Source organism: Trachurus japonicus, chromosome 7 (genome assembly GCF_045865225.1).
Source record: "Trachurus japonicus isolate A0001 chromosome 7, Traja_1.0".
NCBI classification, from domain to species: Eukaryota; Metazoa; Chordata; class Actinopteri; order Carangiformes; family Carangidae; genus Trachurus; species Trachurus japonicus.
This window is the reverse complement of record NC_140913.1, coordinates 35975628-36036575: the sequence shown is the minus strand read 5'-3', so window position 1 is coordinate 36036575 and position 60948 is coordinate 35975628. Positions and strand designations below refer to the sequence as shown.

General features: G+C 42.8%; 2 protein-coding genes and 1 long non-coding RNA gene across 3 annotated transcripts; 1 reads left to right on the top strand and 2 right to left on the bottom strand.

Annotated features, from left to right (window-relative positions):
• The first annotated feature begins 16155 nt into the window (after positions 1 to 16155).
• LOC146985258 (uncharacterized) lies at positions 16156 to 27079 on the top strand. Its single transcript, XM_085783036.1, has 11 exons — positions 16156 to 16531; positions 17138 to 17294; positions 17484 to 17676; positions 17855 to 17956; positions 18787 to 18888; positions 19720 to 19821; positions 20650 to 20751; positions 22862 to 22963; positions 24778 to 24879; positions 25882 to 25983; positions 27071 to 27079. The coding sequence occupies exons 1-11, from the start codon at positions 16426 to 16428 to the stop codon at positions 27077 to 27079; spliced, it is 1179 nt and encodes a 392-aa protein (XP_085639162.1). The 5' UTR covers positions 16156 to 16425.
• A 1413-nt stretch (positions 27080 to 28492) lies between these two features.
• On the bottom strand, positions 28493 to 29068 carry LOC146985257 (uncharacterized). Its single transcript, XR_015036203.1, has 2 exons — positions 28945 to 29068; positions 28493 to 28787 (listed from the first exon to the last, which is right to left on the bottom strand). It is a non-coding gene; the product is annotated as an uncharacterized LOC146985257 (long non-coding RNA).
• Positions 29069 to 42953: 13885 nt separating this feature from the next.
• On the bottom strand, positions 42954 to 53845 carry LOC146985256 (Ig-like V-type domain-containing protein FAM187A). Its single transcript, XM_085783035.1, has 5 exons — positions 53645 to 53845; positions 52023 to 52300; positions 51310 to 51657; positions 48846 to 49066; positions 42954 to 43180 (listed from the first exon to the last, which is right to left on the bottom strand). Exons 1-5 carry the CDS (start codon positions 53843 to 53845, stop codon positions 42954 to 42956), a joined length of 1275 nt encoding a protein of 424 aa, XP_085639161.1.
• Positions 53846 to 60948: the final 7103 nt, after the last annotated feature.

Here is a 60948-nt window from a genome sequence, read left to right as displayed (position 1 = left end):
GGTAAAGTGTATTGTACATACCGCACTCGAATATTTGGGACAAAATCCTCGTCACTGTCACTTTCTTCTGTGTCGACCTCTTTCGTGTCATCTTCCTCCAATGATGAAACGGAGGCAGTCTCCATATCAGGGGTCCACGTTTCGTCATCCCAATCATCATCATCATCATCATCCCACTCAATTCTATTGAACAAACAATACACACAATTTTCGGAGTAACAACATAAACATTTTATTCTATTTTATTTTCTGAAACTAATGTTACTTAGCAAAAACTGAAAATGTGGTTAAAAGCAGGCTATGGCATGATAACATCCCACTTCCTATAGATGAGAGTACCAATTTGGTTTTTTTTTTGTTATAACTAATGGCACTGTTACTTATTCTTTTTTTCAATTCAACCAAATATAAAACGGAAACCATATCCTCACTTGATGCACAACATTATTTTTTAGTTACACAATAATACTCACGTAGCATTCTCAAAGTTGTTAAATATGTCCTCATTGATATCTTCAATCGTTCTCTCCAGCTGACAGGCTCTACAATGAGGACACAAAGTACAAGAGACATCAAGGCAGCTTTCTTAGAATAACACAATAGAACAATAGTTTTGAAAAAAGTGAATATGTGGGAAACACTGGCATTATATTAGCTAATCACTTCAAAAATGAACAGACCTTGGCTCGTGTTGCTCCATTTCAGTGTCCTGCCAACCTCTCTCTTCCAATGCTTCAACACCAGCCATTGAGATATCATCACCTCTGATCAAAAAAAGACATGATTCCATCCCAATGAAAGGAATTAGAATATTTTGGAAGGGAGCAGTCACATAAGTTTCCTGCCACACCCAGAGTGTCCATGGGTGTATGAATGTGTGCAAATCAAATGGTTAACTCAAGCACTCTGTCCAGTGCTGTATGAATGTGTGTGAAAGGGTGAATGTGACAGTGTAAAGCGCTTTGAGTGGTCTAAGTGACTTAAAAAAACGCTTTTGACTCACCGGTCAGACAAAGAACTGATTGTGGACACTGGTGGAGGAGGAAACCGTGCTGCAACTTCCCGGCTGATTGGAGTAGAAGTGAACTCACTGGACTGTTTCTGATAGCTACAAAAACACACTTGATGTTAGATAATAATGGAATAGGATGGGATCAGGGAATAAGAATTTATTAACAACCAGCCAGGGCACAACATAACACTATTGCAAAGCCCTATAACATATGCTTACATTACAGCTTAGGCTAAAACATTAGCATAACCAACACATCTCTTGAAGCATGATTTGCAGCATAGCCAGGGAATAATAGGCCATGCACAAGTAAGGTTAACGTTAGGCCACTGGCAGTCAGAGTCAGACATAATCACTGAAACGAAAGTTTCCTAGACAAACTAGCCTAGACCTTACATTAGGGCTGACCCAAAAAAATCGAAGCTTCATTCGTTGCCATGGTAATCGATCATGAAGTCCGTGATCTTTTTTTTTTTTTTCCTTTTTGACACGTTACATTGAAATGAGTAGGCTAGTTGGCATCCTCCAAACCTGACATGCTGTGTTTGTTTACATTCATTAGTTCCGCCATGATCCCCCCCCCCCCCCCAAACGCGCGCGCCCCCCCGCCCACACACACACACACACACACATAACCTTTACATATAAACACAGAAGTAAAAAGCTAAAGTTAGGCTAACGTTACTGCTACGTTACTGCCATGGACTAACTTTACACTTTCTGTCACTGTGAGGTTACAGCATTCACACAGAAAGGAAGACAAGACAGAAAACTTACCTGTCTAACAGAAACTCTGCTACTTGTGAGTCTGTTTTAAAACCTTTAAGCTTTTTCAGTTCCCTCCAGCTGTCAAATGCACTTCCCAGGGAAACTCGTGTAGCATTTGCAAATTTAACATACTTTTGACGGTCGATCATACTTTCTATGAAAGTTTTTTTTTTTTTGGTGGGTGGTGGTTGACTCGGCGGTGCAGTTGGAGGTCGGAAACCCGGCTGGTCCTTCGGTTGTGCCATTACGAATGCAGCCTAGCTTGCTAGCTGCGGGCTGGCGGGCTGAGGTGTGCTGTGAAAAACTGTAGCTACAATCCAAGCATTGCGTACCAGTGCGCATGCGCAGAACAGCGTGCACGTTAACTGACAGACGGGCCAAACAACCAAAGCTGTCTGTAACTAATTTGATTGGTCGGCCAATTTTTAGCCCCTACTCCTTACACAGGTGACCAAATTACGTCATTAATATGTCAAATTACTAACGTGATCAATTACTGTCTAATACTTAACCGATATACTCAGATTTTTATATTTTTGCCACAAAACGAGCCGCCCGGGATGGTACCTTTAATCAGAATTCAACAGAAATCTATATGACCATTTTATCTCAAATTTTGTCATGGGTGATCAATTTTTTCAATATTTTAAAATTTCTATTATACCTAATACAGTGTTGAGTTTAAACTTAAGACATCCATGAAACTGGGACCTTCATATTTTGTTACGAAGAATAACAAATTATGTTTCAAGGTACTGGTTTGTTCACTAAGGAGCCTGTTTGATAGCCTCTCTACAGTCTGAAAGGCTGCCGGGGCTGCAAGTCGTTCACACTATGGAGGAGTGTAAGAAACGACGTGTGTGAATGAGTCGTTAAAACCCCTGCTCCAGCCTGCCGGGGCACTGCTGAATATGGTATTTTACACACACACACACTCAGGTCCCCTCTTGGCTAAAGTTGAAAAAATTAACCAGAAGGTTTTTCACATGATTTTAAGTTGATTTAAAGCATGTCCAACAGGGGACCTAAAAAAAGTCCCCTGTTGGCTGCTTGGTCCCCTGTTGGTGAATGTGTAACGACGCCGATGTCCCCTCTTAGATAGGAACAACAGTGCACACACACACACACACACACACACACACACACACTAGTATTTACTGCTGTAGCACAACAGCAAATCACTGCAGCCTGTGTGTGTGTGTGTGTGTGTGTGTGTGTGTGTTGTCTGACATCAGTCTTCCTGTCGCCTCAGGAACAAACACTAAGGAGGCGTTGATCTGTCAGAGGCCGAGCTGAACACACACACACACACACACACACACACACACACACACACACACACACACACACACACACACAGGGGCAGTGTTTGTGGCTGTGTGCAGTGAGTGAGTGAGTGTGTAACAGGTGAGAAAACACAACTCATGACGTGTTAGTTTGACACTATGTTGTGTGTTGTTTTGCTGTTTGTGTGTCTTCATCATCGTGTGCAGAAGCTGTTGTTGTTGTTTTACGTTGGTGTTTGTGTGTCTGACGGCCGCCACAGAGTCTGGCGGACCGCGAGCCGCACAGACTCCACACACACTCTCCGCTCAGTCCCGGCGGAAAGGGCCTTGGCCCACGGAGTCAGCTGTGCCCCCCCTGGACTGGAATTACTAAACTTATTTGGGTTTTGGTTTTTACCTCGGAGTGGCCAACTCTCTATTAATCCTCTTGATGAGCGACGATGAGCGCAGGTGCTCGTCCTGTAGGGTCTCAACTCTCTGATGCACACAGCCCAAAGCTACTAGCCCATCATCACCGCAGCACTGACTCAATCTCTGAGGTCCTGCTCATCAAGCCTGTAACGGGCCGACCCGCGGTTGTTGGAAAAAAAAAAGACTCATATTTTCCGCAGGAACACGCGCGGCTCGAACCAGCGCGTCCACACCTCACAGTCTATGGTCCACACCGGCCGGGCCGGGCCGTCCATGCTCACTTAGCCCAACAGAACAGCTAGGCAGCCCAGTCCAGAGAGCAACAGACAGCAAACAGGTGTGTGTGTGTGTGTGTGTGTACCTGCTGTAAATGAGAGGCTAATTATCATAGAAGGCTGAAAATCTCAGGACATGTCTGCTCCAACTATTCAGCAGTATGAAGCTAAAGCATGTGGGCCTTCTGTCATATAGAGATCTGACAGTAGCTCCAGCATCAAGATAGAGATGTGGAAGAAGACAGTGTGGCCTGAAAGAGCTCGTCACCGGCCGGTCCAGGCCAAAAGACTTAAAAAATGAGTTTTGTTTTTGCTCTCCAGCCACAGCTCCACACTAGACCAGTTCTGAGTTCGGTTTCATACACTTTAAACATTCTTGCAATTATAATGATAGGAACCTCAGTCAGTAGGTAAATCTGCTTTAAAAAAAAAAGAAAAAGAAAAAATCTGAAGCAATATTGTCATTTCCCTCTATTTTTCCTCAGAGTACAACCAGAATGCCTCAAATGTGTTAAAGGGGGGATCCACAATAATCCATATTTATGGGGATTCATAATAATAAACTAAACTACACTACATTAGACAGTAAATACTTTGAAAAAGTGCGCCCCCCTGAAAAAATGTAATGCCCCCCCTTTAATTTGTTTCTGCAGCCGGGTCTGTCTCCGCTGAAGGTCCATAGTGGAGTGGTGATACTAATCTAATCCCGTGGGAACAGGGCTTTTCATTCTCTGTTGTGTTACTCTGAAGTCGGTGTCTGGTTCCTGTTCAGTTTCCCGCCCGTTTGATGACCTCATGTGTCTCACCTGTGTGACTGCAGCTGCACCTGCACCTGTGTCTCGTCCCCTCGTGTATAAATCCTCTGTGTTTCCCGTTGTCAATCCTAGTGTCAACATCCCTGTGTTCATCCTGGTTCCCTGTGTGTAGAGTAGAGTAGAGTAGAGAATACTTTATTCATCCCTAGCAGGGAAATTCACGTTAGTCCATATTTATCCGTCATGAGTGAACAACAGTCTCGTCTTGTAGCCTGACATGTCACAAAGTCACAGAGTCACAGAGTCACAGAGTCACAGAGTGGTCCAATCCACAGAGAGCAAAGTCCAGTGTACTTGTTATTTGTTGGCAGGCACGTGCACACATAGGGCCCAAAGGGTGCTTGAGCCCCTGCCCTTTTTGCCTCGTATTTATTATAGTTAGTTATAAATCCACCAACATAACTTCCTTGTCGGTTCTGACAAGTTGCCGTCCACTTATTCAACGAGCTTAATACGAGTCATATTTCAGAAAAGACCCATTTGTGTTTGTTTAGCTAACTGCTTGTTAAGAGTTAAGCCCCACCCCGTCCTCTGTCTAACATCACCTGAATGTAGTGAACAACAGCAGCAACAGGAGGAATCACTCACTCAGCTTGATTTCACTGACTATTTGAATTTGTTTCCAGATGTTGAGTTACTGGTAATTGTGACTTTGCTGTTGTAAATATTGCTGCTGTTCTGAAATATGCACAGTAGCAGTCACAGTCATTTCTTGGTTTTGTGTGTGTAGCCTACTTCTATTTTGCACTTGCACTCACATGATTTTTTTTCTGCAATGTTAATGTGCACCCAATACCATATTAGCCTACAAGTTCAGAAGTCATGACTCTGTTTCGGGAAGTTGGGAAATTGGTCCAGCGTGTTGACTGCAGTCCTGAAGGCGTGCAGGCTTTCTCTACCGACTACATAGTAAATGTAATTTATTTTTATTTATTTATTTTGATATTAAGGCCTGAAAAAATTGTACATACTGCCCTTTCCTGATGTTGAGCCCCTGCCCCTCTATAGTCATGTGCACGTCCCTGTTTGTTGGGATGGTGTGAGAGCCCTTTTATGCCATTTTTCTTTAATTCATCCGTCATTAAGCTGTTGATGTTTTACATTGGTTGGTGTTTGTGTGTCTAACTGTTCGGAGCTCAACTGTCTGTCCTTGTGATAGACAATAAAGCTTTTTGAATTTAATTGAATTCATAATGAAGATGATTCACGCACAACGCTGCTTCATCCCTCATTTAACTGGATTACAACTTGACTCGCTCTATTTTATGATTGTTAAAGTGTCTTTGAGCATTTGTAAGAGCGCTTATAAATAAAATGTTTTATTCTGTGCTGCTGTCAACAGAGCTCAGAGTCATTAACACAGTTCATCAGGTAAATACAACCTCTCTGTCTCTCTTCATTAGTTCTGTTCTTCTCATTTCATCATGTCCAACCCTCCTGTAACTATGTAAATGTACCTTTCCTGTTATCTACTGCTCCTCCGTCTTTATGGACTTTTTATGTTAATAGTTGTATTGTTTTGGGGACAACGGATGTAATTTAACACAACAATGTGCTGAATCTGGTGTATTTACTGTGGTCCACCCGCTATTCAGACACTCCAGTATTCCGACATCCCTCTATCTAGACATGCCGGTATTCCAACACTTTTTGGTATCGCTAGTCCGACACGTCGTCTTTTTTCTTTTTAAAGCTGCAATACCCAGGCGCGTCTCTCTCTCTCTCTTTTCTTTTCAGCATGCCTATCACTGGTTTGATGAGGGAGTAATGTTCTTAAACTCAACAACTCAACTATCAAGTCGCAAACAAAACTGACACACATGATAAACAAACAGAACAATGCTGCAGTTTGTTTGTCAAGTTAACCTGTCACCTTCAGCACCACGGACAGCGCCGCGGATGGGCTGACTAAATGTTTTGCTTAGGCCTACGGCGAACAGACACCCAAAATATTTACACCTTTTTCAGATCTATCAAACTGTGCGTGCACAACTCTCCGCAATTTCTCTTTGATAAATCAAACTGGATCCAAGAATGGTGCGCACGTGAACACACCTCATATTCCGCCCCCGGAACGCCTAGACACAACCATATATGGTCAGCACGTGCATATTAATTAGCCATGTGCGCTCTGTGGAGCGGCTACAAAGTGACAACAAAGTGGGGGAGAAAGCGAGATACATGGCATCGCATGGTAATGATCTTGCATTTTAATAAGCTACAATAAAAACAAAAACCTCCCAAATCTCAACAAAAGGGAGCAGAAAGAAGAAGAATCGTATGTAATCTGCCCCTTTATCCCAGAAAATCTTTTTTTTTTCTTTTACCTAGATGTTAAAAAAATCTAAAGCAGGACGATAGTTACCATTACTTTGAACGCCTTTCCACTACACAGTTACAGCTCTACTGGACTCGGTTTAGGTCATTTTTACAGCTGAGTCCTTCACTGTTCCTCCTCAGGGCCGCGTTGTCTCACTTTTTATTCTCTTCTCTCGTCAGCTCCAAACACACGTGCACCTCGTTAACTCAGGTGACAGAATAATAACAGTCTCAGTAGCTGCAGATCAGTGTGTGCTGCTGCCGGTGTGTTTTTAAACTTGGTGGGTTTGTTTTTTCTTCTCTCTTATAGGCCTATATATGTATTTGTGTATGAGAAACAGTGTCTCAGATGAAAAAAAAAAAAAATCAGAAGGAGATGTCTGACTATAAGGTAATCAATCAATGTCGGAAAAGCGGAATGTTTGAAAAATAGTAAAGTGTCGCTACTCCGACAATGAAAAAAAAAATGTCGGAATAGTGGGACGCTTGAAAAATAATGTTAATGCCGCTATTCCGACAATTAGAAGTCAATGTTGAAATAGCGGCATGTCGGAATAGCAATTACGATCGCGGTCGGAACGTTTTAATTACGCGACGTAATACATCATTAACTGTGCGGCGTAGTAGTGTCCGAAAGTGTTTTTTTATTTGACCAGTGAGTCACTATATAGTCACTATATAGTGAGTAGGGAGGAGGGAATGAGGGAATGAGGGAATGAGGGAGGGGTTTAGGACACAACCAGTGTGTGTTGCACAAACAGCGGCTAACCTCTGGCGTTCAGATGTTTCTACTGGGATTCACTTCAAGATGGTGAGAAACTCAAACAAACACAATAAAAGTCAAAACAACACACACACCCTGACCCTGCTGTGTGTGTGTGTGTGTGTGTGTGTGTGTTACAGTGCAGAGCTTTATTACGATCATCCCTCAGTGAAACGTAGGCCTGTAGCAGAGTAAATGAGCTAGTAACAGGTCGACGGCTCGATACTGGACTGTGGGTGAGTTCTCTGGAGGAAAGCTGCAGGCTGAGATCAATATGGAGCCACATTCATATCAATTACATCCCATCATCGTCACCAACGCTCTGCGGAGCTTCGTCTGACGGAGCATCTCCCCTAAGATCGCTGCTCAGCTTCTTCTTGGAAACACTACTTCTGTCTTTCTTTTTCTTTTATTTATTTATCTATGGAAACCGTGTGTTGACTGTTCAGAGAGAGTCTGGCCCTCGAGACGCTGTGGAGCGTTTTAAATGTCATCTTAAAACGCTCCGCTGGGTTTGTCTGGGTGTTGTTGAGTGGAAGCTGAGATGTGTGGATGTATGGACACCACACGGTACATTTCATCGTATGTAGCCTAACGTCTAATGGCCTCGTCGTCAGAGCAACGAGCATGTGGACATCTACATGTGCAGCAGCATGATGGGATGTTTCCTGCTCAGCACCGGAGGGAATCTGCTCAGCAGCGGCTCTGCACCAACGCTCCATCGCTCCGTCGCTCCATCGCTCCATCGCTCCGTCGCTGCCTTTCAGCATCACGTCTGCTCTTTGTGCTGTTTCAGCTTTAACGGTGTAAGGATCTATTTTATTCCCTTAATGTCTCCTATTCTCCTCACAACACCGTGATGAGGCTTTCTCCTTCCAGACGCTCAGACGTCCGTTTAGAAACAGACAGATGGTCAAAGCACCTGGGGTGAAGACACAGAGTCACGTAATCAGACTTTAGACGTTGATGTTAACGGAGGCCACATACGGTCTCTCTTCTCTTCTCCATCTCAGTGGCATCGCCTTAAAGCTCTTTAGAAATAAAGGTAGATGTTTGTGTTAAAGCTCCTTCAGAATAAGATGTTTGTGTTAAAGCTCTGACTGATATTCTGGATGCACCTTAGTCTCTGTTTCAGCATTTTCCTCCCACTGCAATATGTTTTACTAGGCCAAGTTTCTGAAAAGCAGTGTGGTGAATCATGGGCGTCGCACCCGTGGGGGATGGGGGTGTTTCGACACCCCCACTTTTATAGCAAAATAATTTCATCCCCCCCACATTTTCCAATGGTAAACCCGTGTGCCCACCCCTCGCTGTGCACCAGCATACAAAAATGGAGCGCACCTCAGCCTCAGCCTCCTTACGCTGCATGAAAAGGCAGTGGTCGAATTGAACGGGCATTCACCTAATCACAGACCGCTGTCCGCGACGCGGCCGCCGGGCCGGGAAATTTGAAGTCACAGAGACGGACTTTGGTTACGTGCCAGTCGGAGCTTCTGTCACTCACCGGTGACTGGAAGTGAACAATATTGAAAAGAGACGAGAAAGAAGGAGGAGGCAGAGATGCTAAAAAGGAAGAGGCATCTTTTTCAACTCAAGTTTGTACCGGTGAGTGAATGCAGAGGAAACCGGCTCTACGCCCCCTCAAATCAACACTCTGTCAGCGGAGGTAAAAAAAAAAAAAAAATGCTCTCATTGCTTATAGGGCAGTGATCAGCTCCGGTGACCACGGCGCTGACTGTTTATCCCCGTATTAATTAAAACCAGACGCGGCCTGACACACGGTGCTGAAGCCCGGACCAGCGCGGTCCAACTTTTAATTCTCGGTCCAGACTCCGAACCCGCGCGTCTGATTGGGTTGGTTAGACACACGTCAATCGCTCTGGTCGGACCTCAGCACTGACAACGTGTGTGTGCGCGCGCCTGTTTGTTTGTGTGAGAGAGAGAATCAACACATTACCCCCCCCACACACACACACTCTCTTTGAGAGCAGACAGGAAAGACAGCAGTGTTTTTCAACCTTGGGATCAGGACCCCATGTGGGGTCGCCTGGAACTCAGATGGGGTCGCCTTAAATGTCTAGTAATTGAAAAAAAGAAATTACTGATAAAAATATTTTTTAAACTAATTATCATATATATATATAAAAATATGATTAAAAAATATGATTAAAAACACCACACACAATCCTAAACAACTGTAAGAGAGAGAGAGATTTTTTGAAGTAGCCTAATGATAGTTCATTTGTTTATATTCTGTCTGTTCAGCAGGTGGTGGTGGGATTCATAATGGATTAGAATTAGAAGTGTATCTAAAAAAAAAAGGATTTTTACTCCCCCCCCCTCAACAAATACAAATTCCGGATGCTTTGCACACCCCTAATTGCTAGTATTAGTGCGTACTACTAAAATATTGATTGAGAATCGCATATAAGACCCAAATGACACGTTAAATAATAGGCCTACTGATAGCAATATACAGCACTTAAATGCAATTTTTACTTGCTTGGCTGGTAAATTATCTGCCTGGCTCGTAAAAAAAATTCACTTACCAGCCTGAAAAAGTTAGTTTTGGACCCTGATTGGAAGCTTACTCTGTTGGCGATCTAAGGTGGGCTCAGGTCAATTATATCTTTTCGAGAGAGTTTTCAATCCAGCCATGAAGTGCAGAGTTTTTTTCAGGAACGTCGTAGCATAGGTAAATCCACCGTGATAACTACGTGATAGTGATTAAAAATTGCATTTTGTGATTCAAATTGAAATTCAATTTCCGTTCTTTGGAACACCCCCACATTTAAAATCACTGCTCCACCCCTGTGGTGAATAACGGGAAAATATCTTCAAAACATGATTAGATGTGGGCTATATAATATAGATGAAATGGTTTTATCCATCCATATATACAAAAACAACATAAGTGAGTTAGAGTTAGAGCCAGGAGAAGCTGTGCTCCTTTAGTCAGATCAGTAAACAGTGCTGAGTGAGCACTGAGGCGACTTCCTGCCAATAGGAACATCCCATCATAAGCTTCATGGAAGAGGACAAGTTACATTTCCAGGAAGTGGAGGATGAGTATCGATGTTGAAGGAACAAATATTCACCACTTTCTCATTTTGACCGGCAGCCTCCTTGGGGAACGTCCTGTAGTTTGCTGCAGCCTGATTGGACGCTCTGGTTGCTAATGGAGACGGAGCTGCACAGACCGCTGCAATGAGCACCAATTACTCCAATCCAAGATGCAGCAGATGAGAAATAAGTGGAGTTATTCCTCATGGATGTGGAGCAGCAGCAGCAGCAGCAGCAGCAGCAGCAGCAGCAGCAGCAGCAGAGGACCGGTAGCTCTGCTGCTGCTGCTGCTCTGCTCAGCTTTAAATATTCAGTCTGTGTCTCTGAGGCAGAACAAGGTTAACGCTCCCGTCTCCTCTCATCTGTCTTCCAGCCGACAGCACCGCTGCACCGCCGGCTGCTGCACCGCTAACCGGGTGATTAATGGCTGCGGTGTGAGGTCTAAATCCCTCTTCCTCTCCGCTCTCCGTCTTCGCTCTCCGACTGTCACACACCGGCCGCTCGCTCTCATCCAAACCTAGTTAATTGGTAAATTCAGCTGAGTGGTGTTAGTGAGTGGAGACTAATGGGTAGTTATATTCTCTACACCAGGGGTTGTCAACTAGTCTCACTCTGGGATCCACATTTTCCCATGGTCATTAAGTCGCGACCCACTTTTATAGAATTCAAACCAAGAATTTTTTTAAAGAATTTAAAAACTAATTTTGTTCTTTATTGAGCAAAGTGCATTTCAGAGCACATGAATGAAACTGAGGAGTTACCATGACAACTGCATGTACGGAAGTGAATAAAAAAATATCAAACTGCACAAAATGGAGACCAACAAAACGATATATTTGACTTCTAATGCATCTCTGCATTCGGAGCATGTTCACTAAAGTGAATAAATATCAAACTGCACAAAATAAAGACCCACAAAACAAAACCACTGCATTCAGGCCACATTAAAGGGATATTCCAGCATAAATTTAACCCATGGTCCAACGCACCATAACACAGAGTTAGACCCCCCCCTCGAGAGATGAAGTCTGCTAACCGCTAGCTTCTCCAGTTGTAGCAACTTTAGCAATGACCGCACCATAACAAACAGCGCAGTCTATTGATCCACTATCCACCGATCAAAAAGCCACTTACAGCCACAAATAATGCTCAGAACAGCACCAAACGTCATCAACAGTACAAACAGGGTCCCATCCCATAATACGAGGCATCAAACATCTGTTAGCTTAGCCTGGTTTCTATTGAAAAGAGACAAAAACAACTCACCCACTCTGCTCCAGTTATACGCTATGCAGCAACTTTCTGTGTCCAGCACAGAGTCCAGGCACTGACAACACACGTCTGAGGCCGACTGGCAGCACAAACATCTGGTTTCAGCACAAACATCTGGTTTCAGCACAAACATCTGGTTTCAGTACAAACATCTGGTTTCAGTGGCCACCAACAGCACAAACATCTGGTTTTAGCATAAACATCTGGTTTCAGCACAAACATCTGGTTTCAGCACAGACATCTGGTTTCAGCACAAACATCTGGTTTCAGCACAGACATCTGGTTTCAGTGGCCACCGACAGCACAAACATCTGGTTTCAGTGGCCACCGACAGCACAAACATCTGGTTTCAGTGGCCACCGACAGCACAAACATCTGGTTTTAGCATAAACATCTGGTTTCAGCACAAACATCTGGTTTCAGCACAAACATCTGGTTTCAGCACAAACATCTGGTTTCAGCACAGACATCTGGTTTCAGCACAAACATCTGGTTTCAGCACAGACATCTGGTTTCAGCACAGACATCTGGTTTCAGCACAGACATCTGGTTTCAGCACAAACATCTGGTTTCAGCACAAACATCTGGTTTCAGCACAAACATCTGGTTTCAGACTCCACCAGCTCTCTCCCTCTTTGACTTTCCTCCTCCATTTCCTTCAGCTCGTCTTCAGTAAACTCGGTCTCTAACTGATAGCGGCGCCATCGAAATGAAACCAGTCGTTGTTGTTCTCAAACTCCATAAACTCAGCCGTGTCCGTGATGTTTCCTTCACTAAATCACAGACAGTCTCTTCCTGCAACGAACGGCGTCCTGATCGCGCGTGTGACGTCGCGTCTAATCTCGTGTTTGTTTACGTGATTCTCTCGGTTCATTTCCCTGTGAACACTCGATAATAACTTTTATAAACTGATGAAGATACATAGGAACTTAGCTGCATTATATGGAGTAATACACACACATTCATCCTTGAGCTGCGGGACTCTACTTCACTCTGTCATCGCCTCCACGCCAGCTGACTACCTGTAACCATGGCTACAACAGCTGACTACCTGTAACCATGGCTACAACAGCTGACTACCTGTAACCATGGCTACAACAAGCAGACATCACAGATAGGATATGGGGGAATCAAGTGGTCAGTGTGGTGGTCACTGCCTGTCGGTGGCCGCTGAAACCAGATGTTTGTGCTGAAACCAGATGTCTGTGCTGAAACCAGATGTTTGTGCTGCCAGTCGGCCTCAGTGTGTGTTGTCAGCGCCTGGACTCTGTGCTGGACGCGGAAATTTGCTGCATAGCATTTAACTGGAGGAGAGTGGGTGAGTTGTTTTGGTCTCTTTTCAATAGAAACCAGGCTAAGCTAACAGATGTTTGATGCCTCGGATTATGGGATGGGACCCTGTTTGTACTGTTGATGACGTTTGGTGCTGTTCTGAGCATTATTTGTGGCTGTAAGTGGCTTTTTGATCGGTGGATAGTGGATCCATATACTGCGCTGTTTGTTATGGTGCGGCCATTAGCAGACTTCATCTCTCGAGGGGGGGTCTAACTCTGTGTTACGGTGCGTTGGACCATGGGTTAAACTTACACCGGAATATCCCTTTAATAAGAAACTGATATCTTTGCATTCAGAGCAAATAATCAGAAAGTGAGGAGGAGCATTACAACTGCATGTGTTCACGTGTCTCGTGCCTTTCAATATAAGTTATTTTTCAAAATAAAAGACATGTCCAACATCAGATGTGCATTAAATATTATTTACTTTGTTGACCAGCTGTCCACGACCCATCCAGAACGGGTCTAGACCCACTGCTGGGTCCCGACCCACCAGTTGAGAACCACTGATCTACATGATCAGATGGAGCAGCTCTTTGCCCAAGGACACGGTGTGAGAGCCAGGAGGAAGGAGCCGAGGGGGCAGTTAAACTCTTTACAGGAAGCATCGAAACACACCGGTTTACAAGTCACATCATGGATTTATTACAAGTTCAACAACTCTCAGATAATTCAAACTAAATACCATAACAGAACGTGCTCATTTCTAAAATCTAAATTTCTCTCTGTAAACTGACACACGTTTGTTTTCACTCTGGTCCAACCGCTGCACCACTGGCGGAGCGTGGTGTTTCCATGACGACAGGCCGGATATGGTTGTAAGTAACGCTAAACTTTGCCGACATGTTAGTTTATATTTTTAGACCGAACACCGGACACCAAACCCTCCAGGAGGCCGGAGACCTGGTTAAACATGAGTCAGACGACCTGGTGTGTGTGTATGTGTGTGTGTGTGTGTGTGTGTGTGTGTGTGTGTGTGTGTGTGTGTGTGTGTGTGTGTGTGTGCACTTGTAAATACCACTTCAGGGGGTCTGAGCGGTGGGAGCCCACCAACAGTGGGGGGCCCAAGACCGACGCGGGGCCCTAAAACGCGGGCCCCAGATCGATTTCAATCAAAATGGCCTCAGGAGCTCCCCCTGATGCCCCTCTTGCTTTTTTATTGCATGTCCCACATGGTCACAAAAACTTGAAATGTGTGTGCTCACTAGCGCCCCTGGAGCCCGTAAGGTGGCGTAGCACCCCCCACACACACCGGAAGTGTGTGCACACACTTAAGTACTTTGGTGGTGACGTACTTCCGGTTTGGTGCCGGGAGTAGGATTTGCCGCGAATCCAAGAGAAGAAGAGGAAGAAGAAGAAGAAAAAGACTTATATGTGATGGTAAGCTGAGTGTTAAGTTGAATCTGTAAATATTGAACCACATTTACCGTGACAAAATGATATATGCATGGTTTTTTGGTTTATAGTTTGTATCGTTTATATTAGAGACGTAAATTAGGCTACTTTATTACAATAACAATTAGCTACTAACTTTAGCTAGGCTACTTAGCTACTTGTGGTTAGCTCTAATGCTACCTGCGGGCTAAAAGGCCATTACTTTAACCTAGACCTACGTTACCGCAGCTGCTCTGCTGGCAGTACGTCACCTGGACGAGAGAGAGGGGGTAACGGGGGAGTGATGCAGCTAATTGTTTGTGAAGCCGGGTCATTAAAACTGGAGTCGGCAGTGTTGGAGAGCTGTCAATATTCAAAGTTTGGGATTTCATAGCACAAAGTGTACTGAATTAATGAACTTCTTCCCGGATATCCTCCAAATTAAAACCCCCACTATACGGAGATTACCATTAACCTTAGTTTGAAACAGGATGTTGATTTAAAGCCTGCAGGTAACTTGATCTCCCTTTCCGGTCGCGACCTTCCACTCTATTCAATTAACAAGCTTCAATAACACTTTAACGGCATTCCGTGTAACTTAAGCAAGATAATCTTTATTTAAAACCACCCTAGAAAGTGAATGTGGCAGCGAGACAGTGCAGAAAAGGCAGGTAGGGTTAATTAACCCAGTAGCTGCTAACGCCAAACAACCGTATGGGGAGAGGAGGAGGCGGCGGCCGGTCTGGCTCTTTAACCGAAGGTAGGTGTTTTCACAGGCTGGCCGGGTTAGCCGTCCGGGGTGTGGGGTGTGTGGGGGGGTGAAAGTCAGTGGAGCTGGGTCATAGCGGAGCGTTTGTACGGGGGGATTGTTGTTGTTGATCCGACTCGCGTCAGGAGGAAATAAACCAAGTCGACAACCAGCGTCGTAGTGTTAACTCGGACCGGGGCTTCAGATATTGTTGACATGAATGAAACAACGCTGGCTCTAGCCTCCTTCGCAGTACAGGTGTGATCACTGCTAGTCTGGCTGGCCGGGTTAGCCGGGCTGGGGTGTGTGCATGTGGGGGTGAAAGTCAGTGGAGTTGGATCAGAGCGCAGCGTTTATACGGAGGGATCACGCTGAGCAGCTTACTTTTCTCTCTCTCTCTCTCTCTCTCTCTGAGCATCTTCACCTGACGGAATCAGCTGTTGATGTTGCTGCTGTTGTTGTTGTTGTTGTTATTGCTGCATTCGCCTCGTCAGGAGGAAACCGGACCGGGGCTTCAGGTTTTGTTGACATGAACACAAAGCTGGCTCGAGCCGCCTCATCTCGTCTCCCGCACGAGACACGGTGATAAAAGAATGATAGCAAACTACAGGTACTGCGGATTTCTCAGGTCCCCCACCTGTTTGATTCAGAGGATGATGAATGAACGGGCTATATGTGGGGAAAAAAATCTCCACTTGAAGCGGCAGCTTTATATCACGCACTGGGCCGATTTTATATTAGGCTTTTATTTTATTAGACTACATAAACTGCAAACTGTCTCAGTGGCTGCTTAGTTTAGTCTGACCTGCTGTTGCTGGTAATATTTTGCAGCTGGTCTTGAACTAGTCTGAACATGCACAATATTAACTTATCTCTGATCATTTTGTGCAGATGTATTTTTTTTGTCTGTCAACAATAGCTTACTGAACAATTCTCTTATGGTGAATGTGGAGTAACGATTAAAAAATGTTTTCCCAGGGCCATCATGTCCAGGAGAAGAAGGATCAGGCCTGCAGATGATGCAAAAACACATATCCTGTCTGGCACTGACAAGCCTGGCCTTTTAGCAAGACATATCAACAGTGACAAAGGTAAGTGGCAGTAGTTTCCTTGACACAACTTATGCATTTCAAAAGCAAACCCATAAAGTGCATACAAAGGACAGTTTAGGGTTCAGGTTATACATATGTGGCTTTTTTGCTTTTGACAGAGAATTTCAATCAGACAGACTGATAGAAATTAGTGTGATATTTTACAGTCCAGGCAAGACAGTGTGCTTTGTTAAAATATTCTACTGAAGTGTCCTGTGAAGTAAACATTAAACATTCGCCGGCCGGCTCTAGATACTTTGAGACATTGCCTGAATTGTTGTTTACCAAGTTGAAAAACCACAACCTGAACTTCTATATCTGAACGTCTCTGAGCTTACCCAACTGTGTAACGGCTCTGACCGGAAGTGACATTTCCTTGGTTGCCAACTCAGTGTAGGTTATATGTGACTGACTGTGATATTCACTGTACTTGCATATCAATGCATACAATAGGGACCTCTTTTAAGAAACTAAAATAACTCTTATTGCTGTCGCCATCAAACTGGGGAAGTGCTGAGCATTGTCTGCAGGCACATTGACTAGACAGCACACAAACCCACTTCACAACAAACTGTAACATGCCTTTACTTTATTATATTCTTGTAGGAAGAGGAGTGTTTGCCACAAACCCCATTGAACCAGGGGACTTTGTCTTGGAGTACAGGGGAAAACTCCTCACACAGGAAGAATGCCAGTCACGATGTTACTCGGACATTGAAAGCACATTCCTCTTTGACTTTGAGTGGCAGAACTGTCACTTTTGGTAAGCATGTAAAGATAGATGTTTTGTATAGATGTATAGCCGCTAGATAAATGAACCCTAGAACAAACTTTTAATAGATGATGAATGAACTAAAGTGCAAATACTCTTGGAAAATTCATTAAAACATATTTCTTCCAATGAAACTATTTAAGATTAAAACACTACTATGATCTTTCTTATACTTTTCAGCCTTGATGCATCTGAAGAAGATGAATCTCTTGGAAGATTAGTCAATGACAGTCACAAAAATCCAAACTGTGTCATGAAAAAAATCATAGTTAACAACAAGCCACATTTGTGCCTATTCGCGATGAAGAAAATAGAAATAGGATCTGAAATTGAGTACAACTATGGTGATTCAAAATGGCCATGGCGCAGCAAGGTGAGTTGGTTGGATTAAGCATGGAGCTTTTTTTTTAAATATTTAAGTGTAAAAAATGTGTGTATTTCTCCGATATTAATCATGTTTTCAGTATTATTCTGAGTATATAAGGAAATGCATGTGATGTTTGACCTGTGTGATGTAATTTAACATCACTAATTGTTAAATTGAATTTCAGGTGGCGGACCCTCAGACTCCTGCAGCAGCAGTAGAGACAGAGACCTGTCCTGTAACCCAGATGTTCCACGAGGAATCAAAGCCAGATGAGACTAACACACAGGTAAAAAATACATTGTAGACAGTCATCACAACTACTCTGTGGTGACTAGCTTGTGATGCTGTTCTGTCAACAAAATTGGCCAGATGTGAGTGATTCAGGTTCACGTACTGTGCTGAATGTGGCGCTGTGTCCCTCACTGCCTAGCAAGCTGCATGCACAGACCAGAAGACTTGATTCACGTTCAGTAACCGTACTGCTAAACTTATCACATCTGTGTAGCATCATGTTAAGTGAATGTACTGTGCACACAAGACTCATGTTCACCATGTAGTAATATTTGCTGGTTCTCCCACAAATGTCTGTGTACTGATATGTGGACGCACCGTCCCTCTTTTTTTCTCTTTTTTTGCAATCATGTCCCTCATTAAGTGCAGTGAACGTGTTACAGAGTGTATCTGAACCTCAGGGCTGAATCATGACCTAGTGATGGATTGTTTGTCGGTGTATCAGTTCAGGAAGTTAGAGAATAATGCTCTTTGCAGTCAGGGCTCCATAAGCACAGAGTGATTCAGTGAACAAATCTTTTGAACGACTCATTTTAATGGACTGATTCTACTGATTCAGTACAGTCAAACGAACTGCTGATCCCATCACTACGGTGACTAGTATATGATATTGTTCTGTTACCAACATGGGCCAATGTTCACTTTGTTTTAATGCAGTCATGAATGGTGTGATAGCCAGTTAGTGTCACACAGGTTTCCAGTCATGTCCTTATGTTTGAGAATCTATTTTACTTTTAGGTAACATTGTTAGCTGTGAATGTCTCCACATACAGCTATGACTTCATTCAGCTCTAAGTGTCTTCTTGTCTGGCATCTAAATTTCAGGTGGCGGACCCTCAGACTCCTGCAGCAGCAGTAGAGACAGAGACCTGTCCTGTAACCCAGATGTTCCACGAGGAATCAAAGCCAGATGAGACTAACACACAGGTAAAAAATACATTGTAGACAGTCATCACAACTACTCTGTGGTGACTAGCTTGTGATGCTGTTCTGTCACAAAAATTGGCCAGATGTGAGTGATTCAGGTTCACGTACTGTGCTGAATGTGGCGCTGTGTCCCTCACTGCCTAGCAAGCTGCATGCACAGACCAGAAGACTTGATTCACGTTCAGTAACCGTACTGCTAAACTTATCACATCTGTGTAGCATCATGTTAAGTGAATGTACTGTGCACACAAGACTCATGTTCACCATGTAGTAATATTTGCTGGTTCTCCCACAAATGTCTGTGTACTGATATGTGGACGCACCGTCCCTCTTTTTTTTCTCTTTTTTTGCAATCATGTCCCTCATTAAGTGCAGTGAACGTGTTACAGAGTGTATCTGAACCTCAGGGCTGAATCATGACCTAGTGATGGATTGTTTGTCGGTGTATCAGTTCAGGAAGTTAGAGAATAATGCTCTTTGCAGTCAGGGCTCCATAAGCACAGAGTGATTCAGTGAACAAATCTTTTGAACGACTCATTTTAATGGACTGATTCTACTGATTCAGTACAGTCAAACGAACTGCTGATCCCATCACTACGGTGACTAGTATATGATATTGTTCTGTTACCAACATGGGGCAATGTTCACTTTGTTTTAATGCAGTCATGAATGGTGTGATAGCCAGTTAGTGTCACACAGGTTTCCAGTCATGTCCTTATGTTTGAGAATCTATTTTACTTTTAGGTAACATTGTTAGCTGTGAATGTCTCCACATACAGCTATGACTTCATTCAGCTCTAAGTGTCTTCTTGTCTGGCATCTAAATTTCAGGTGGCGGACCCTCAGACTCCTGCAGCAGCAGTAGAGACAGAGACCTGTCCTGTAACCCAGATGTTCCACGAGGAATCAAAGCCAGATGAGACTAACACACAGGTAAAAAATACATTGTAGACAGTCATCACAACTACTCTGTGGTGACTAGCTTGTGATGCTGTTCTGTCACAAAAATTGGCCAGATGTGAGTGATTCAGGTTCACGTACTGTGCTGAATGTGGCGCTGTGTCCCTCACTGCCTAGCAAGCTGCATGCACAGACCAGAAGACTTGATTCACGTTCAGTAACCGTACTGCTAAACTTATCACATCTGTGTAGCATCATGTTAAGTGAATGTACTGTGCACACAAGACTCATGTTCACCATGTAGTAATATTTGCTGGTTCTCCCACAAATGTCTGTGTACTGATATGTGGACGCACCGTCCCTCTTTTTTTCTCTTTTTTTGCAATCATGTCCCTCATTAAGTGCAGTGAACGTGTTACAGAGTGTATCTGAACCTCGGGCTGAATCATGACCTAGTGATGGATTGTTTGTCGGTGTATCAGTTCAGGAAGTTAGAGAATAATGCTCTTTGCAGTCAGGGCTCCATAAGCACAGAGTGATTCAGTGAACAAATCTTTGAACGACTCATTTTAATGGACTGATTCTACTGATTCAGTACAGTCAAACGAACTGCTGATCCCATCACTACGGTGACTAGTATATGATATTGTTCTGTTACCAACATGGGCCAATGTTCACTTTGTTTTAATGCAGTCATGAATGGTGTGATAGCCAGTTAGTGTCACACAGGTTTCCAGTCATGTCCTTATGTTTGAGAATCTATTTTACTTTTAGGTAACATTGTTAGCTGTGAATGTCTCCACATACAGCTATGACTTCATTCAGCTCTAAGTGTCTTCTTGTCTGGCATCTAAATTTCAGGTGGCGGACCCTCAGACTCCTGCAGCAGCAGTAGAGACAGAGACCTGTCCTGTAACCCAGATGTTCCACGAGGAATCAAAGCCAGATGAGACTAACACACAGGTAAAAAATACATTGTAGACAGTCATCACAACTACTCTGTGGTGACTAGCTTGTGATGCTGTTCTGTCACAAAAATTGGCCAGATGTGAGTGATTCAGGTTCACGTACTGTGCTGAATGTGGCGCTGTGTCCCTCACTGCCTAGCAAGCTGCATGCACAGACCAGAAGACTTGATTCACGTTCAGTAACCGTACTGCTAAACTTATCACATCTGTGTAGCATCATGTTAAGTGAATGTACTGTGCACACAAGACTCATGTTCACCATGTAGTAATATTTGCTGGTTCTCCCACAAATGTCTGTGTACTGATATGTGGACGCACCGTCCCTCTTTTTTTTTTTTAAAGACATATTTAAGTGTCAAAAATGAAAAAGAGACTCTCCACACACTTAGATCGATGCAGTTTCACTTTATTAAAAGCTAAGCTTTCGGTCTCACATGACCTTCATCAGAGCATACACTGAGACAATGGGCAGGCAGGTAGAAAAAGACACACACTCCTAATTTCATCAGTGATACACCTGTGTGCACCCTGGTGGTGGAAGCTCCACCTCTTGGGAAATGTAGTTCTGGGGCATACAAATGGCAGCCATCTCATAGGGTCAAAGCACAGGGTGAAGCACAGTCAATTTGTTACTTTGAACAATCAAAGAGAAACACAAATACAATCATGAAACATCTCCTGATTAAATAACACACTCAAAACAGGAAAAATTGGCTCTGGGAGGTGTTGACCTTCATCAACAGAGATACCCAAATAGAAAAGAAGAGAGAAAACCAGTACATTAAATTGAATGAAGAGCTATGAATGGGTATCAGGCAAAAAAACATCATAAACCATAGTCTCTATATTCTAAATGAATGTCTAGGATTATAACAAAACATGCATATCGAAATCCTCATTCAGGCCCATTGGTTGAAGTGTGTCTAGAGTATCTATCAGAATAGCTCCCGTTGGCATAATCTTCTGTCAACATCTCCTCCTATTGACAATACAATGTACTCAATGCCCTGAAATCGCAGAGAGGAGATAGGATGTCAGAATTCACTAATGTGGCGAGCTACAGGGTAGTTCACATCATTGCGTCTGATGGAGCTCTTGTGCTCGCTGATCCTCTGTTTTAGACTGCGTGTAGTTTTACCTATGTAGGTCTTATCACAGGGGCATTTTAATAAATAGATCACAAAAGTTTTCCTGTAAGAGGCTTTATCACATGCAGTACAGAAAATGTGATCTATTTATTAAAATGCCCATTGCACATTGTATTATCAAGAGGAGGAGATGTGGACAGAAGATTATGCCAACGGGAGCTATTCTGATAGATACTCTAGACACACTTCAACCAATGGGCCTGAATGAGGATTTCGATATGCATGTTTTGTTATAATCCTAGACATTCATTTAGAATATAGAGACTATGGTTTATGATGGTTTTTTTGCCTGATACCCATTCATAGCTCTTCATTCAATTTAATGTACTGGTTTTCTCTCTTCTTTTCTATTTGGGTATCTCTGTTGATGAAGGTCAACACCTCCCAGAGCCAATTTTTCCTGTTTTGAGTGTGTTTAATCAGGAGATGTTTCATGATTGTATTTGTGTTTCTCTTTGATTGTTCAAAGTAACAAATTGACTGTGCTTCACCCTGTGCTTTGACCCTATGAGATGGCTGCCATTTGTATGCCCCAGAACTACATTTCCCAAGAGGTGGAGCTTCCACCACCAGGGTGCACACAGGTGTATCACTGATGAAATTAGGAGTGTGCGTCTTTTTCTACCTGCCTGCCCATTGTCTCAGTGTATGCTCTGATGAAGGTCATGTGAGACCGAAAGCTTAGCTTTTAATAAAGTGAAACTGCATCGATCTAAGTGTGTGGAGAGTCTCTTTTTCATTTTTGACATTGTTTATGTCTCCAGCACCTTAGCTAAGAACCAGCCGGGTGAAGCGGCAGCCCTCTTTTTGCAGACATATTTAAGTGTAAAAAATGTTCGTATTTCTCCAATATTAATCATGTTTCCAGTATTATTCTGAGTGTATCTAAGGAAATGCATGTGATGTTTGATATGTGTGATGTGGTTTAACATGACTAATTGTTTAATTGAATTTTAGGTGGCCGACCCTCAGACTCCTGCAGCAGCAGTAGAGACAGAGACCTGTCCTGTAACCCAGATGTTCCACGAGGAATCAAAGCCAGATGAGACTAACACACAGGTAAAAAAAAAGACATTGTAGACAGTCATCACAACTAATCTGTGGTGACTAGCATGTGATGCTGTTCTGTCACCAAAATGGGCCAATGTCCACTTTGCTTTGATGCAGTCATTATTACTTGTTAGGTGGTATGATAACAGCCAGCTAATGTCACACATTTCAAGTCATGTCCTTGTGGGGTCATTTCATGTCACAAACACTCTTGATGGGGGAGGGGAACTTAACACACTTGTATGTTTCTAGTCTCACCCATATGGGGCCCCTCCGTTTGGTTCTCACTGTTGGTGTTTTTATGTTCCTGTGACAACAACTGGCATTATCTTAAGTTTGATTTTAACAGTCATAATTGTACACTGTGTGAGCTGTTGCGTGTCTTAAAGTGATATTTCAAATGTGAGGCACTGCAAATCTTTGTAATGGCTCATAAGAGTTGCTGATACCTCAGAAAAACGATGCTGTAGTCAGAAAGACTAAGCCAAAATGGGCCATCAATGTTCATATTGCTTTAAAGTAGTCGTTATTACTCATTGGATGGTATGATAACAGCCAGCTAATGTCACACATTTCAAGTCATGTCCTTGTGGGGTCATTTCATGTCACAAACACTCTTGATGGGCGAGGGGAACTTAACACACTTGTATGTTTCTAGTCTCACCCATATGGGGCCCCTCCGTTTGGTTCTCACTGTTGGTGTTTTTATGTTCCTGTGACAACACCTGGCATTATGTTAAGTTTGATTTTAACAGTCATAATTGTACACTGTGTGAGCTGTTGCGTGTCTTAAAGTTATATTTCAAATGTGAGGCACTGCAAATCTTTGTAATGGCTCATAAGAGTTGCTGATACCTCAGAAAAACGATGCTGTAGTCAGAAAGACTAAGCCAAAATGGGCCATCAATGTTCATATTGCTTTAAAGTAGTCGTTATTACTCATTGGATGGTATGATAACAGCCAGCTAATGTCACACATTTCAAGTCATGTCCTTGTGGGGTCATTTCATGTCACAAACACTCTTGATGGGCGAGGGGAACTTAACACACTTGTATGTTTCTAGTCTCACCCATATGGGGCCCCTCCGTTTGGTTCTCACTGTTGGTGTTTTTATGTTCCTGTGACAACAACTGGCATTATGTTAAGTTTGATTTTAACAGTCATAATTGTACACTCTGTGAGCTGTTGCGTGTCTTAAAGTTATATTTCAAATGTGAGGCACTGCAAATCTTTGTAATGGCTCATAAGAGTTGCTGATACCTCAGAAAAACGATGCTGTAGTCAGAAAGACTAAGCCAAAATGGGCCATCAATGTTCATATTGCTTTAAAGTAGTCGTTATTACTCATTGGATGGTATGATAACAGCCAGCTAATGTCACACATTTCAAGTCATGTCCTTGTGGGGTCATTTCATGTCACAAACACTCTTGATGGGCGAGGGGAACTTAACACACTTGTATGTTTCTAGTCTCACCCATATGGGGCCCCTCCGTTTGGTTCTCACTGTTGGTGTTTTTATGTTCCTGTGACAACACCTGGCATTATCTCAACGTTGATTTTAACAGTCATAATTGTACACTGTGTGAGCTCTTGCGTGTTTTAAAGTGATATTTCAAATGTGAGGCACTGCAAATCTTTGTAACGGCTCATAAGAGTTGCTGATATCTCAGAAAAACGATGCTGTGACCTCAGTCTTATAGTTCTGTGCTGTTTGAGAATCTGTTTTACTTTTAGGTAACATTGTTAGCTGTGAATGTCTCCACATACAGCTATGACTTCATTCAGCTCTAAGTGTCTTCTTGTCTGGCATCTAAATTTCAGGTGGTGGACCCTCAGACTCCTGCAGCAGCAGTAGAGACAGAGACCTGTCCTGTAACCCAGATGTTCCACGAGGAATCAAAGCCAGATGAGACTAACACACAGGTAAAAAAAAAGACATTGTAGACAGTCATCACAACTAATCTGTGGTGACTAGCATGTGATGCTGTTCTGTCACCAAAATGGGCCAATGTCCACTTTGCTTTGATGCAGTCATTATTACTTGTTAGGTGGTATGATAACAGCCAGCTAATGTCACACATTTCAAGTCATGTCCTTGTGGGGTCATTTCATGTCACAAACACTCTTGATGGGGGAGGGGAACATAACACACTTGTATGTTTCTAGTCTCACCCATATGGGGCCCCTCCGTTTGGTTCTCACTGTTGGTGTTTTTATGTTCCTGTGACAACAACTGGCATTATCTTAAGTTTGATTTTAACAGTCATAATTGTACACTGTGTGAGCTGTTGCGTGTCTTAAAGTGATATTTCAAATGTGAGGCACTGCAAATCTTTGTAATGGCTCATAAGAGTTGCTGATACCTCAGAAAAACGATGCTGTAGTCAGAAAGACTAAGCCAAAATGGGCCATCAATGTTCATATTGCTTTAAAGTAGTCGTTATTACTCATTGGATGGTATGATAACAGCCAGCTAATGTCACACATTTCAAGTCATGTCCTTGTGGGGTCATTTCATGTCACAAACACTCTTGATGGGCGAGGGGAACTTAACACACTTGTATGTTTCTAGTCTCACCCATATGGGGCCCCTCCGTTTGGTTCTCACTGTTGGTGTTTTTATGTTCCTGTGACAACACCTGGCATTATCTCAACGTTGATTTTAACAGTCATAATTGTACACTGTGTGAGCTCTTGCGTGTTTTAAAGTGATATTTCAAATGTGAGGCACTGCAAATCTTTGTAATGGCTCATAAGAGTTGCTGATATCTCAGAAAAACGATGCTGTGACCTCAGTCTTATAGTTCTGTGCTGTTTGAGAATCTGTTTTACTTTTAGGTAACATTGTTAGCTATGAATGTCTCCACATACAGCTATGACTTCATTCAGCTCTAAGTGTCTTCTTGTCTGGCATCTAAATTTCAGGTGGTGGACCCTCAGACTCCTGCAGCAGCAGTAGAGACGGAGACCTGTCCTGTAACCCAGATGTTCCACGAGGAATCAAAGCCAGATGAGACTAACACACAGGTAAAAAAAAAAAAGACATTGTAGACAGTCATCACAACTAATCTGTGGTGACTAGCTTGTGATGCTGTTCGGTCACCAAAATGGGCCAATGTCCACTTTGCTTTTTATGTTCCTTTGGCATCACTTGGCATTATCTCAACTTTGATTTTAACAGTCATAATTGTACACTGTGTGAGCTGTTGCGTGTTTTAAAGTGATATTTCAAATGTGAGACAGTTGGCAGATTGGCAGATTCCACCTGTCTGTTAAAGTTAACAGACTGTTAACTGTTAAAGTTAACAGATTTTCCTGTTTTTCATATTTAGGTTTTTCAAGCCCAAAGGTTTTCGCTCGTTGCTTATTCAGATAGTGATGAAACTGATGAGGACTGTATGGAGAACAAAACGTCCACTCCACACCGTGATGGAAGGAAGAAAACAGATGACATTTTGGTATGCCATTCATGAAATCCATTCATTTTTTAGTCAAGTAATTGTATAAACCTTGCTGTTATTGGTTTTATGTGCATTTGTGGATGAATATATGCACGTCTTGACATACCTTTTGTTTTTTCAGATGGATAGTGGGCCGGATGTGTCTGATCATTTGTATGATACCGATGAATCTATTGTGGAAGACACCTGTGATGAGGCTTCTCCAAACCATTCCAACGAGCAATCAGATGATGAACTTGTTCCACCACTGAGACGCACAAAAAGCATTCTGGTGAGGTCTTAAAAGTTATGAGTAAGTTACAGTATGGGTACTTTTAGTTGATGAGCCCTTTTCCCCAATTTCGTTGTTGTGGAAATGACAATAAATGTATCCGTCGATCCGTCTGCCTGTCCATCCATCTGCCATTTGTTTTTCTACCGTGTCAACAAAAAGGGAAAATAATCTCCATGTCTTCCTCTTTGCAGATGGATAGAGTATATGATTTTGCTGGCTGTCTCTACGACTCAAGTGATGACAGCACACAAGGCACTTTCATTTCCGAGCCTAAAAGGAATTCACAGAGGCCAAGAAGAATCTCTTGCCATCCCGTAAGCCTTTTTTTGATTCTTTTATGTGTTTTCATGACTGTGAACATGTCTGGTATTCTTGCTAGTGGACCTGATACTGACTCAATTTTATTGTATATATATATATGACATATTTAGATTGTTTTGAAGGTTTTTACTAGGGATGGGCATGATTACTTAGGTGAGAGAAAGATAGAGAGAGAAAGAGAGAGAAAACTGACATAAGCTTGTGGTGTGAGGACAGGGAATGAACTTCATTTTGCGGGCAATGTCTCATTTTTTGTATGAACAATTGAACATGAAGTTGCTGTTTCACCAGCTGTAGGCTGTGTCCTCTCACTTGTTATAATTTTAGCCACTGGTGTTATGCCGTCTTCTGCCTGCTAACACATGCAATATCTTCTTGTCTGCCTGGAAACACTGGCGAAACCACTGTTAACAGTCAGACAAGGACCTAACAGATTTAATTTTATGGTAAAAAAAAATGCCAGTATTTGTTCATTATGTAATGTGATTAATTGAATATAAAAGGAAATGGAAGCGCCATTCCCAGTTTTTAGTCAAATGTTTTGTCCAACATAAATTAACAGTATGTGTTTTCATTCATAAATTTATTTACACATTCAAAGTATACTCAGATTTTTGATACTTAATGTTTCAAAATGAGTGATTGACACATGATTTTGTTGTTGTTGTTTTTGAAAGATTCAGATGAACGTTGTGGAATCAGATGACTCAGACATAGATAGTCAAGATGAGTACATTCCATGTCCCATTGATGAAAGCACAGAGAGTGATAGCAGTTTGGAATTAACCCTGGAAGATGGAAAAAAGAAAAAATCAGCATATAGTAGAAGAACATCTTCCAGTCAGAGCAAGTTTAAGCCCAGGGACAGTGGAAGTGAGTCCTCAAATCAGAGAAGAAGCAAGGCATCCAGTCAGAGCAAGTTTAAGCCCAGGGAGAGTGGAAGTGGGTCATCAAGTCAGAGAAACAAGTTTTCTGGTCAGAACACAAGTGAGTCTTCCAGTCAGAGCTCGCTTGAGCTTAGCCAGAAGAGAACCTTTGAAAGATGTCAAGCCCCCACACAAAAATTTCCAAATCGCAGAGCTGATGGGAATGAAAAGAAAATAGTGTCAACATATTCACAAAAGGATGCGAGTGTTTCAGTGCCCCTGGAAGAAGAACAGTCCATCTATGTCAGTCCAGTTTTAAAGAAGGGGAATGGATCCAGAAGCTATAATAAGAAACATTTCTGCTTTTATTGCAGAAAGTTTGTCCAGAAAATGTCAAGACACTTGTGGCGTAAGCACCAAGATGAAACAGAGGTTGCAAAAGCACTGAGCTTGCCAAAGAACTCAAAAGAACGAAGACTGCAGTTAGACTATATACGAAATAAAGGCAACTTTGAGCACAACAGTGATGTTCTGGAGACACGAAAAGGCAATCTCATACCATGGAAGCAACCACAGAAAAAATCTGAAGGACAGCAATTTACCCATTGTATTCACTGCTATGGCTTGTTCTCCAGAAGAGCGATGTGGCGTCACTTTCAGGTGTGCAGCTTCAAACCTGAGGATACCAAACCAGGCAAAAAAAGAGTTCAAGCATTGTGTGCTTTCGCTGAACCTGCTCCACCTGGCTTTAACGATGCTTATTGGAAGTTCTTAAGTGTTATGAACCAAGACAGGATTGCAGTTGTTATTAAAGAAGACCGCTGCCTTCTTGAGTATGGTTACAGACTGTTCAAAAAGAATGAGAAGATTGTCAGTCAACATCAGTATATACGACAGAAACTGAGAGAGCTTGGCAGGTTTTTATTGGAAGCAAGAAAAGTTACACATGTGAAGACCATTCAAGAACTCATAAAACCTGAACAGTACACTCAGGTTGTCTCTGCTGCTAAGAGCCTGTCTGGATTCAGTGAGCAAACTGGTAAATACCAACGTCCATCTCTTGCACGCAAGGTTGGCCATAGCTTACATTCTTTGGCCATGTTCATCAAGTCTGAAGGCCTGAAAAAGAAAGATAAACAAGCTACTCAAGATGCTGAGGATTTTGCTCAACTTTATCAAGAAAGTTGGAGGTTTGATATCGCGAGCCAAGCATTAACTCAGCTAGACCAGAGCAAATGGAATGCTCCACAACTCCTACCTTTCACACAAGATATCCAAAAGCTTCATTGTCATCTAGCTGAGAAACAGCAGCAACATTTGAATGATCTACAAGAACACCCATCACCATCAAACTGGAAGGAGCTTGCAAAAGTGACCCTGACACAAGTTGTATTGTTTAACCGGCGGAGAGGAGGGGAAGTGTCCAGGATGCTCCTGTCTTCGTACCTGTCAAAGGACACATCAGACACACATGGAGATGTAAGCTTGGCTCTTACACCACTTGAACAGAAGCTGTGTAAACATTTTGTAAGGATTACAATTGTTGGCAAGAGAGGAAGAAAGGTACCAGTTCTTTTGACCCCACTCATGAGAGAGTCACTCGATGCTCTAACCAAGAAGAGACAAGAATGCGGGGTGCTGTGTGAAAATGTGTATCTGTTTGCATTACCATGCTCTGTCCATTACCTAAGGGCCTCTGACTGCATAAGGCAGTTTGTAGGAGAATGTGACCACATCAAAAATCCTGAAGCATTAACATCAACAAAACTGAGAAAACATATCGCCACCCTCTCAACTGTGTTGAACCTCAAGACCACGGAACTCGATCAGTTGGCAGACTTTCTTGGGCATAATATCGCTGTCCACCGGAAGCACTACCGCCTTCCAGAGGGCACCCTCCAATTGGCTAAAATCAGCAAAGTACTACTGGCCATGGAGCAGGGACGCCTAGGAGAATTGAAAGGAAAAAGTCTGGATGAAATTCAAGTTGACGTGAATGGTACTAAGTGTCATTACTTTTAAAAGTACAATATATGACATTTATTCTTAAGCATCCAGTAAGCAAATATTTACCCTGTAAAACATATTGGAATAGTGGTGATTGGATGAGAATGACTGTTGCTCTCACATAGACACAAACATACAGATAGAAAAGTAAGTTTTATTGATCTGTATTGTATTTTGACTGTATCTACCTCAGTAGTTATTGAAACAGTATGATCAGTCAAGCAATTGTCTGCAGTTTTTACAGTATGTATAGTCTTAATTGGCAGATTGCCCACAGTTTCAGCTTTCCAACTCAATAAAAATAATATTATATCTATTAACATTTTAGAGACCATTGGCATGGAGGGGCCTTCAGAAGAGGACATCGAAGGTATGTGATAAATTGGTTATAAACTAGCCATCATTGGTCATTAATATATATATGAGCTTTGCATTTGGATTTTGTTAACACCGTTGAAAGCCTGCAGGTTTCCCTGACTGGTAATGTCCTGACCTTGTGTTAAGACAAGGATACAATATCACTTTGTCTCCAGGATTGAGGGCACAAGTCTGATTCAGCAAGATGGGGGTCTGGGATTGAAATCTACTATATGATTGTCAAAGTACAGTGACAATATTACATTTCTCTTAACTGTCATTCATCTGTAAAACCAAGCTCACAACAAAGATTCAGGACAAGACAAAATCATTATAAAATGTTGCAGGGCAAAGGTTTAGCAGTGTGAATAGGCCATTTGCAGAACATCTGCAGCCGTTTCAAATATTTTATAAAGATAAGCCCTGGCGTGTGGTGGCTTTCTCAGGTAGGCAGAGCCAAAGACTCAACTGTACATGGAGAAATCACTCATTCAGAATGTGTAATTAAGGTTTTTCATATACCATCCATGCTAAAAGAAACAATTTTATGATTGTGTGCTGCCTTTTGTCCTAGTTCACAGTCTCCCCTGGACATCTTGCTGCTCTCTACCTGGACATCTTCAGCTTTACTGCATTGAAAACATTAATAAATATGGTAGCTGTGGAAAACTCCATCAAATGCTTAAGAATTATGTAAAATTGTAAATATGTAAACTAAATAAATTAAGTCTTAATAGACCAGGCTAAAATCATAATTTGTAAGAGCAGTGAGACAGAGCAGTGAGACAGACCAGGCTGCAGGCAGTGGTTGGTGAGAGTGTGAGAGCGTGAGACACAAATATAAGAAGAGACTGTAAACAGCTGCTCCACAGTTCACTACTGTGGCTGGGGCAATAAGATGACCAGCTGTTTGAAGAACCCCTTTGACTCAGTTCAGTCAGACAACTGTGGATTATTTTAATGTATTTTATTAGTTATGAATAATTATTATAACAGACTCTGTCTCGATATTCATTCTCTGATCTGCCTGACGGGTATTTCAATGTCATTTCGGTTAATATCATTATCAATCTAGCTTTACTGACTACTTATATTTAAGTTTATTAAAGTTTGTATGTCTCTCTTGCATGTTTGAATGAGCCTTTTCTGTGTCCAGGTGAAGAGGGGTCGGACGATGACGTCAGCATTTCATCCATACACGAATGTACCTCCACATCACAAGTCCAAGACCAGACAGGGTCTGCAACAGGTGAGCCTGAACAATTAGATTATTTTATAAAATAAAATAATTTCTCTTCTGACTGTTTCTTCAATTTTTTGTCATTCATTATTTATTAAAGTTCTTTCTGTGCCTAGATGTCAGTCAACCAGATGAGGTCAGCATGCCAAGAGAAGAGGAGTCAGAAGATGAGGTCAGCTTGTCATCCCCTCAAGAATGTACCTCCACATCACAAGTCCATAAACAGAGTGTGTCTGCAAAAAAAAGAGGTAAGCTCTGGGGCTTGGATTCTCTTTTGGGCCACTGCCCAAAAGTTCACTACTTTGCTTTTAATGAAAATGTTACCTGTTTTATACTGGCCTCAGCCATGTACAATCGCTAAAACACAGACGACCAGTGAGTAAAGAGTCAAAAAGCAACAGAACAATCACTGGTGCCTGAACAGTATCCTATAACTTCATTAACGCAGCTCAAACCAACTGGGTGCCTCAGCACGGAAACCAAGCTTTGATAAATACACCGGATCTGCACTGGTCCAGTATCCTCCCGTATTTTAGCTGGTCGCTACCGGTGCTTAAAAAAAAAAAAACACTTGTCACAGTGGAGCTGAGAACAGCGGAGTTTCCTCTGCTGTGATGTGGTCAAGGCATTTCATTTTTATAAACAACCTCAGAGCTGTCTGTCTTCAGACTGTCCTGACCTGTCCCTGACAACATAGAGCTACCTGTGTGATTGCTTACTAGAGCTGTTAAAATTTCTCCCAAATCACGTTGAATATTCGCCTGGTGCAAGCAGCCTCTCTCCAGCGCTGGAGGTTTGCACAGAACTGCTAATAGTGGTGATGCCTGTACCAGCGATCAGCCAAGAGGAGCAGGTTGTTCTAATGGAGAGAGCATGAATGAGCATGGACGCTTGATCATAGCCTGAAGCATCATGAAAATACAAGAGAGCTGCTTATAATATCTGACAGCTCTACATTGAGCTACATTTAAAGGGACAGTATGGGACTTTATTGGCTTTTTATTGACAAAAATCAAATATCGCTTTCATAAAGTAGACTTTGTGTGTTTCAATCAGCTGTTTCACTGAGTTTACTGCTCAGACAAGTGATGAAGCCATCCCTTGTTTTAGCACAGAGCCAAATGGAGACCATTATGAACCTAATGTGATGCTGAACTGCGTCAAGATGGCGTTAAAATGGGCAGACACAAAGAGAGAGAGGAGGGACAGGGAAGCGTGAGCCTGTCTCACCTGGTGCAGCGACCCAGTTCATCCCATCTGACAGTGCCTTTGCTCCGTATCAATCCCTCCTCTCACTCTCTCTCCCTCCTCTCCTGTCTCTCTTGCATGACGCGCATCAATGTCGCCCGCGATTGTTTTTCCTTTTTTTCACGGCACCGTAGTCTACTTGCTACAAACTTTAACATCCCATAATATCAGGACAATATTTTTTTACCGTTATAAAATAGCAAGCCTACACAGCAGCCACGTCCCCTGTGCTCCGGCTCAGCTGACCGCTGTTCAGATGGCGGTTATAGATCTTCACATGTTGAACTATTTTAAACAAAGTGCAGCCAAACACCAGGCTGAAGAGAGAGCGAGGCTCCTGACAGCTGCAGGTGAGCCACAGGTGAGCTGCAGAGTGGCGCTGTTCGTTTTTTCTTTATTTTTTTCCAGCACCAACGTCCGGTGCAGGTCATACACGCTGTCTGTGTATGTTTGTAGGTCTGATCTTCCACCATGAACTGAACTGCGCTGCAACGATCACCTACTTCTTTTAGGCCTACAGTCTATGGCTCTAGTCTGGCGAAGTTCAGCATCACATCACTGGACTTTCAAAGTAAACGTGATGCCAGCTGTAAATGAGTTAAATAGTGGAACAGCTGCACTTTTACAGCCGATTTTAGGATGAAACTCTAAACATAACCTAAGCATAAATTACCATGGTGATCTAGCCAGGGAAAAGGATCATGAGGCAAGATTTATGAAAAAATAGAAATGCATTTTAAGTTTTCTAATAATAATGGGACATGAAGCATTCAAAACCAAAAAGAATGAGCCATCTAGCATATCTCTCTGTTGCCTTGAACAGGCTGTGTGCTGCAAAATGCGCTGCAATTCTGGGTCCAAATTTCCCGTGCTGACGTCAAATTACACTGCATGCATGACACGTCCTCGACGGCTTGGCTTTCCACCGCTTGGTACCAGCGGCTGTGGGTGGATGTCTTGCAGCGAATACTACTTGGTTATATGAGCAGCGAGTAGAGAAATAACATCACATTTTAATATTTTTTCATACGTACTGTGGTCCATGAATGCACCATTCTCCAGTAATTACAGAATGAATGTGAAGCTCAGGGTTGAATCATGAACTTAATGATGGATCGATTATCTGTTTATCAGTTCAGGGAGTCCTGTAATGTGCTATGCAGTCAGGGCTCCTGCTATGAAATTGTCAGTTTAATCAAAATGTAATCTTTTTCTGCCTTCTTAGGTAAAAAAGCTGCTGTAAAACGTTGGACACCCGAGGAAATTTCTGCTGTAGAAAAACACCTGAAGAGGTTTTTGGTGAGGCAAGAAGTTCCAGGTAAAGCCGACTGTGAGCGCTGCATTTCTGCAGAACCTAAAGCGCTGCAACAAAGAGACTGGAAAGCAGTCAAATATTTCCTCAAAAATAGAATAACTGCCATGAGAAGAAAATTAGAATGAAAGCAGTGGACTGATCAGAAGTATGGACACCTCCGTTTCCCTCTCTGTCTGTCTTCTATGGAGGAGTCTTCATACAAGCCCAATTCAAAACAGAGTTGTACAGTAATATCAACTCATGTCACATAAATATGACTTGTCAGCCTGTTTACAAAGTCTTGGCTAAATCACTCAAAATGAAAAATTCAATTCAATGAAAAATTGATTCATTAGTTTTATTGTAAGTTGGCTGACTTTCCTTTTCTTTTGGCATAAGTTTAATGCCAACACTTCTTTGTTCAAAGCGGAAATAGGCTGTAAGTTGAAGTAGCTGCTGTGGTTCTAGCAGTTGACAACACATTAAACAAATACATGCTTTACCTCAGTTATACTGTTGTCAGATAAAAGTTATGTTTGTTCATTAATTTTGCAGTCTGTAACACTGTACTACACTGTTATGATATTCCTAATGCAAATTATGTTGCAAATTAAACATTTCCAGTAAGGGATTAGGTAACCAACTATTCACCTTAAGGGATAGTTCACCCAAAATTCAAATTGCACTCATCTACTCACTCTCATGTCCACTAAGAGCTGGGAGAAGTTTCAGAGTTATCCGTGGCTTCTCTGAGTTACAGGGGGTCTCGGTGTAGCAGTGCATGTCCATCCAAATACCTCCATGTTACTCGTACGTAATGTCCGTCTTATTGAAGCCCCAAAATGAGATTTTTTCTAGTCTATATTTCAAGCTTGTTTGTAGTGGAAGTTCCCAGCACTTCCTGGTCTGTCCAAATCTTTCGAGATGTGCGCATAATTTGCACTGATGTCGGTTCACGAGATTTGGACGGACCAGGAAGAGAAGTGCTGGGAGCTTCCACTACAAACAAGCTTGAAATATAGACCTATTAATTTTTTTTACATAATTTTTTTAACGGAATTTCTCGTTTCAGGATTTCAATACAAGACGGACATTACATATGAGCTGTATGGAGGTATTTGGATGTTTTTTCGTGTGTCTTTTTGTTATGAAAAAAGTGGGATCCATTTGCAATTGTTATATGGACATACACTGCTGCACTGAGACCACCTTTAACTCAGAGAAGCCACAGATAACTCTGAAATTTCTGCCAGCCCTTAGTTGACATGAGGGTGAGCAGATAATGAGTGCAATTTGAATTTTGGGTGAACTATCCCTTTAAAATAGCAGCTGTAAAATGATTGGGTATACCCAATGGTATACTGACTGTACCGACAGACTGGCAACTTCAGCCATTGCACAGAGCTGCCATGGTTAACATGAAGCCAGCTAGATACTGTAGCTACATGACAAAGATCCAAATTGCTAGTACAGTCAGGATTATTCAATTAGATTCAAAATTGTGATTCAAGTGAATGGGTTTTAACATAAGTTTATAAACTTATGTTAAAACTATAGTTTCCAAATAACACACTTCTATAAGTTATCTTTAATGTAGTACACTGTGTGTCATGTACTCGCATTATCAACGTGTAATATGTAGTCTGTTCACTGACATGTTTTGATAAATAAATACATGGGCCTTCAGGATATCTTCTTGTTGTTTGTTTATTTGCATTGTAATGCACGGTGAATCAGCACTGATTTGATTTCACAATTTCGCCAAAATAAGACATAGACAATTATGCTAGTGTAGTGGGTCTGGAATAGCCACATATAGTGATGCCGCCTGAGTGGCTCATGCTGCCGGACCAGAGACCCCTAGCTCTGGCGCCGGTAACACTATTCAGCTAACTTTATGCAACGTGAAGAATGCTTACAGTTAACTCCAGGGTGGAATAAAAAGAAGAAAAAAAAACAGTGTTGACTCAAAATTAGATCTTGGGTTCATTCATTTTAAATGGTCAATTGCTGGTTCTGAGGATCATTATTTGATTATCATGCTACTACCCTGTCTTCCTATTGATGATCTTTTGTCAAGATGACAGCAGATAGACTAGTTAATGAGCTAACAAGGCATGTGGATTTGCAGGTGTAAAGGATAAAGTGATGGAATGAAGGAAGTAGTGAACTCAACCAAAGTCCAGCGTGTGTCCTATTTGTGTCTAGCCTTCTCATATGTTTACATTTTCATATGTTTTTAATGATATTTATTGTTGGTGCAGGAAACATTTAACAGTGGTTAGCAAGTGGTCAATGGGCCCCAGATAGTAACCTAATACCCTGCAAAGATACAAAAACAAGAGAAGTGTGTGTGTGTAACACTGGACCTCACAAGTAGACGGAAGTTAGAAACGGACCCCACAAGTGACCAAAAAACTTTTTTGACAAAACTTTAGAATTTTGTTAAATTGAAGTGATTATTGTGATTGAGAATTTTTTTTTAGCTTACCTGATTTTTTACAGCATTGTAGAACCACTGGAAAGGGTGGACCCCATAAAGGAGCAAAAAGTTGGTGGACCTCCTGAAGGGCAAAAACCAGTATGTGTGTGTGTGTGTGTGTGTGTGAAGCCTCTGCAGCATCTGGACATTAGCACTAATGAGTTTCATAGAGATGTCACATGACTCAGCAGCGTCATGATGACGTCACCGCTTTATTCCTACATTACATCTACTGCAGAGATACAAAAGGCTCAGAGCAGGAGGATGATGAAGATGAAGATGAAGATGAAGATGAAGATGTTCATCCTGCAGCTGGACGTCCCCACTGTGAGACAGAGAGGCGTCTCCAAGGAAACCAGGGACACGAGGGACATGAGAGACACTTCTGGTACTCTGCTGGTTCTACACACAACTACACACAAGGAATGGAATAGGAACTTTATTGCCATTCAAAATACACAGTTTGCATAGAACAAAATTTCGTTTCACTGACTCTTGGCACAAACAGAAAATATATAAATAGATTAAAAACAAGACAAGTGAGGTTGATCGGTCAGTAAAGTGCTCTATGTGCAAAAAGAATAACTCTTTTATATTTAAATCACAGTTAAAATGTTAAACATGTTAAAAGTGGCATGTGCAAAAGTTAAGAATTATACAACAAGTAGTTCCGACCAAGCAATCTGATTGGTCAATAAGACATTTAGAACGTGCTCAAATCAGCATTACAGCACGGCTAGTCTCGCCTGCCAGACCCTCCTCCAGAAAAGAAGGAGAGTCTGGCTGCTCCGCCTATGATTCTGCGATCAGAGAAAAAAACGCTCCGGCCGTTTGGAATTTTTTCAACCAGTCACAATCGTTGTGGTCGGCGCCGTAGCAACGCCGTAGCAACGGTGCGCTTGCAAAATATTGCCGGTTGGAAACTGGATTTCGGTCCGCGGTGTAACGACGGTCGGCAATCGTTGACGGATATTTATTATTTTGTTCGGTTTAATGGCGGTTGGTAACCACTGACAGATATGTATTCTTCTGTTCAGTTCAAGACACGGATGTTTAATATATCCATGGTTCGGTTCCTGTTGTTGTTTGTTGATGTTTCCCTTTACCGGGCGGACTGGGAAAGCTGCAGCACGGAGGCGGGACTTCCGCCGGGTGGCTCGTTCCGACCAATCAGAGGCTAATCGCAGCAACGCACTTCCGGCAGGCCAGACTACAGCACGGCTGACTCATCACTGAAAATATTACTCCGCCATGTCATGTTGTTTACACATCTCCATGGCAACATGGACTTTTCCCCTTTTATTTTCAGAAACGTCATTTATTACTCGTGAAAATAAATCTCAAACTACACTGACCTCCTGTAGGTTGTTCCTGACAGCTGCCAAAGTCACATTTATACAACAATTATGTTATTTTATTTTTTGTTAATATATTGTAAACTTCCCCGTTACAGCCGAGAGGATTGTCTCCCTCCCATGTGTGTAACGTTACAAAGTCGGAGAGACACGAGTTGTGATCGCGGTGAATATGTTTTTTTAAAATATGGCCTGGAGCTGAATATTTCATTGGATAAAACGGAGGTGATTACCTGTATGTTTCTCTCTCTCTCGCTGGCGCCTTTTGGGCTTTTAAATAATCTGGAGTAATCGTTTCTTTCTCTATCAGCTGTGTCGGCGACACGGCGCTATAACTTCATTTACATGCAGAGTTTGCGGTTGTAGAAGCTACATCTGTGAAAGGAAAAAAACGGCATCTTTGTTATAACTTGGGCGAGTTTGTGCAGTGTTGATTTAGTTCGGGAAAGTCCGAGACCGCGTTAAAACATGAACGTCAGCTCAGAGTTCACTCATCTGGGACTAGAAAATCATTTCTGTTGCTAGGTCGTTACTAAGGCTCGGACTATTTGCTGTAGAGGTGAACTAGGTTCCATTACACATAGGAGTCTACTGACGTGACTGATTGTGTTTCAGTTATTAGTCAGACCCCATTTATTTCCATGGAAACGGGAAGCACACTCGCAAAAAACTTTACATTTTGAGAGCAAAACGTCCATCAACATGAATATTTATTTAATTATACGCTTTATTTTGTTGGTGATTGTTGTATAATCGCAATATTACCCTCGAGGGTGTGCTTAAACGTCATTTGAGCACGACGGTGATGCGGTCAGGACTCGGGTAATATTGCTTAATTCAGCCATTTTGGAGGTTCAGCAGTCTTATGACAACTACACACATCACACACATCTACACACACACACACACACACACACACACACACACACACACACACACACACACACACACACACACACATCAGGCCTGATGGAACTGAATTAAGTTCATGTGAAGAAAAACAATCAAATCTTTTTATATAAAATGATCAATGATGATAAAATGAATTAACATTTAAAGGTGCAGTCTGTAATAATGAACAAGGTTTGTAGTTAAAATCTCAAACTTCTACCATGAATATATAACTATCAGTGTATAATCACTATAAAATAAAACCTGTTTGGTTTCCGTAGCCTCATGATTCTTCTTTTATATCTACATATAACAAGGGTCTGGCTTTAGAGAGCGTCGCCATCTTGCGCTGCCATGTTTGTACGGCAGCCTGAAGGGAAACTCCAGCCAATCAGAGAGCAGGTTCATGAATAAACCAATGAAAAGAAGAAGGAGAAGGAGGAGGAAACAGTAGACATGTGGTGAAATGGTTTTTAGATCTTCACCTCATCGCTCCTCAAACAGTCCCAGTCGTCACCGTCCTGGTGAACAGGTTGTCTGGTCCTCGCAGGCCACCGTACCTTTGACCACGGGAGGAAGTGAGCGCTGCAAACTGGAATCTTTTCTGTGTCTCTGTCAACGAAACCTTGGTTCATTTATTCTGGTCTTCCCCACACACCAGACGACTTTGGAGCAGACTGGCACGCTTTATAAGAGTTCATATTTATCTCCAGTTTAATTTATGCTGGAAAAATGTTTTGTTTGGCTACACTGAACATGATAAAAAACTAAATTCTCAGTTTTATATGATTAACTTGTTAATTGTTTTATCCAAATTTTATATACATGAGTCTAAATGTTCTGGTAAGAAGCCAAACTTCTGTGAACTGTCTGCATGTTGGTCAATATACCTCCTCCCTCTGTGACTGTGAGAATAAAAAAGCTGTTAAAACATCTGATCTCTGTAAACTTTACAAAATATTTATTGAAGTTGATGTTTTTTCTGTCTTGCTGTGACTGTCATCCCCTGGCGTATTTATGATGGTTTGGTTGTGTATTAATGTTGTATACACTTATTTCATCTAACTGTATTCAGTCCTGTGTATACTCTTGTTGTCAATAAAGTTATTAAAAAAATAAATAAACAAAAAACGTCACGGTTTTACCAACATTTTACAAACTGGACCTTTAAGAGATGTAGATGAATGATCAATTCTGCCTTTAATAATGTTTACAATAAAACATCTAATGAACAAAAGAGAAGTTAAGCAAACATGTTTGGACAGAAACTTTTCCTAATTGAGTAAGATAATAACATTAACCCTCTGAGAGATTCATCATCTGGCCCGTCATCGTCTCTCCTTTATCCTCCGTCTCTCCTTTATCCTCCGTCTCCACTTGAGCTCGTCTTGTTTTTCTGCTCGTCTTCCTCCGTCGGTCTGAGTGTCCTCGTCTCTCTTTGTCTCAGCGACTCCATTTCACTGCAGCAGCTGAGAGCTCTCGACTGGAGAGGCTGCACCGGTGGAGTCACACCTCACACACACACACACACACACACACACACACACACACACACACACACACACACACACAGGGATTCTAGTGTCTCAACAGCTTCTTTAATGATTTTCTTTTTTCCCAACATCTGAGCAGAAACTAATTTTCAGTCCGGCCACTGGAGAAAGTCTCGAGCTGCAGCTGCTGCTTCTCCAATCCCATAATTCATCATCACACTAATGGAGTAAAAATGAAGTTTGTCCTCAGTTCCTCCGTGATGCTCAGGAGAAACGAGCTCCGTCTCTTCAATCAGAGGAGGTTGTTATATTTAATAAAGCTCAGACTCAGATCCTGTTTCTGTTGATTTATTGGCTTTTTTTAAACAAAAGACAAAACAGACTGTGATTCTGTGTCTTATCACGATGTCGGAGATAAAAACCAGACAAGACAAGTAAGTGAAAGGTTTGTCAGAGCCATTGATGCGTTCGGGGTCATTCCTATGTTCCCACATTTCTAACTTTTGTTGTCACTGAAAATTAGGCCCTATGTTCCCACAGCCCTTTGGTCCCACCATTGGTTGGGTTTAGGCAATGAAGAAAGGAGTTGGTTAAGTTTAGTAAAAAGACCTGGTAGAGGCTAGACAGGCCAGATAGAGAGAGTCCAGATAGGTAGAGAGAGTCCAGATAGGTAGAGAGAGTCCAGATAGGTAGAGAGAGTCCAGTGGGAACATAGGGCCTAATTTTGAGAAAAATCTTAGAACTGTGGGAACATAGGGCTGTGGGAACATAAGGCTGTGGGAACATAGGCATGGACCCGATGCGTTCATGTTGACTTGTGTTTTGTTTTTCTTTTATTTTGGTGTTGTTTTTTTTATTTCATGAGCTTCCTAAGAGGAAGGAAGTGAGACAACACACACGATGTCATGGTCTGTGTCCTGTTTTATCGTGAAAATCCCTGTGTCTCGTCTAAAGCTGGGGACTCTCTGAGCGATTTTCTGCCCGATTCACAGTCGGCTCTGGTCTGCAGCAGTCAGGACGCTGCCCAACTTCAGTCACAACAATCCAAACATGTGTGATTTCTTTGAGCCGATTCTGGACGCAGTCTGGTCGTGTGTACTGGTTACCGACCCTTGACCCTTTGGATTGTGTATTTGATGAGTTTGATGAGGGAAACCAAGAAATCCCATAATGAGCCTCTGTAGCGTAGCTCTGAGCAGCTCACGGCTCTGCTCCGCCGTTCTAAAAACAGCTTGCACCGACAATTAAAGGTAACGAACCTACTGCTATGACTATAGGGATTATGGCAATGGGCCAGTTTGACTAAATGTTGAACTATCCCTTTAAGTTAAGGTGGTGTTGGTTCATATTGGACATTTAATCTACAAAGAACTTTAACTTTATTCAGTTTCAACAACAGAAAGTAACAACAACAAATACTGGTTCTCTGGAAACTTCACTGGGACTTTAATTTACACAAGTTTACGTCATCGAGCCACCGCTCATCAGAACTCAACCACTGTGACGTTTAATCCAGATGTGTCGAGGTTTAATCCAGATGTGTTGAGGTTTAATCCAGATGTGTTGAGGTTTAATCCAGATGTGTTGAGGTTTAATCCAGATGTGTTGAGATTTAATCCAGATGTGTTGCAGCAGAGTCTCTGAGGTTTAATCCAGATGTGTTGCAGCAGAGTCTCTGAGGTTTAATCCAGATGTTAATCCAGATGTGTTGAGGTGTTAATCCAGATGTGTTGTAGCCCGGTCTCTGAGGTTTAATCCAGATGTTAATCCAGATGTGTAGCAGCAGAGTCTCTGAGGTTTAATCCAGGTGTTAATCCAGATGTGTAGCAGCAGAGTCTCTGAGGTTTAATCCAGGTGTTAATCCAGATGTGTTGGTTTAATCCAGATGTGTAGCAGCAGAGTCTCTAAGGTTTAATCCAGATGTTAATCCAGATGTGTTGTAGCAGAGTCTCTGAGGTTTAATCCAGATGTGTTGAGGTGTTAATCCAGATGTGTTGTAGCCCGGTCTCTGAGGTTTAATCCAGATGTTAATCCAGATGTGTTGAGGTTTAATCCAGATGTTAATCCAGATGTGTTGCAGCAGAGTCTCTGAGGTTTAATCCAGATGTGTTGAGGTTTAATCCAGATGTGTTGGTTTAATCCAGATGTGTAGCAGCAGAGTCTCTAAGGTTTAATCCAGATGTTAATCCAGATGTGTTGTAGCAGAGTCTCTGAGGTTTAATCCAGATGTGTTGAGGTTTAATCCAGATGTGTTGCAGCAGAGTCTCTGAGGTTTAATCCAGATGTTAATCCAGATGTGTTGAGGTTTAATCCAGATGTTAATCCAGATGTGTTGCAGCAGAGTCTCTGAGGTTTAATCCAGATGTGTTGAGGTTTAATCCAGATGTGTTGCAGCAGAGTCTCTGAGGTTTAATCCAGATGTTAATCCAGATGTGTTGCAGCAGAGTCTCTGAGGTTTAATCCAGATGTTAATCCAGATGTGTAGCAGCCCGGTCTCTGAGGTTTAATCCAGATGTTAATCCAGATGTGTAGTAGCCCGGTCTCTGAGGTTTAATCCAGGTGTTAATCCAGATGTGTTGAGGTTTAATCCAGATGTTAATCCAGATGTGTTGAGGTTTAATCCAGATGTTAATCCACATGTGTAGCAGCAGAGTCTCTGAGGTTTAATCCAGATGTTAATCCAGATGTGTTGAGGTTTAATCCAGGTGTTAATCCAGATGTGTAGCAGCCCGGTCTCTGAGGAGTCTGACTGCAGCCCTGGCGACCAGCAGCAGACAGAAAGCGGTCGTCATGGCGGCGTAGGACTTCAGCACCGTGGCGACGGCCGTCCTGAACTCGGGGTGTGATGTCACCGAGTCGCCGCGGCCCAGGTGGACGTAGACCAGCAGACGGAGCTCAGCGGCACGGCGGCCCTGCAGCCAGCAGTGGTACACACCTACACAACAGACCAACAACCACACAATCACACACACAACTACACACCTACACACCAACAGACCAACAACCACACACACCTTCAACTACACACCAACAGACCAACAACCACACAATCACACACACACCTACACACCAGACCAACAACCACACACACACCTTCAACTACACACCAACAGACCAACAATCACACAATCACACACACACCTACACACCAACAGACCAACAACCACACAATCACACACACACCTACACAACAGACCAACAACCACACAATCACACACACACCTACACACCAACAGACCAACAACCACACAATCACACCTTCAACTACACACCTACACACCAGACCAACAACCACACACAATCACACACACACCTACACACCAACAGACCAACAACCACACACACACCTACACACCAACAGACCAACAACCACACAATCACACACACACACACCTACACACCAACAGACCAACAACCACACAATCACACACACACCTACACACCAACAGTCCAACAACCACACACACCTACACAACAGACCAACAACCACACAATCACACACACACCTACACACCTACACACCAACAGACCAACAACCACACACACCTTCAACTACACACCTACAGACCAACAACCACACACACCTACACAACAGACCAACAACCACACACACCTTCAACTACACACCAACAGACCAACAACCACACACACCTTCAACTACACACCAACAGACCAACAACCACACACAATCACACACACACCTACACACCAACAGACCAACAACCACACAATCACACACACACCTACACAACAGACCAACAACCACACACACCTTCAACTACACACCAACAGACCAACAACCACACACAATCACACACACACCTACACAACAGACCAACAACCACACACACCTTCAACTACACAACAACAGACCAACAACCACACAATCACACACACAACTACACAACAGACCAACAACCACACACAATCACACACACACCTACACAACAGACCAACAACCACACAATCACACCTTCAACTACACACCAACAGACCAACAACCACACAATCACACACACACCTACACACCAACAGACCAACAACCACACAATCACACACACACCTACACACCAACAGACCAACAACCACACACACCTTCAACTACACAACAACAGACCAACAACCACACAATCACACACACAACTACACAACAGACCAACAACCACACACAATCACACACACACCTACACAACAGACCAACAACCACACAATCACACCTTCAACTACACACCAACAGACCAACAACCACACAATCACACACACACCTACACACCAACAGACCAACAACCACACAATCACACACACACCTACACACCAACAGACCAACAACCACACACACACCTACACAACAGACCAACAACCACACACAATCACACACACACCTACACACCAACAGACCAACAACCACACACACCTTCAACTACACACCTACACACCAGACCAACAACCACACAATCACACACACACCTACACAACAGACCAACAACCACACACACACCTACACAACAGACCAACAACCACACAATCACACACACAACTACACACCTACACACCAACAGACCAACAACCACACACACCTTCAACTACACACCAACAGACCAACAACCACACAATCACACACACACCTACACACCAGACCAACAACCACACACACACCTTCAACTACACACCAACAGACCAACAATCACACAATCACACACACACCTACACACCAACAGACCAACAACCACACAATCACACACACACCTACACAACAGACCAACAACCACACAATCACACACACACCTACACACCAACAGACCAACAACCACACAATCACACCTTCAACTACACACCTACACACCAGACCAACAACCACACACAATCACACACACACACCTACACACCAACAGACCAACAACCACACACACACCTACACACCAACAGACCAACAACCACACAATCACACACACACACACCTACACACCAACAGACCAACAACCACACAATCACACACACACCTACACACCAACAGTCCAACAACCACACACACCTACACAACAGACCAACAACCACACAATCACACACACACCTACACACCTACACACCAACAGACCAACAACCACACACACCTTCAACTACACACCTACAGACCAACAACCACACACACCTACACAACAGACCAACAACCACACACACCTTCAACTACACACCAACAGACCAACAACCACACACACCTTCAACTACACACCAACAGACCAACAACCACACACAATCACACACACACCTACACACCAACAGACCAACAACCACACAATCACACACACACCTACACAACAGACCAACAACCACACACACCTTCAACTACACACCAACAGACCAACAACCACACACAATCACACACACACCTACACAACAGACCAACAACCACACACACCTTCAACTACACAACAACAGACCAACAACCACACAATCACACACACAACTACACAACAGACCAACAACCACACACAATCACACACACACCTACACAACAGACCAACAACCACACAATCACACCTTCAACTACACACCAACAGACCAACAACCACACAATCACACACACACCTACACACCAACAGACCAACAACCACACAATCACACACACACCTACACACCAACAGACCAACAACCACACACACCTTCAACTACACAACAACAGACCAACAACCACACAATCACACACACAACTACACAACAGACCAACAACCACACACAATCACACACACACCTACACAACAGACCAACAACCACACAATCACACCTTCAACTACACACCAACAGACCAACAACCACACAATCACACACACACCTACACACCAACAGACCAACAACCACACAATCACACACACACCTACACACCAACAGACCAACAACCACACACACACCTACACAACAGACCAACAACCACACACAATCACACACACACCTACACACCAACAGACCAACAACCACACACACCTTCAACTACACACCTACACACCAGACCAACAACCACACAATCACACACACACCTACACAACAGACCAACAACCACACACACCTTCAACTACACACCAACAGACCAACAACCACACACAATCACACACACACCTACACACCAACAGACCAACAACCACACACACACCTACACAACAGACCAACAACCACACACAATCACACACACACCTACACACCAACAGACCAACAACCACACACACACCTACACAACAGACCAACAACCACACACAATCACACACACACCTACACACCAACAGACCAACAACCACACAATCACACACACACCTACACAACAGACCAACAACCACACACACCTTCAACTACACACCTACACACCAGACCAACAACCACACAATCACACACACACCTACACACCAACAGACCAACAACCACACACACACCTACACAACAGACCAACAACCACACACAATCACACACACACCTACACACCAACAGACCAACAACCACACACACCTTCAACTACACACCTACACACCAGACCAACAACCACACAATCACACACACACCTACACAACAGACCAACAACCACACACACCTTCAACTACACACCAACAGACCAACAACCACACACAATCACACACACACCTACACACCAACAGACCAACAACCACACACACACCTACACAACAGACCAACAACCACACACACACCTACACACCAACAGACCAACAACCACACACACACCTACACACCAACAGACCAACAACCACACAATCACACACACACCTACACAACAGACCAACAACCACACACACCTTCAACTACACACCAACAGACCAACAACCACACACAATCACACACACACCTACACACCAACAGACCAACAACCACACACACACCTTCAACTACACACCAACAGACCAACAACCACACACACACCTTCAACTACACAACAACGACACAATCACACACACACCTTCAACTGCTGGACACGAAGACAAAACTGATCAATGTTAACACTCCTGTTGGCCACATGGGTCAAGGAAGGAAGGAAGGAAGGACAAAGACAAAGGAGGAAGGAAGGAAGGAAGGAAGGAAGGAAGAACAAAGGGAAAGAAGGAAGGAAGGAAGGACAAAGGGAAAGAAGGAAGGAAGGAAGGACAAAGGGAAAGAAGGAAGGACAAAGGGAAAGAAGGAAGGAGGGAAGGACAAAGGGAAAGAAGGAAGGAAGGAAGGACAAAGAGAAAGAAGGAAGGAGGGAAGGACAAAGGGAAAGTAGGAAGGAAGGAAGGACAAAGGAAAAGTAGGAAGGAGGGAAGGACAAAGGGAAAGAAGGAAGGAAGGAAGGACAAAGGAAAAGTAGGAAGGAGGGAAGGACAAAGGGAAAGAAGGAAGGAGGGAAGGACAAAGGGAAAGAAGGAAGGAAGGAAGGACAAAGGGAAAGAAGGAAGGAGGGAAGGACAAAGGGAAAGAAGGAAGGACAAAGGGAAAGAAGGAAGGAGGGAAGGACAAAGGGAAAGAAGGAAGGAGGGAAGGACAAAGGGAAAGAAGGAAGGAAGGAAGGACAAAGGGAAAGAAGGAAGGACAAAGGGAAAGAAGGAAGGAGGGAAGGACAAAGGGAAAGAAGGAAGGAAGGAAGGACAAAGAGAAAGAAGGAAGGAGGGAAGGACAAAGGGAAAGTAGGAAGGAAGGAAGGACAAAGGAAAAGTAGGAAGGAGGGAAGGACAAAGGGAAAGAAGGAAGGAAGGAAGGACAAAGGGAAAGAAGGAAGGAAGGAAGGACAAAGAGAAAGAAGGAAGGAGGGAAGGACAAAGGGAAAGTAGGAAGGAAGGAAGGACAAAGAGAAAGGAGGAAGGAAGGAAGGACAAAGGGAAAGAAGGAAGGAAGGAAGGAAGGACAAAGGGAAAGAAGGAAGGAGGGAAGGACAAAGGGAAAGTAGGAAGGAAGGAAGGACAAAGAGAAAGGAGGAAGGAAGGAAGGACAAAGGGAAAGAAGGAAGGAAGGAAGGAAGGACAAAGACAAAGGAGGAAGGAAGGAAGGACAAAAGGAAAGTAGGAAGGAAGGAAGGACAAAGGGGAAGAAGGAAGGAAGGAAGGACAAAGAGAAAGGAGGAAGGAAGGAAGAACAAAGGGGAAAGAAGGAAGGAAGGAAAGACAAAGGGAAAGATGGGAGGAAAGATAGATGGAGGGAGGGAACAGATTGGGTCAAAAAGGAAGGACGAAGGAAGGGATGGAGGGAGGGGGAAATTATTGTGGAAAGAAGGAAGGGGAAAAGGAAGGAGAGAAAGATGGAGGGAGGGAACAGATTTGGTCAAGGAAGGAAGAAGGGAAAGAAGGAAGGGAAAAGGAAGGAAAGAAAAATGGAGGATCAATTGGATCAAAAGAGGAAGGAAGGAAGAAGAAGAAGTAAGGACGGAAGAATGAAGGAAGGAAAGACAGAAGGGGAAAAGGATTGTATAAAGAAGGAAGGGAGAAAGGAAGGAAAGAAGGAAAGATGGAGGAAGGGAACAAATTGGGTGAATTTGACCCAGAAGGACAACAGGAGGGTTAAGCCGCTGCAGAACTGGGACAGTGGGACACAGCTGCTGAGTTAATCCAGTCCTTAAAGATGCAGCTCTCTACCTGAGTCCTGACTGATCGCAGGTTTGAACACCAGGTGGTGCCCGGTGTCGATCTGCACCCGGGGGTCCGTGGAGCTGCTGTTGCCCCCGGCGAGGTGCTGGGACCGGTAGATGGGTTCAGACCCTCGGTCCCAGGCCACGGCCATGTGGGGCAGCGCCCGGGGACATCCCAGAGTCAGGACCCGGTCCGCCGCGTGCTGCAGGTAGAAGACCGGCACCGAACTAGAACTGAGACAAAGACAAAGACCTTCAGGTAAAACACCGGCACCGAACTAGAACTGAGACAAAGACCTTCAGGTAAAACACCTGCACCGAACTAGAACTGAGACAAAGACCTTCAGGTAAAACACCTGCACCGAACTAGAACTGAGACAAAGACCTTCAGGTAAAACACCGGCACCGAACTAGAACTGAGACAAAGACCTTCAGGTAAAACACCTGCACCGAACTAGAACTGAGACAAAGACAAAGACCTTCAGGTAAAACACCGGCACCGAACTAGAACTGAGACAAAGACAAAGACCTTCAGGTAAAACACCGGCACCGAACTAGAACTGAGACAAAGACAAAGACCTTCAGGTAAAACACCGGCACCGAACTAGAACTGAGACAAAGACCTTCAGGTAAAAGACCGGCACCGAACGAGAACTGAGACAAAGACAAAGACCTTCAGGTAAAACACCGGCACCGAACTAGAACTGAGACAAAGACAAAGACCTTCAGGTAAAACACCGGCACCGAACTAGAACTGAGACAAAGACCTTCAGGTAAAACACCGGCACCGAACTAGAACTGAGACAAAGACAAAGACCTTCAGGTAAAACACCGGCACCGAACTAGAACTGAGACAAAGACCTTCAGGTAAAACACCGGCACCGAACTAGAACTGAGACAAAGACCTTCAGGTAAAACACCTGCACCGAACTAGAACTGAGACAAAGACCTTCAGGTAAAACACCTGCACCGAACTAGAACTGAGACAAAGACCTTCAGGTAAAACACCGGCACCGAACTAGAACTGAGACAAAGACAAAGACCTTCAGGTAAAACACCGGCACCGAACTAGAACTGAGACAAAGACCTTCAGGTAAAAGACCGGCACCGAACTAGAACTGAGACAAAGACAAAGACCTTCAGGTAAAACACCGGCACCGAACTAGAACTGAGACAAAGACAAAGACCTTCAGGTAAAACACCGGCACCGAACTAGAACTGAGACAAAGACAAAGACCTTCAGGTAAAACACCGGCACTGAACTAGAACTGAGACAAAGACAAAGACCTTCAGGTAAAACACCGGCACTGAACTAGAACTGAGACAACGACAAAGACCTTCAGGTAAAACACCGGCACCGAACTAGAACTGAGACAAAGACCTTCAGGTAAAACACCGGCACCGAACTAGAACTGAGACAAAGACCTTCAGGTAAAACACCGGCACCGAACTAGAACTGAGACAAAGACAAAGACCTTCAGGTAAAACACCGGCACCGAACTAGAACTGAGACAAAGACCTTCAGGTAAAACACCGGCACTGAACTAGAACTGAGACAAAGACCTTCAGGTAAAACACCGGCACCGAACTAGAACTGAGACAAAGACCTTCAGGTAAAACACCGGCACCGAACTAGAACTGAGACAAAGACCTTCAGGTAAAACACCGGCACCGAACTAGAACTGAGACAAAGACAAAGACCTTCAGGTAAAACACCGGCACCGAACTAGAACTGAGACAAAGACCTTCAGGTAAAACACCGGCACTGGACTAGAACTGAGACAAAGACCTTCAGGTAAAACACCAGCACCGAACTAGAACTGAGACAAAGACAAAGACCTTCAGGTAAAACACCGGCACCGAACTAGAACTGAGACAAAGACCTTCAGGTAAAACACCGGCACCGAACTAGAACTGAGACAAAGACAAAGACCTTCAGGTAAAACACCGGCACCGAACTAGAACTGAGACAAAGACAAAGACCTTCAGGTAAAAGACCGGCACTGAACTAGAACTGAGACAAAGACAAAGACCTTCAGGTAAAACACCGGCACCGAACTAGAACTGAGACAAAGACAAAGACCTTCAGGTAAAAGACCGGCACCGAACTAGAACTGAGACAAAGACAAAGACCTTCAGGTAAAACACCGGCACTGAACTAGAACTGAGACAAAGACAAAGACCTTCAGGTAAAACACCGGCACTGAACTAGAACTGAGACAAAGACAAAGACCTTCAGGTAAAACACCGGCACCGAACTAGAACTGAGACAAAGACAAAGACCTTCAGGTAAAAGACCGGCACCGAACTAGAACTGAGACAAAGACAAAGACCTTCAGGTAAAACACCGGCACCGAACTAGAACTGAGACAAAGACAAAGACCTTCAGGTAAAAGACCGGCACCGAACTAGAACTGAGACAAAGACAAAGACCTTCAGGGAAAACCAGGAGAAAGCTCAGGGTGACTCACCTGTACCCCAGGAAGGTCATCAGCCCCAGCAGTCTGGAGGGGGGCGGGGCCTCGGCCGGACAGTCCACCTGACAGCTCCTCACCTCCATCTTGGCTCTGCTGTTCCTCTGGAGGCCGAACGCCCGGGGCACGGCCGCCGAGCCGCACGACGCCACCGTCTGATTGGCCCGTCTGTAGCGCACATGGAGGAAGTCGGAGCGGACGTAGCAGAGTGCGACGCGGACCTGTTCTCCCGGCGCTCCGCAGCGATCGCACACCGACCAGGACCGCAGCCCGCTGAAGAGCTGGAACCGGCCTCGACCGGTTCTCACTCTGCTGCTGCTGCTGCTGCTGCTGCTCTGAGTCGACCTGGGAGCAGCACAGCCTCAGCTCAGCAACGTGCAACGGACAAATATCTCTTTCACAATGTTATAACCCTATTAAATCAATGTTGGTGTGTCCAGTTATGATGGGATGTCTCTACAACGTGTGGACAGCAACACGTCCATAATGATCATCAGTAAAACAACACTGTAAAAACTCAAAATCTTTCGCGGAATTTTTCGTTCTGCCGATGGAGAAACTCCTCGTTGTCCCTTTAAAATAGAAATGAGACCAATATTCTTGGTGAGATTTAGAGTTGTTGCATTGTGGGATGTCTCTACACAGCAACACGTCCATAATGACCATCAGTAAAACAACACATTCATCCTCATTATGGGCTGTGATGTCACCTGGGGGTGAAGCGGACCTCGGCGGCCTCCTGGATGTCCAGGTCGTAGGCGTAGAAGAAGTCTTTGTGGGCGGAGCCGCAGACGTAGACGCCGGCGTCGCGCGGCGAGGCCCTGAAGATCAGCAGGCTGAACAGACGGATGGAGAAGCGGCTCTGCAGCCCGGCGCTGTGGGGCACCGCGCTGCTGTCCAGCAGCCTGTTGCCATGGTGATCCGTCAGCGCCCGGGCGCCTCCGGAGCCGTCCAGATGTTCGGTGAAGAACCAGACGACCGACTGGACCTGACACACACACACACACACACGGGTGTGTGACATATAAGCCAGAATAAAAGTTTTTTTATCCCTGAAAATTACTTTTATGTGTTGTTATGACTCTTAACTTTACACATATCTATGTGTTCTTGAAGATTTTGCATCAAAATAAACATTTTTTCATCAATTTGCTGTATCAGTGCCTGAAGTTGTCATACGGTGTGACATGAAAGCTATGTTATATAAAATGAAAATGGGGTACTTTTTTATTTTCTAACTGACTTCATCATACATTTTAATCATGACTGATTTGATATTTAACATTTCTTTGTTAAAATTCACTATATTTTGGATTTTTTTTCAGAATGCAAAGGAGGACATCACTCCTCAATCTTTCAAGATATTTTAGAATAATTCTGTTAAACCTTGTAATAACTTTAACACAATTCTTGAGACTCTTGCTAGTTTTTTTTTTTATCAGTATGTGACACCCGGACAGTCAGAATTGTGTTATTCGTCAACCACACACACACACACACACACACACACACACACACACACACACACACACACAGCAAACAAAAGGCTCAGAACAAATGGATCCAGTTATTGAGCTGATCAATAGAGACGGAGCAGCAGCAGGTTTCACATTTAGACTTTTAGACTTCTCCTCTGTTTGGATCTCAGCTTCAGTTACCACTTCATCAGTATTTAGTGAACACACTGATACTGTTTGACCTTATTTAGATTTCCAAGAAAGAGGACATTCCATTCTTAAATGATACTTGAAGTTTATAAAGAGATGCCTCATATACATGTACTAGTAGGTCCTACAGGCTTCCCAGGGTTTATTAATGCTAGAAAATACACTATTGTATTGGAAAATTCAACACAACAACATACCGCAGTAAGCTGCAAATACAGGCTTAAAGGGATAGTTCAACATTTAGTCAAATTGGTCCATTGCCATAATCCCTATAGTCATAGCAGTAGGTTTGTTACCTTTAATTGTTGGTGCAAGCTATTTTTAGAACGGCGGAGCAGAGCCGTGAGCTGCTCAGAGCTACGCTACAGAGGCTCATTATGGGATTTCTTGGTTTCCCTCATCAAACTCATCAAATACACAATCCAACAACTCCACAACGCTCTGGTGGACAAGTTGTGAGCTGCACATTCACCACGCTATGAGATAATAACACAACGTTACCACACAGAGTTGTTTTAGAGGGAAATACAGAGACTGTTGATGAAAAACTGTCCCTGAAGGCAACGTGCATCAGTGGTTTTGCATGAATTTCCCTCTAAAACAACTCTGTGTGTCCCAGACTAGTGAAGGTGATATTAGTGGATGTTGTGGTAAGTTGTCGTTACCTCTGGTGGTTTGCAGTGGCACGGCAGCTCCACGGTGACTCCAGACAGGAAGGCAGCGTTGGTGAAGGTGAGGAAGGCCGGGCAGGCTCTCCTCGCAAACACGTCCTGCTGGTCCTCGGCCAGCTCGTAGCTCCACACGCCGGCTCCCCGGAGGAGGAGGAGGAGGAAGAGGAGGAGGGAAGAGGAAGGTAGAGGAGACATTTGGCCTCTGACGAAAGAATTAGAAAAGTCACAACTTATAAAAACTCTTTGCAGAAGCTGAGAGAAAGCTGCAGAGTGTGTGTTGTGTATTTTTTCAAACAGCTGCAGTGATGGAACCTGTTGACTCTGTCGTCAACGCAACCGTCTCTAGGACCACACTGCAAAAACTCAAAATCTTTCCAAGAATATTTGTCTTATTTCTAGTCAAAGCAAATCTCATTATATGTAAAATCACATAAAAGTAGCTTGTTTTTAGACACTTTTTACTTCTTTCAAGCATTTTTTAAACTTGAAATGAGTAGAAAAATCTGATAGTGGAGCAAGTTTTTCTTTCTTATTACAAACACAAAAACTTGCTTTCACTGGCAGATTTTTCTACTTATTTCAAGTGAAAATTAGTTTGAAACAAGTGAAAATGATCTAAAAACAAGTTCATTTTTAGGTGATGAGTCTTATTCTAAGTGAAAAGAGGTTAGTTTTGACAAGAAATAAGACAAATATTCTTGGAAAGATTTGGAGTTTTTGCAGTGCAACACATTGTTACTGTTGTTACCGTGGCGACTGTGGTAAAAACCTCCCATCAAACAGAAGCAGCGTGTTAAAACTTTTTTTCTCCATCTGGGCTTGAACTCTGGTTGCCATAGTAACACTGTGAGCTCCTTCCTTAGCTGTTTCCTGTCACGCCTCCAAGATAAAACAGCGATGTAGTAACGTCACGCTACGCTGCAGCTTCAGTGGAAATGAATGAGTTCACATCCAGATCTGTTTCCACGGCGACGATCATGTGCTCCACTGGTTTCTGGAGATAAACTGAAGAGAATTAAATCATCTCACTTGATGTGAAGCGGCTCAGTTGATCTGGTTCAATGTAGTTTTAATGTTTTAATGTGAACATGAGTATTTATGTTTAATGGAGAGTTCAGTCACTCTACAGCTGCTCCTCCCAAACGCTCTGACACTTTATTATTGAAGCTGTTTGTCGCTCTGCTCTCTGCTCTGTTGATGCCTCCATCCATCCCATAACCAACCACTCTGGTACTTTACCTGAAGCACCTCGTAGCTCCGTACAGCCTTCAGCTGCACTAACACTTCATCACTGGGAACTTTAACAAATAGTTCACACTAGTAGTAGACTGTATCTGCATACAAACATAGGGTGAAGTCAGGTAAAATGGACCACTTTTTGGTAAACGATTAATAAGACCATCAAAAACGCTATGCATGAAATCCATTGATATTTTTAAAAATCGACATAGGTCTCTTAAATGTTTCTGTGTGAAAAAAAAAAAAAAGTATAATTATTTTGGAATTATGAGAGTTAAAGTATCGGGATGTTCCCTCTCGAGGTACGATGAAGGTTCAGGTAAAATGGGCCAAGAGAGAACAACACAGTAATTTTAGCAGAAATCATTTAAATTTTAATAATTAATTGACACTACTACTAAACTTAACATTAACAGTGAATACATAAGAGGTTGAAGACATTTTTTAATCTTAAAATGCATTTTAAAATTACATGATCATGTTGTTGCTATGCTCTTTGTTAGCTGACTATGTTATAGGCTCTTTTACTGTGTGTGTATGTGTGTGTGTGGCATTATAGATGCCATTTTTTCCCCCACAGTGCTAATGGCACCATGAGTGGCACTGACTAACCTTGGATATATATCTAACTTTGAACATGTTTTGCACCCTCAATTTCTGTGTAACTTCAGTGTGAGACTGTGTTTTGTATGTGGCCCATTTTAGCTGAAATGCATGGCTCAATTTACCATGACGCATTAAGGTAAATTGAGCCACCCACAAAAAATGCATTTAAATTAAAAATAAGTAAGCTTAGCAAGAATTTTGCATTCTATCCAATGGGGGGAATCACAATGTGTATTATAAATCACATTTTTTATTGTAGATCTGTTTTTTTACGGAGTTATCAACCTTATCAGTTTCAAGTGAAATTTGTTTGCCAGGCCACTTTTCGCACACTTCTCCTCAGCAGGCTGGATATAAAGCATTGTCCCACCCACAACAGCAACCAGAGACTCAAATCTATTGTTTTTTTTGTCAAGTACAGTTGTAGCAACAATTTGAAATCATTTACAGCCATTGCCTGTTAAAACTTAAAAAGCTAGGAGGATCAAACCTTAACTGGCTCATTTTACCTGATGGCCCAATTTACCTGATGTCACCCTATGTATGGAAACGATACGCATGAGTCAATCTATGGATACATGTGAGTGAATGGATGAATGTATGTTATGAGGTTATGTGTTGTTGAAATGAAGGTCGGCTGTATGTATGGTTCTGTAAACATGTACTGTAGCCTATGTTGTTTTTACTGTTTGTTTTTTCTTATGTGTTGCAACTCGTTCTCTATCTTCGAGCCACATTTCTCCCTGGTGGAGACCTATAAAGTAACTTTAACCTGAACCTAAAGACTAGTAGTAGTTTAATTTCTATATCATCTATTGTCTTGTTGTTGTTAGTGATTTTACTTTCTGAACGTCTGCGGTGGTAACCCTTTAATCTACAGGCCGCTAATTACATGAAAATGTCAAGAAATAACAAGAAATTGCTTCATAATGTCTAAAAAGTATAGGCTTCCCTAGAATTAATGGTCAAATTCATAGTAATGTCGAGAAATATCAGCAAGAAAGAATTGATTGTAATTGACAACTTCAAAGAAGAATTCTGGCCTTTCCCACAAAATTCAACGCATGAGAAGTCTGTGTAATCTTTTGCCTTGACCGTGATATCTGGGCTATTTCCTGACATTACTATGCAATTAATTGTTATTTCTTAACATTATGACGTGATTCGCTGCCTGTAAATGAACCTGCTGAGGGACAACAGATGGAGATCAGCCTGAGGCTACAATCCACCACTGTCCCTTGTTTCCTAAATGAATCAAATAGAAGTTAAAGATGGGGACATTCAGCAGGTGACATATAATACACGTATTATTATACAGCATTATAAAAACCTGTTCCAAGATCACAGGAGTGAAACTCAACAAACTTTGAGGAAAGTAAACAATATTTTGTCTTCTCCTGGTCACGTGCTGTCAAGTGAATTCTCTCTGTTGCCCTCAGGTCGTCGCTATGTTTCACCTGTCTGCAAGACAAACCCTTTTTTTAAATCTTTTATCCCCTCTGCTATTCGCCTCTTAAATTCTTTATAATGATGTTATTCCTCTGACCATGCACATTTTATTGGTCAAACATGTGCAACGTATGTATTTATTCACTCATTCAACTGATCTTTGACAACACTGTACCTTGGCATCCTATTCTATTATTTACCTTATCTTTTATATGTATTTATTGTGTGTGCTGTGTTTCTTTTTGGACTGTGCAAGCTGCTGAAATCAATTGCCCCTGGTGGGATTAATAAAGTTGTTTGAAGTTGAAGTTGAAGTTGATATAGCCTACAGTATCTATAACCTAAACCCTGAACCTGTGAGCTGTTGATGAAGCTGACAGTGATGTGTGATGTTTTCTCTGATGAAATGTTCCATCAGTGTTTGTTTCTTGGAGCAGAGACGTGTTTGTGTGTCTGAGTGGAAGAATCCAGGGAGACGTACGATGATGATGAGCTGGAAACGGTCGTTTTATTCTTCACTGTTGTCGACTCCTGGGAGGAAATCTCAACACCAACGTCGCCACGGATACTGTTTGTTTTGGCAGGAAGCCGTGATCAATAACCCAGACTGTAGTGAGAGGTGAGAGAAGCTTCATGCACCGTGCTCGTCCTCACAGCTGCTGCTGCTGCTGCTGTAATATCATCAACTAGAAACAAATGAGAGCAATGAAGCGTGTGTGTGTGTGTGTGTGTGTGTGTGTGTGTGTGTGTGTGTTCTCCATCACTGAAATGGGATTTAGTTGATGTGATAAAACCAAACTCAGAGTTAGAAACAGAGAAGCTGCTGTTTCTGAAACTCACATTTCTTCTTCCTTCCAGTGGTTTAATTGTGACGCATCAACAGATGAAGTCAGCAAACATGGCAACAACTCTAAATACTTCCACTTTAAATAAGACTCATCACCTAAAAATGAACTTGTTTTTAGATCATTTTCACTTGTTTCAAACTAATTTTCACTTGAAATAAGTAGAAAAATCTGCCAGTGAAAGCAAGTTTTTTGTGTTTGTAATAAGAAAGAAAAACTTGCTCCACTATCAGATTTTTCTACTTATTTCAAGTGAAAATCTGCTTGAAAGAAGTAAAAAGTGTCTAAAAACAAGCTGCTTTTAATGTGATGAGTCTTATTTTAAGTAGAATGAGATTAGTTTTGACTAGAAATAAGACAAATATTCTTGGTAAGATGTTTGAGTTTTTGCAGTGAACACACAAACACACACACAAACACAAATCCTCCTCGTAAGAAAATGAAGCAGCAGATTGTTTCCAACATCCCACTGGTTGATTAAAACAGTAACGAGCTGCTGTCGAATTAAAACTGAATCAGTTGAAACTTCAGACTGTGAACTCATCTAATTAAAACATTTAACAACACAACAACACAACAAACTGCTGCTGGTTGTTTGCTGCTGTCTGACACTTTTCTCATTAGAAGTGACATTTAAACAAGTGAACGTTGCCTTCACTGACCTGTTTTACACAACGATGAAACTCTCCCATCAGCTGTTTTCACCTGAAACACCTGAACGCCTCCTCCAGTAGAGTAGAAGCAGGTGTCACGGACGTTGGAGTCTTATTCTTATTTTTTCTCTTATTTTCATTTTCATTTTCTTTTTCTATTATTTTAATCTAAATAACGGTGGTTGTCTATGTGCTCCACGTGCACCATACTTTCTGCGGCTCCCTGGTTGTTGCATAGTTGTATGTGTACACCATGGGTAATATATTCTGTGTATTATCCTCTGTGTGTATATAGACATGTATGTGTACACACCATGTGTAATTATGTTCTCTGTGTGTATGTGGATGTGTGCGTACACTATTGGCGCATTTCCACTAGCACGGTTCGGCTCGGTACGGCTCGGCTCGGCGCGCTATTTGCGTGTTTCCACTAGCACGTAGTACCTGCAACCGGGTACTTTTGGTATCACCTCAGCCCTGGTTCCAAGCAGCCGAAGCGTTACTAAAACGTGACGTCAGCCGACTGCCTTCCACTGATTGGCCGATGAGTGTCGTCACTGGAAGCGACGACCGACAACAGAAATGTTCCTGCTGAAGCCTGAAGCCTGTTATTACCAGAGAATTTCTAATATTGGGACTGGCTCTGTTATTACGTGACTTTATTAAGTTTTAATATTTTTTCATGCGAGAAAGTAACTGTTTAGATCCCCATGTGCGGTTAGTTTATCCAAACGACGGCTGTTTAGAAGTTTGCCCCGATGTTTTTGGGAGAAGTGAAGCTCCAGGTCCGAGCAGCGACCGCGACATCACAGAGGCAGCAGCCCGGCTCCTGACGTGCTCCGCCGGCCAGCCTACCACCGTCACCCCGAGGAGAACAGACCGCTAATTAACTTCCCCGATGGCTTTTTAGAGGTTTACCACCGGCTGGTTAAACTCTTAAATGTTGGTCTCATTGATGAAATCTAACAATTGTGGCTGTAGCAGCAGTTTGTTTGTGGTTAGAAAGAAGAGCAGCACTGCCTTGGGGTCTGTACGCACAGAAAACACCACATTTACATCAATAAATAAATGTTTTACAATGAACCAGGCCGATCTCAGAGCTGGTAGACTCTCCGGTAAGGCATATTGAACGGTTAAATGCCGTTAACGGGACGAGAGCAGTCAAAACGGCGGTTTAAAGCTAGCTACAGCGAGGGTAGGTTCACTTCCTGTTTACAAAGTAAAAGCACCAATTCTATCGTAATGGCTTTCCTTATGATAAAAGGCAACGGGTATTTTATTTTGTGAAAATAACCGGAAGTGCGTTGCTCACTACGGCTAGCTTTAGTAACACTGACTTCGTTGAAACAAAATTGTAAACAGCTGGTATTTTGTCAGTCTTTCAACACGTTGGGGATCTAAACGACTACTTTCTCGCCTGAAAATGTTTCAAATGTTGCTAAAGTTATATATTTACAGAGTTTAGAGCGTTGCTCGGCGCCGTGTAAATGACGTCACGGCGGCACTAGTGATACTCAGTTGTAATGGATACACAACCAAACCGAGCCGTGCCGAGCCGTATCGAGCCGTATCGAGCCGTATCGAGCCGAGCCGTGCTAGTGGAAATGCGCCATATGTGTGTATGTGAATGTGCAGGTGTATGAGTACCATGTGCTCGCTACATGCATGTGGGGTTTTAGATGCAGCTCTGTGTCTTGTGCCCAAGACAAGTTTCCTGTCAAGGACTAATAAAGTATATCTTAATCTTAAACTAACTACATCATCATTTTGGTTTCACCTTGGTCCAGAAATCTGACCCAAACCGGCCTTTATCTGGATTCAAGGGAGGATCAGATTACCAGACTGATTCAGCTCAGGGTCCAGTTGGTCTAAAAGAATTATACGGATTTTGAAATCCCTTTTTTTTCTATCCAGAATCACGTAACCCGTCTTAATTTTATCCCAGTTGTTCAAAGCTCAGTAGTATTGGATCAGTCTGATCCAGATCAGAACTTTTTTCAGTTGTAGAATATTCAAAACTTAACATTATTTACTAATCACTGTTATGGTTTAATAAATAGGTGCAAAATATAAATCAATAAATGTTTATATAAATACTGTTTATTTGACCAGTTTGAATTTAATTTAAATCACATTTTGCTCCTGAATCCTCCAGACTGCTGGGATTTTTTTGGACCAAAGTTTTCCAGATTCTACTAAAAAGTTCACCAGATTGTTGTGGAGTTGTTGGATTGTGTATTTGATGAGTTTGATGAGGGAAACCAAGAAATCCCATAATGAGCCTCCGTAGCGTAGCTCTGAGCAGCTCACGGCTCTGCTCCGCCGTTCTAAAAACAGCTTGCACCGACAATTAAAGGTAACGAACCTACTGCTATGACTATAGGGGTTATGGTGATGGGCCAATTTGCCAAAATGTTGAATTATCCCTTTAAAACCTCGGTATCAGATGCTGCTGAAGGAAACAGCAGCTCGTTGTCGTACTGAGTTCATGCACTTCGTCTATTTC

What these genes read in the sequence shown, in the direction of transcription:
- LOC146985258 (XM_085783036.1), top strand. Translation starts at nt 16,426, where the DNA reads ATGTCCAGGAGAAGAAGGATCAGGCCTGCAGATGATGCAAAAACACAT. An exon ending in CAGATGAGACTAACACACAG is followed by an intron (nt 18,889 to 19,719) that starts GTAAAAAATACA and finishes TCTAAATTTCAG; the next exon opens with GTGGCGGACCCTCAGACTCC. An exon ending in CAGATGAGACTAACACACAG is followed by an intron (nt 22,964 to 24,777) that starts GTAAAAAAAAAG and finishes TCTAAATTTCAG; the next exon opens with GTGGTGGACCCTCAGACTCC.
- LOC146985256 (XM_085783035.1), bottom strand. Translation starts at nt 53,845, where the DNA reads ATGTCTCCTCTACCTTCCTCTTCCCTCCTCCTCTTCCTCCTCCTCCTC. An exon ending in GAGGTCCGCTTCACCCCCAG is followed by an intron (nt 51,658 to 52,022) that starts GTGACATCACAG and finishes TGCTGCTCCCAG; the next exon opens with GTCGACTCAGAGCAGCAGCA. An exon ending in TGCGATCAGTCAGGACTCAG is followed by an intron (nt 43,181 to 48,845) that starts GTAGAGAGCTGC and finishes TCTGTTGTGTAG; the next exon opens with GTGTGTACCACTGCTGGCTG.